Source organism: Lutra lutra, chromosome 9 (genome assembly GCF_902655055.1).
Source record: "Lutra lutra chromosome 9, mLutLut1.2, whole genome shotgun sequence".
NCBI lineage: Eukaryota > Metazoa > Chordata > Mammalia > Carnivora > Mustelidae > Lutra > Lutra lutra.
In genome coordinates, this window is record NC_062286.1 from 16,065,035 (window position 1) to 16,137,123 (window position 72,089).

Here is a 72,089-nt window from a genome sequence, read left to right on the forward strand (position 1 = left end):
GGACCCAGAGCCCTTTGCTGATAAGAGCTAGTATCTTCTTACTGTAAAAACCTAGAAATATCCAACAAATTTTGCACATAAATGAAACCCCTGAAACCCATCCACACACCCCCAACAACTCCTTGGTCAAGATACTTAACATGACAACTAGAAGATTAGGTTCATACTTAATTCTCTGTACCTCTAAACTTTCTAGTGCACTGAATGGCCTGGAGTAGATTTTCAGATACTTTGGGAATCAATAATTTACTAGGGGTTGGGGTTGGTGCTCTTATCCACAGGGAGCTCCAGAGTACCAGTGGAAAGCCTCCTAGGAACTCAGTGCTCTTGTGTGTGAGGTCTAGCACTCTCCCACCACTGCCTCTTGTCTGTTCAGGAGAGAAGGATTCCGGGAAGACTGGGATGGCTGCATAGCAGTGTGAGTGCTAGTGTGGGTGACGACCAAATGCAGTGCAAGCCCAACATGACCAACTGGACAAGTCTTGAGTAAGGTCACTGCTGTCAGGCTGATCCTGTTTTTGGCTCTTCGCCGATGATGTTCGTTATTAGAATATCATTGTCCTCCAATAAATAGTACAATTAACTATTGCTGTGTCACCAGGAAATCTCTGAAATGAGTCAGAGAAGCAGTGCACTGAGGCATAGGTCCAGAATCAATTATCTCGACAGGGAATTTGTGCTATAGAAAGAATATAGGAGATGGCTTCAAATTTATTCCCTGCTCCAGTTTTAGAATCACAGTCCTTTTCAGGATGAGGAGAGGATTATGACTGCTGTGTGTGTGTGTGTGTGTGTGTGTGTGTGTGTGTGTGTGTGTGTGTGATAGGGAGATGCAGAAGGAGGTCCGAAAGCTATGGACTCAAACCATACTTTGAGAGATATTTTGAGGCTAGAATTTCTAAGGCACACGTGACCTGTGGCTTGACTTTTTCTGATCCAGAGCCTTTAGCATTGTCCCAGAAACCCACCAATGCCTTGACAGTCCTTCATAGCAGAGCCACACTAAGCCCTGATGGCAGGGTGTGTCACTGATAGCTCATCAGTGCAGAGATCAGGTTTCCATGAGAATGCCTCAGTGGCAAAGTTTCAGTTCAATCACAGCATATCACGAACACGAATGTGGTTAAGTCTGCAACTACAGATTATTGTACTGCCTGTGTCTTATTCTGTTCTGGCTTATAGTTACTCCATGTAGTGACTGGCCAGGGTCAGAGCTAAGGGACGATGATCCAAGGGAGAGGAGATCCAGGCTATGCTTGTTGAGAGCTGGTAGTTGGGGTCAACCAGGCAAACAAGGATTCACGATGGGGAGAACGGCTCTGCAAGGTAGCTCAGGCAGACTTTTTTTTTTTTTAAATATTTTATTTGTTTATTTGACAGGCAGAGATCACAAGTAGGCAGAGAGGCAGGCAGAGAGAGAGAGGAGGAAGCAGGCTCCCTGCTGAGCAGAGAGCCCGATGTGGGGCTTGATCCCAGGACCCTGTGATCATGACCTGAGCCGAAGACAGAGGCTTTAACCCACTGAGCCACCCAGGTGCCCCTCAGGCAGAATCTTTAGACAGACTGTGGTCTCCCTGACTTGTCTCAGGCTCTGTCCTCTACTCTTTTGTTGTTCCTTTTCTTTTGTTGTTCTGTGAGCCAAATCTTACTCTTTCTTTAGGGTTTGCTTTCAATGGATCTCTTGGAAAGCTCCTCTAATATCTCAGCTCCACTTCTCTTCTGTGACCTCCTATTACTGAAGAAGAATTATTACCCATGTGGCATTTAAATATTCTCAATAGTCTCCAGTTGTTTCTGGTCATTCTCCTTCCCTAGTTGGATCCTTGAGCACAGGATGTCTGTAGATACTGCTCCATGGGGTGGAGCAAGTACAGAAATCAAGAATTATTGGATTGAGTGAGTTAGAAATCCCACTATTGGTTATTAGAGAGGTAACACTGAATCCAAATAATTTTATGAACATTGGCGTGGAGAGGGCATGGAATCTTCTCAGCATTTTGCAAACTTTTTGAAAGTAACCCATACTAAGAAATTCTTTTCCCATCACAATACAATAAACACAAATATATGTAATAGAGACAAAAGTGACCTGAAACAAAACTTACCCTTAGTATATCATGCGATGCACTCTGATATTTTCTGTTCTGTTCCATTTTGCTAAAAAAAAAAAATTGCTGGTCACCACCCATTGAATTGATTTCATGATCCGCCAATGGGTGGCCACTTTTTGTTTGCAAAACACAGACTTACCACGTGAGATTGTAGTGAGCTTGACAAGGAGAGCTACCCTGCTTTGCATTCTTCTCTAAAAATCTTAAAAATAATTCTGTTTTCCTCCACAGTTCATATAACATCCAAAGCAAATACTTACAACAATTCTGAAGTGGGTTTAACTGTATTTCACAGCTAACAAGTGGTGAAGTTAAAAGCCATATCCAGACTTAAGATTCCAAATCAAGGGTCATTTCTACTTTATCATGTTGCATCCATTATCTGATTTATGTCTGTCTAGCTTTCCCAACTTAGTTGTAAATACCCAGTGGACCAGAAATGCACCTAACATCTGGCTGGATGCTCAGGAAGGTGCTCAACCTGATAAACAGAGGGGTATAATAGAGTTGGTCCAAAGCCGTATCTCTTATGAGGTATGATTATACTTCATGTATAATCTCATGGCTGTGATAGTCTACGAGCCATTGGTCAATGGGGTAGCGATGGAAAAGTTTCCCAAGCTTGCAGGGCTTCTTCAATGAACAGATAATAAGTACTGACAGAGGAACACTATTTGGTTCCTCCCTGTCTTTGAGCTTTTCCCAGATTTCCAAAAGAAAGTTCCAGAGAGACATTAAAAGCACCAAAGAAGAAGATCTTTGCTTTTACTCGTTTTCCCAAACAGCTGGTTTTCCAAGGCTATCATCTGTAGACCTGGCTTCTATCAAACCCTGAATCCATGATCAGTGGCAAACTATTGAGAATATGCCCCAATTTCTGTTACCTTGGGCCTCTCCAGCTAAATCCAATGTCCTTGGGGAAACATATACGTCTGTCCTAAGGTATATACTCAGGTGTATGAGGAGGTGGGAGTAAGAGAGTTTAGACTGAGCAGGCACTGAATCATCATCTGTTGAATGCATGTATGAATGATTATATGGATGAAGAAACTCGAAGTGTAAATATATGCTATCCGTATGTAGGTATCTAGGGTTTTTTATATGCACCTATAGGACGCTCTTTTCCTCAATGTCCTAGGAGGGAGAAATGTAACAATAACACAGTCCTCTGGGTACTTGGAAAAGAAAAGACAGGTGGGGAGATGAATTGAGGGGAGAAAAGGGAAGAATTGGAAAGAGGAATGAGGGGGAAGTATGTGGTTGGAACAACAGGAAGAAGGCCCAGCAACACCAAATGTTGACTTCAATCTTTGTTAGTTCTGGAATTACCTTTATCTTACCTGTTATTCTGTATACTTTGTTAGATTCAAAGTACATGTTTCAAGTGATGAAAAGTTCCTGTTTACTTCCTGAGTCTGTTTAAAAAGGCTGTTTAAGCATCTCAATAAGTCTCTTACAGCTGATAAAATTCTGAGCTGAGCTGAGAAATGGGAGAAAGAGGTGGCATCGTAGCTTCCTAAATCCAGTTCCTGTGGAAGAAGAACAGAGAGAGGAAGACTTCTCTGACATTGAATCAAACAGAACCCTCTCAGCAGGAGGAAGATAGGAGATGTTGCAATGAAAGGACTCACCTTTCAACCCCATGTTTGATACGGTTTTGGGAAAAGAACAGCATTCTGTCCAAAAGTCAGGTCAAAAGCCTCTCCACAAGTTGATTTCCCAATCCAGGAGAAATATCAATATTTCAAAGGCCCTTGCCCCAAATGAGAGCATTAACAAATGTATTTCCTCTTCTGGGAATGGTGTTCTCTCACAGTATCATTCTGAATGATCACTTTCCAGAGATGCAAGACGTTAGTCTTTCAAATGAACTGTATGGTGATGGACAAGGCCAGTGGTTCTAAGGGCAGGAGACTGGTGCTACCCTTGAGCCTGGGAGAAGCATTAGAATCAAGAGCACAGCTACTAGAGCCAGACTGCTTGGATCTGAATTTAATTCTGCTACCAGCTATGTAAGTCACATTATCTTTCTGTGCCTCACATGTGAAAGAGGGAGAAAATAGTTTTATCTCATAGGAATAAATAAGTTAATAAAGGTAATGCAGTGAAAACTGTGTGTGAAAATAGCAGGCATTTAATAAGTCCTAGCTATTAGAGGATATAAGAAAATAGATAATTCATTTTCTATATTCAGAGTTTATTTTTTTATTCTTTTCATTTTAATAAGGACCAGTGGCTTCAAGAATCTTGGAATGATAGAACTGAAAGGAATGTTTATTTTACAGATCTGCAAAAAGCCCAGAGTTGAGCTCTCCAAGGCCACATAGCTACCTACTGGCACATTCAGGTCTAAAAACCAGAATTCCAGATTCTAGACCATTCCCGACTGTGCCACATTCCTTCCCTGGCAGGCGATGTCCAGGACCAAGAAAGTTCTATCAGAGCAATAATAATCAGAACTGCAGTATCTCCCCAAAGGACCCCCTTATCATTCCAAAGGCAATCTTAGGCTGAGTCATTCATTCATTTAACCACGCACTTACTCACTCAGCACTGAGTTAGGCTACCCACAGAAGGTACAGAAATGTAAAACACAGATGTTGTCCTTAATGGACTTCAATTAAAATTGGGGGGATAAGATAGGCAGAGATTTAAATGATATGGTAATAGTCATTTACATAGTGTGAAAAGTATTAGAGAGGTTAGGCATGTTTTGCCATGTAACTAATCACATGTTCAATAAGAGAGTTTATGGTAGAGTGAGTAAATTTATTGATTAAAATAAATGAAGCCAAGTGGGTCTACTAGGAGTTGGGTTGTGTTTAATGTTTTCTGTAGCTGTAGGTGCCAGAGCCTTCACATTTCTGTAGTGTCTTTGTTTTTGTCTCCCCTGTTGTCCTGGGATTTCTCTTCCTTAGACAGAGTCTGTGGTTGTGGTGGTGAGGTTTTGGGAAGGGGTAGTGTTCTATAACTGTATCATTAAACCTTAGTGTTTTAGTGTGCCTGGGTCCCTGGGATGTGACCTTCACAAGTGTTTCTTAGAATCCCCCAAACCCTTAAGTAAGATAGAAAGGTAGAAGGAACTAGAATCAAGGAAGTATACTTTTCCCAGATAGAGTAAGACTCTGGTAAAATCTTACTGGAGAAACAAACTTTGTTGTGGAAGAAATTCTGGGTTTATTAATAAAAAAGAGAGAGAGAGAGAACATTTCTTCATCACGTGTCGGAGCTATGAGGTTACCTTTCTTGGCTCTTCACCATGAGAACCTGGTGGGGTTTTGAGAAGTAAAGCCCCTGAAAATAAGAGAGACCCCCTAAGAGCTCATAGTAGTCCACACTCAGCTCCAGCAATTTGTTGAAATTATCACAAAAATGTTCTTACCAATGATGCATGGCTTTAGTGCTTCATGTAAGCAGATCTCAGGGACTCTCTGGATTCCATTCTTTTTTTTTTTTTTTTTTTTTTTTTTTTTTTTTTTAAGTAGGCTCTGTGCCCAGTGTGCAGCTCAACCCAGGGCTTGAACTCATGACCCTGAGATAAGACCTGAGCTGAGATCAAGAGTGGAATATTTAACTGACTGAGCCATGGAGGTGTCCCTGGATTCCATTCTTTGTCTGGATTTTGGGGTGGCTAGCCCCACAACCTCAGCTCCCTTATGAGTCCAAGAAAGGTGATTAATTTTTAGTTTGTTCAGTTTTTTCACTTAAGATTGTGACTGATTTCCAAGCTGTCTGTAAGTAGGGCTGAAACCAGAAGTTTCAATTTCATTTTTTTTTGCATTTGCATATGCAGTTATACCAGCACCATTTCTTGAAAAGATTATTCTTTCCCCATTGAATCTTTTGGCATCCTTGTCAAAAGTCATTTGACCATAAATGTGAGAATTTATTTCTGAACTTTCAATTCTACTCTATCTGTATGTCTATTCTTTTTTTTTTTTTTAAAGATTTATTTATTTATTTATTTGACAGAGAGAAATCACAAGTAGGCAGAGAGGCAGGCAGAGAGAGAGGAGGAAGCAGGCTCCCTGCTGAGCAGAGAGCCTGATGTGGGGCTTGAACCCAGGACCTGGGATCATGACCTGAGCCGAAGGCAGCGGCTTAACCCACTGAGCCATGCAGGCGCCCCTGTATGTCTATTCTTATGCCAATACAACTCTGTTTTATTTACAGTAGCTTTGTAGTAAGTTTCGAAATGGAGAATTGTAAGTCCTTCAAATCCACTATTCTTTTTTAAGTTTGTTTTGGTTATTCTGCTTTCCTTGTATTTATAAATTTTAGGGTCATCTTGTCATTTTAGAAGGAAGCCATCTGGGGTTTTGAAATGGACTGCATTGAGTCTTTAGATAAATTTGGGGAGTTTTGCTATCTTTTTTTTTTTTTAAAGATTTTATTTATTTGTCAGAGAGAGAGAGAGAGAGTGAGAACAAGCAGATAGAATGGCAGGCAGAGGCAGAGGGAGAAGCAGGCTCCCTGCCGAGCAAGGAGCCCGACGTGGGACTCGATCCCAGGACTCTGGGATCATGACCTGAGCTGCAGGCAGCCACTTAACCAACTGAGCCACCCAGGCGTCCCGAGTTTTGCTATCTTAATAATACTGTCTTCTAGGGGTACCTGGGTGTCTCAGTTGGTTAAGTGACTGCCTTTGGCTTAGGTCATGATTGTGGAGTCCTGGGATCAAGACCTGCATCGGGCTCCCTGCTCAGCAGGGAGTCTGCTTCTCCCTCTAGCCCTCCTATCTCATTCTCTCTGTCTCTCTCTCTCAAATAAATAAATAAAATCTTGAAAATAAATAATGCTATCTTATAGTTCTTAAATGTCAGGTGTCTTTCCACTTATTTAAGTCTTCTTTAATTTCTTTCAATTATGTTTTATAATTTTAAGTGTACAAATACTATACTTTGTTGAATATATTCCTAATTATTTTATTCTTTTAATTCTACTCTGTGGGACTGTTTTCTAGATTTCATTTTTAGATTATGCATTGTTCCTGTACATAAATGAAATAATTATTTTTTTAATTTCAATTGTTTCATTTGAGTATAGTTGATACACAATGTTACATTGTTATGGGGTACAACATAGTGATTCAACATCTCTAAACATTATATCATGCTCACCACAGTGTAGCTACCATCTGTCAACCATACAATGCTATTATAATATCACTGAGTATATTTCCTGTGCTGTGACATTTATTTCCATGACTTATTCATTCCATAACTGTAAGTCAGTATTTTCCAGTCCCTTCACCTGTTTTGCCCATCCACCCACCCCTTGCCTCTGGGGACCATCAGTTTTCTGTATTTATAAGTCTGATTCCTGCCTTTTTGTTTATTCGTTTGCGTTGTTTTTTAGATTCCACATGCGAGTGAAATAATATGGTATTTGTCTTTCTCTCTCTGACTTATTTCACTTAGAATAATATCCTCTAGGTCAATCTATGTTGTCTCTAATGGCAAGATATCTTCCTTTTTTATGGTTGTGTAATAGTCCATTGCTTATGTGTATATATGTATGTCTATGTGTGCCACATCTTCTTTATCTGTTTATCTATTGATGGACACTTAGATTGCTTCCATATCTTGACTATTGTAAGTAATGCTACAGTAAAATAGGGGTGCATATATCTTTTCAAATTAGTGTTTTCATTTTCTTTGGTAAGTATTCTGTAATGGAAATATTGGATCATATGGTATTTTTATTTTTAATTTTTTGAGGCGCATCCACATTGTTTTCTGCAGTGGCTGTACCAATTTACATTCCTACCAACAGTGCTCAAGGGTTACTTTTTCTGCACATCCTCACCAACACTTATTATTTCTTGTCTTTTTTATTTTAGCCATTGTGAGAGGTGTAAGGTGATATCTTTAAACTAATTGATTTTTTTATGTTGACCTTGTGTCCTGCAACCTTGCTAACCTTGTTTATTAGGTCTTACGGTTTTAGAATGTTTATTTTAGGGCAGTCAGTTAATGTTTCTCTTTGGTCCAGTGACATTGGGATTTAAGATATCCACAGGATTTACCAATCAGAGCCATTGTTATACAAAGAAAATACTATCTTAATAAGATGGTGATAAGATAAACAGTCCTAGACTAAATGATGGGGTCCAGATGACTTGTTTTTTATTATGGGCCTGACATGAGCATGTTTATAGACTGAAGAGAAGGAACAAGTGAGAAGAAAGAGATTGATATTTGAACAAAAAGAAGATTGCTAAAGTCTCAGAGGAGTCAGAAGGGGGTGAGTTAAGTTTAGACAATGACTTTGTGATGCTTTAAGATTTACCTTATGTTCTTAGATTTGGGGAAAAGAACCAAGGATGGATATGAATGAGAATGTGAGCTAGAGAATACATTGAAACTGCTGACTAAAAACAAGAAGCTAATGTAGAGTAAGCTTGATGATTTCAATTTCTCCATGACATAGGAGCATAGGTGATCAGCTGAGGGTTTTGAGGATAATGGCAGATGTTTGGAATAATTGTTGAGGAGGTTGGAGAGCAGTCTGACCAAAAAAGCAAGTAATAGGGTCAATAGGTGTTTCTGACCAAAAGCAAGTAAAAGGGTCATTAGGGACATGTGCACAAAAGAATAAGGAGATATATAAGCAATAATCTTGCATTGATCTTGGGATAGAGATTTACTGTACAGTTGCTGTAGCAGGGAAAGTATATTAACAAAATGTATCAAAGATACTGGCAAAGAGTAATTGAGACAACCAATCATGTTATTACAGATTAGGTTGACAAGGGAGCTTTAGAAGTTCCTCATAGACTGGGAAAAAATTGTGGGGTTAAAGAACTAGAGGTCTATGCAGTCAAAAAGTAGGTTTAATGGGAATTAAGGCACAGGAGAGGAGGATGAGAAGTCCCATAATGGAATAATGGAATTCAGAATTTCGGATCTGGTGCAGCTCCAGAGGTTAGTAAGATTCCAGGCATGACTTAGCCAAGTAGAGCAGAGGTGACAGCTACTGGAATTATGGAAGTCCAAGTCTGTGTTTCTGGATGGCTTATTTAGATGAACCTTAATATCATCCAGAATTATAATAATAACTGGGATAGAGAGAAAGATGCAGGTCTTATCACTGTCAGTTAATGAAGAGGAGTACCTGAGAAGTTGGGAGATGGCAGTAAGAAAATGAGGCAGAGGTTGGTCTATCTGAATGACTCAACCTCATAGAATCAAAGGCTTTTATCCAGCAGCCCCGAGGTGTACAACAGTCCCATTAAAGGAGTGGCACATTCTGGACTGGTTCTTAAGGTGGGGGAGCATCATAAGAGAATCCTTGGGGGTGAAGTAGGGTGATAGTCCATATCTATACTAGAAAAACTTAGCCTGGTAACTCCAGTATACCCCATTAAAAAGTGTTTATTTCCACTGTCCTTCCCTTCCCAGTGAGAACTGCTATTTTATGGATGGCTACAGAAATGCAGGAGAATTCCTGAGGAACACGTGGCTTCTATCCCATCCATACTCCTGTTTGCTACTGAAGACTATATAAAAACATGAATCTAGATTTCTGACAGATCTTTCCAAGGAAAAATGCACATAATTCTCATAATTATATTCCACTTGGTACAAAAGAGCCTACATTCATATATTCACTTTTTATAACTGAGATGTTATTTATAGTGAAATGAGCAAATCTTAAGAGCAGTTTGGTGAGTTTTGAAGAATGTGTAAGCCCTCAAGCTATAGAATATTTCCATTACTCTGGAAAGTTCCCTGGTGACCCCTCTAACTCAATTCCTGCCCTTCTTGAGGCAACTACAGTCCTGATTTCTAGCATCAAAGATTAGTTTTGCCTGTTTTAGAACTTCATATTAATGGAAACACAGCAGGTACTCTTTTGTGTCTGGCTTCTTTTGCTTAGCCTAGCAAGGTTTAAAGTTAGAATTTGAGGATTAAAGTAAGTCATTCTAATGGAAAATTCTCATTACTACTCAGGTGACTGAATTCAGACCAGAATAAAGGCAGGTGTGTGCAAGATCTCTGGTGTGTTTCCACCTCCTGGATAGTTTGCCAAGAAAGCCTAAGATAAATTTTAGTTAAGCATTATAGGAACTATCCTGTGGCCAAAGCCCACTAGGCTTTTTGGCCCCATCCCTGAACTTTTTCTTGTCTCTGATATGGATCAGAGGGGATATTTCTTTCCCATACCTTCTGAGAGGAATAATAAACCTGTTATGTGCTAGGTAGGATGATAGTGTTCTTGCTTTAGGGCATAAACAGAAAACCCTAGAATATATTTTCCAACTTAAAAATGAAATACCAACTTAAACCTGAAATCCTGGAATAAATTTCTTAACATCTGTTTCAATAGAATCCAAAGTCTGAGCGAATATCTTTCCCTTTCTTTAAATTCTCCTTCCCTGGTGATGCTATGGTTGAAATGTTTGTGTCCCCTCCAAATTCATTTGTTGAAGCCTTAACCTCCAAAGGGATGATATTTAAAGGTGGGGCCTTTTGGAGATATTTAAGGTTGGATGAGATCTTGAGAGTGGGGTCCTCATGGTGAGACTAGTGCTCTTAAAAAAGAGACACCACAGAGTCATCTTTTCCCCCTTCCTCTCTCTCCCCCTCCAACTCTTCCTCCTCCCCTCAATCTATATCGCTTACCCACCCCCACCATCTTCCTCCCTCCTTCCTTCCCAAGACAAAAAGACTTAGAATAAATTATCTTCCTGTCACCTTGATCTTGGACTTCCAGCCTCCAGAACCATGAGAAATACATTTCTGTTGTTTAAGCTGCCCAGTCTTTGGTATTTGTTATGGCAGCCCAAGCTGATTAAGGTAGAAGGTAATACTTGTTAAGTACAAACTACATATAAGACCCTCTATCACATTTAATCTTTGAAACAAAACTAGGAGACAGGTATTAAGAGTTCCATTTTGCCAGGAAGGAAAATAAAATTCACCATCACACAGCTGGTAAATGATGACAAATATCAAATTGCCTTCCATTCCAAGGAAGTTGCACCATTTTATTGTCTCACTAACAATCCTCATATGCTTTCTAAGTAACTCCCAACCCTTTTAAAGATTCCTGATAGGTCTATCTCACTATAAGTTCTTGATCCACATTGCTTTCTTTTTTGAGCTAATGGTTGAAAACAGGGACAGGTTCTGAAACCATTGGAATATTGGCTTTGATGTTTCCATATCAGCATATATTCATCTATGTGAGGATTCTTAGGGAAACAGGAGGGTACTTGGTATAGACAAGCAATGGTGCCTTGACAAGGGAAAGCATCATGGGCAACATTTAGGGAGATAGCTAGAGGGAGGAATATTCTAATTTTACCTTGTTTTACTGCTTACATTGTCCTAAGGGGGTATTAGATCAGAAGTGAGATTAGGGGAGCTGAAATTGCTTTGGAATGATAGGAATGCTTTGCAATGCTATGTCCCTAATCCACTGTAAATTTTGATTAAAATCTGCCTACGGGGTGAAGAATTTAGGAGCAGAGCTCAACAAAATAGGAGCCTCAAAATACAAAACAAGTGCAATACAATTGAAGAAATACACATTGATGAAACTATGACCTCTTGGATCATCTTTTCCTAATGCTTTCTCCATGAGGAGACTAGTCACATCAGCCTGAGGTAGTAGGATAATGTCATGACATTGAAGGCTGTCTTGGATGGGTATCCTCTACAAAGATAGCTGTTGTATCAAGGTTACACAGTTGGGAAGAGGCTGAGACAGTATTTGAACCTGCTCTCTTTCTCTCTGTTTCAGATTTATTAAGTTTTACTTGACATAAAATTGTAAGATATTTAAAGAGTACCTTGTGATGATTTGATACATGTGCATACATTGTAAAAGGATTTCTCCCATCTAGTTAATTAACACATCTGTCACCTCATATATTTTTACATGTAGTATATATGTAATATAGATTGTAATGTTACGTATATACTTCATAATCACATAAATATATTTGGTGAGAACACTTAAGTTCTACTCTCAGCAAATTTTCATAATAAAATACAGTGTTACCACCTATAGTCAATATGTTATACATTAGATCTGTACTCATTTTATTTACTTACTTATTTACTTATTTATAGATTTTATTTTTAAGTAATCCTTTACACCCAACATGGGGCTTGAACTCATACCCTGAGATCAAGAGTTGTATGCTCTACCAACTGAGCTAGCCAGGCACCCAAGAACCTTATTCATTATATAGCTAAAAGTTGGTACTCTTTTTTCAGACTCTCCTCATTCTCTCCTCCCCCAAGAGCCCCAGTCCTGGCAACCACTTTTCTATTTTCTGTTCCTATGAGTTTGGCTTTCTCTTTAGATTCCACATCCAAGTGATGCCATGTGGTATTTGTCTTCCTCTGTCTAACTTAATTCACTTGGCATTATGCCATCCATGTTGCTGCAAATGGCAGGATTTCCTTCTTTCTAATGGCTGAGTAATTCTCCCATATATATATATATATATATATATATATATATATATATATATATCCCACATCTTCTTTATCCATTCATCTGTTGATGAATGCTTAGGTTGTTTTCATATCTTTGAAATTGTGAGTAATTCTGTAATGAGCATGAAAATGCAGGTATCTCTTAGATATCCTATTTTTGTTTCCTTGGATATATACCCAGAAGTAGGATTGCTGGATCAAATGGTGCTTCTATTTTTAATTTTTTTTTTCCTTTAGCAAAAGGATCTCAATTTTTTAATTTAAATTTTATTTTTTATAAACATATATTTTTATCCCCAGGGGTACAGGTCTGCGAATCGCCAGGTTTACACACTTCACAGCACTCACCATAGCACATACCCTCCCCAATATCCATAACCCCACCCCCCCTCTATTTTTAATTTTTTGAGGGATCTCCATGTTGTTATTCATAGTAACTGCACCAATTTGCATTCTCACCCATGGTGCTAAAGGATTCCTTTCCCTCCATATCCTTGCTAATACTTGTTACCTCTTTTCTTTTTGAGAAGAGCCATTCTAATAGGTGTGAGGTGATTTCTTGTGCTTTTAATTTGCTTTCCCCCAATGATTAGTGATGTTGTGCACCTTTTCAAGTATCTGTTGGCCTTTTGAATATCTTCTTTGGAAAAATACCCGTTTTATACCTATTTTACCTCTGCCTATTTTTAAATCAAATTGTTTGTTTTTGCTATTGAGTTGTGTGAGTTCTTTATATATTTTGGATATTAACACTTTATCATATATATCATTTGCAAATAGACCTTTTTTTGGATGGTTTCTTTTGCTGAACAGAAGCTTTTTAGTTTGTAGTTTGATGTTTGTTTATTTTCACTTTTGTTACCTTTGCTTTTGGTGTCAATTCCAAAGCTCTTTGCCAAGATCAATGTCAAGGAGCTTACCACTGATGTTTTCTTCTAGGAGTTTTATGGTTTCAGATCTTAACTTTAAGTCCTTAATTCATTTTGAGTTGCATTTTGCGTATTGTGTAAGATAGGGGTCCAGTTTCATCTTTTGCCTGAGGTTGTTTTTGCAATACCACTTGTTGAAGAGACTATCCCATTTCTTATTGTATATTCTTGGATCCTTTGTTGTTAATTGATTGACCTTACTCTATGCGTGAGTTTATTTCTGGGTTCTTTATTCTGTTGATCTATGTGCCTCTTTTCATGCCAGTATTATACTATTTTGATTACTGTAGCTTTAAAATATAGTTTGAAATCAGGAAATATGAAACTGAACCTGGTTTCTTGGATTACAAAAAATTCTTTCCGCTATGTAATTTTCCCACTTTTCCGTAAGGAGTTTCTTACTGTCCTGTTACATTGGCCCCCAGCATGTATGCAGGTCACTTTCTTTATTCCCCCTAGCATAGCTGAGAAATATTTATTTATTTATTTTTAATTTCTTTTGAAGATTTATTTATTTGAGAGAGAGAAAAAACAAGCAGTGGGAGAGACAAAGGGTGAGAGAGTCTCAAACAGACTCCTTACTGAGTATGGAGCCTGACCCAAGGCTCTACCCCATGACCTGAGATCATGATCTAAGCTGAAACTAAGAGTTGGATGTTTAACAGACTGTGACACTTAGGTGCCCCTCAGAAATGTTTTTTTTAAAACAATGATTGATTTTTTCAGGTTTTCTATTCCACCTTAGGTCAAATTTAATCATTTGTATTTCAGGAAGTGTATTCATTTTATCTAGGTTTTCCAGTGGATTAGTGTTAATTTGTTATAGTGTCATAATTTCCTTTTATCTTTTATATATGTGCATCTACAACTTTCACTCATTCCTAATGTGTTTTTTGTGGCTTCTCTTTTTTCCTTGGCTAATCTTGTGAAAGGCTTTTATTATATTCAATTGGAAAAAAAAAAAAAGAGGAGAGGGAGTTTGGGGAGCTGTAAATGCCATCTATTCGATAATTGGTTTTTTTTTTTTAAGCACTGTATGCCATGCACTGATCAGCAACTAAATGTTGCTGATATTTGGAGTGATCATATGCCCCAATTTATGTCTTTTTTCAGGTATAATAATTAATAGCAATCTCCTTACTCTCAAAAGTACGTGATCAACCTACTGATGGGTCAGATAAAATTAAAGTTGAAATGTACAAGTGGTAGCCGTAGCAAGACAAATTTTGGCAGATTGTTGAAGATGGAAGCCTGGTTGGAAGGGTTTACAAAAATGGATGACAACAACTGGAGACAGTTAGATGATTATTTTGAAGACTTTTGCTACAAGAAAGAGAAGAAATGAGGTAGGAGGTAGAAGAGATGGAATTATTTGTTTGCTATTTTACCCATTTCTGCTTTTATTATTTTTATTTCTTCTTTCTACTTTCTGTGGGCTTATTTGAGTTGTTTATTTCCTAGCTTCTTAGGTTAATGTGTAATGCATTTGAAATCATATATACATGTGTCCATGAACAAAACATATAGGTTTTGATATGGGGTGCTTTTATTTTTACTCATTTCTAAACAATTTGAAATTTCAATTTTGACATTTTCTTTACCAATCAATTACTTAGAAGTGACTTAAAATATCTAGATGCATGGATTCAAGTTTTTAAAAAAATTCTAGTTTTAATATACTATATTCAATGAAGTGGTCTATGTATTTCTATTTATCTTTTTTTATTATGTTATGTTAGTCACCATGCAATATATTTATTAGTATTTGATGTAGTGTTCCAAGATTCTTTTTTTACGTATAATACTCAGTGCTCCATGCAATACGTGCCCCAGGCTCACCCCACGCTCCCTCCGCCAAACCCTCAGTTTGTTTCTCGGAGTCCACAGTCTCTCATGGTTCGCCTCTCCCTCTGATTTCCCCCCTTCACTTTTCCTTTCCTTCTGCTACTGTCCTTCATGTTATTCCTTATGTTCTGCAAGTAAGTGAAACTATATGATAATTGACTTAAGTCTATATATCTTTTTAAAAATTTATTGTAATTTTCTTAGTGGACTTCTATAGGACCAATTTTTGTAAATTTTAACTGAGCAAATGAACAAATTATGTATTCTCTGTTGACTATGAGTTCTATGCACATCTATTAGCATAAACTTGTTAATTATCTTATGTAAGTATTCTATATTTATTATTACTCATAATACATCATAGTGGGAGACTTTAACAGACCTCTCAGATGTGGATTTCATAATTTCCTTTTGTGATTTTACCAATTTTTCATGTACTCCCAAATGATGTTAGGAACATTTAAGTTGATGATTATTATATCTTCATGGTGAATTATTTAACAATGTGAAATGTCCTTTTTTTTTATTATTATGTTCAGTTAGCCAGCATATAGTACATCATTAGTTTGTGATGTAGTGTTCAAGGATTTATTAGTTGTACATAACACCCAGTGCTCATCACAACATGTGCCCTCCTTAATACCTAGTTACCCCATCTTCTCGCCCCCCCTCCCTTCTGTAACCCTCAGTTTGGTTCCCAGAATCCAGAGTCTCTCATGGTTTGTCTCCTTCTCTGATTTCTTCACTTTCAGTTTTCCCTCCCTTGTGATCCTCTGTGCTGTTCCTATGTTCCACATATGAGAATTGTCTTTCTCTTATTGACTTATTTTACTCAGCATCACCCCTCCAGCCCCATCCATGTGGATGCAAATGGAGGATGTTCACCCTTTCTGATGGCTGCGTAGTATTCCATTGTGTATATGGATCACATCTTCATCCATTCATCTGTTGAAGGGCATCGTGGCTCCTTCCACAGAAGGAGTTACGTTTGGTTAGTGTGGATATTATGCTATGAACATTGGGCTGCATGTGCCCCTTCTTTTCACTACATCTGTATCTTTGAGGTACATACCAGTAGTGCAATTGCTAGGCTGTAGGGTAGCTCTGTTTGTGAAATGTCCTTTTTTAAACTTGTGATCTTTCTGACTTTCAATTCTGTTTTGTGTGATATTGATCGGGCTGTGAGCAGCTTTCTGTTAGTAGTTGCTGGGAGTAAGTTTTCAAACTTGGAGTAATCATAGTTTTGGCATTCTCTAATAAGCTGCACATGGCTGGATTTTTAAAATCCAACCTAATTTATCTCTTATAAAAAAAACTTACCCCAGTTGTTTTTATCCTTATTTGGACGTATTTAGACCTATTCCCACCATGTCATTTTGTGTTTCCATTTACCATCCTTTCTCTCATTTCCTCTTCAGCCTTTCTATGGGTTACTAGGATTTTCTTTGTTCCTCCTTTCATTTACTACTTTGAAAACCACACACATTTTATTTTTATGCTTCTAGAGGTTATGCTTAAATTTTTATCATAAGTTGTTAAATTTATGTTGTTCTAACTGCGTCTGAAGTTAGGCACTATCTACTGATCATTTTTGATGAATCTTCAAATGCTTTTATTTTCCTGACTTCTTTACCAGCATCCCTGCCTCCATCTTCCATATCCCATGTTGACATAATCTGAAGTTTGGCACCAAAATTTTGTTTTTTAAAAATAATTTTTTAATTGCATCCCACAGGAAAAAAAATGGTTATATTATTTTCCTGCTAACTACTGCAGCTTGTTGTTGAGTCTTGGATTCATTTTCTTTGAATATTCTCTAGTAGTTCTCTTAACTTTCAGACAGCACCTATTGAGTTGTTAAAACTCTGACTTTCGGGGTATTTGAAAAAGATCTTAGGTCATTCTCACATTTCAATAATAATATGTCTGAATATAGATATTTAGATTTGAGCTTCTCTGCTTTCAGCAAAGTAAAGATACTGTCCGATGTCTTTTTTTCACCCTACACTGTTGATGAAACACCTAATGCCAAATCTGATTAGAATTACTGTGAATAGTCATTTTCTCACCCTCTCTGGAAGTTTCCACAGCTTCTCTTTATCCTTGTAGCTATTCTCGTGCTTAGCATATTGACTGTCTATTTAATGTTACAAACTGTCACTACCTTTGTACATTACCTTTTGTGTGTGTGTGTGCATGTGTATGGTTATTTATTTTATTTTATTTTATTTATTTATCTTTTTAAAAAAGGTTTATTTATTTATTTGACAGAGAGAGACACAGTGACAGAGAGAACACAAGCAGAGGGAGTGAGGGAGGGAGACACAGGCTTCCCACAGAAAACGGAGCCGGATGCAGGGCTTGATTCCAGGAACCTGGGATCTTAATCTGAGCTGAAGGAAGGTGCTTAACCAACTGAGCCACACAGGTGCCCCTGGTTATTTATTTTGATCCTGCTGTATATTTTGTGAACCATTTCAATATGAGGAGTTATGCTTCATCAACTGTAAGAGGAAATTTTATCCTGTAATTTCCTCAGATTTTCTCTCTCTCTTCTATCCTCATTATTCATCATTAGGTAGATACTATGACTTATAGAACTTTACTCCATGTCTCTTAAATTTTCATCTTTTTTTTTCACCCATGCTTCATTCCTAGGCTGTCTTCCAGGTATCTAATTTCCTTCTCAGCTGGGCCCATTCTTCTATTCCTACCTACTGAATTTTTAATTTCAGTAGTCACGTTTTCTTCCCTAAGATTTTTGTTTGGTTTGTTTTATAGCAGACAGTTCCTTACTGTGATGTCACACTATGTCTGAAGACACTAAATTTGTGTTAAAGGCCTTTTCTTATCATTCCATTAATTTTCCGTAATTACAATTCTTCTGTTGGGTTGTTAACTATTGTTCATGGTGGCTTCATGCCAGATGTTGGTGATTTTGCCTATGCGCTCCTCTTTTTGGTTTGGATCCCCTATCTGGACTCTCTATCTTTCTGGTCCAACAGCCAGCCTTCAGAGAGGTGGAGAAGTAGCTACTGAGGTTTGTGCTCTGCATGTTTTCGGGATGAATGGGAAAAAGATGGGATGTATGCTGGGTGGGATATCTTAGAAGCCAATATTCTGAGCAAAGTCATTCCCTCTGGGCATTTTCAGGCTTTGCTGCCTTCAGCATGGCCCCTGCCCAAAGACAGACCTGAATGTTTGTGGAGGATGTGGAGGAGGGGAATGGGTTACCCACGGCACAGTGTGGGTACCCCAACTCATTTCCCTGTCATGTGCGTTGAAGCCCTCCTCTTAGCACCCAACTTCTACCACCTGAAAGCCTGAGATAGCCCTGGTGATTCTTCTGTCTTCTGTGACATACTTTCCAAAAGGCTCCAGGACAAATTTCAGGCTGCACTTACCCTTTTCAAATTTATTCTGTGTATTTTTAGATTCTCAGGAATTTTTTCATAATTTTGACTAGCTAAAAATTTCTCTTTGACTTTACAGAATAAGATATGTATTCTCATACTCAATAAAGTAATTTAAAGCTTGGAGTAGATGGATAGAGACGGTTGTGGAAAGAGGGGACATGGCTGTCTCCAATTAGTTTCCTATCTAGAAGGCAAAATTTCTACTTTTACTTTGGGTTGTTTGCCTTTTTTTCCCCCCATTGATATTAGAGATAGTAAGCAAATTGTTACTTACCTTATAAATATTTGTTAAATATGCCTTTTGCTTTTGTTTAAGGTAACTTTTGAGATACAGAAATTTTACATTCTTAGGAGGATAAACTTCATTTTTTACTTTAAGATTTCTGGATGTTGTGTTGCATTTAGGAGGCCTTCCTAATACATAATTAAAAACCATTTTTATTAAAGTGCCCTTTACTATTTCATGGTTCAGTCTTTTGTGATTAGATATTTCATGTTTGGATATGGATGGATCAGGGTTTTAATTTTGTGTTTTGGGTGAGATTTGGTGTGTGTCCCATTCTCTCTCTTCTAAAATGAAAGTTTTTTTTTAATTGCTGATGTCCTTCCGTGTTCTGTTAACATGTTCTAGGTGGGTGGGTATGCAGGAGTGGTTAATATTTTTTAGTTCATAGGTCATCCCCCCATAATGAACAAAGTTGATATTTGAGGATTGGACTGTGCAGCACTCAGAGTTCTTGAACCTTGAGATGAATGCAGTACCTGCCTGGGATTGGTGTCCTCTCTCTTGGGGAGCAGGTGAGTAGGAAGAAGGGCATGTGTAGATACATGAAGCCAGAGAAGCTGACCGTGGCAGCGAGTGTTGTCTACTGAAATAATTTTCCAGTTTTCCCTTTGGCCAGATGGGTAGAGTCTATCACCCTGCCTCTCTCACTGTAGAGCTAGGTGACTAAATTCTCCAGTGCAATGTGAACAATATTCATGCCAGACCCATTTATATTCTTCCATCATCCTTTTTGAAGCCTGGATAAAGGCGATGAAGTTCTAGGAGATGGTGCCATGAGACGCTGGGATTCTGAATATGTGCGAGGCCATATGGAGGGGAGCTTCCTGCTGCCCAACAACTCTTGTCTTGGACTAACACTTAAGTGGGAAATGCGCTTCATTCGTACCTGCCCAAATAAGACAGGAGATTAAAGTTTCTGGTGGATATGCCGTATCGAGTTAGGAAAGTTCCCTTCCATTCCTAACTTACTGTTGTTGTTTTAAGCAGGAGTGGGTATTCAGTTTTATTTGAAAAAACTTGACAAGAGAGAAGAAACTGAGCTACTTGGCAATAGAGAAGAAACTGATGGTTACTCAAGAGTATCACAGGTACTTAAACCATTAATTACTCCCCTAATGTGGTAAATCAAAATTATTACCATGGAATTTTGATTTAACCATGTTAACATTTTCTAATTTATCTATTTTTGCTTTTATTTTTTATTAATTCCTTCCTTCTACTCTCCTTGGTTTTATTTTGGGTTCTTTTTCTAATATCTTGAATGTCGTTCAGTTTTTGTTTGTTTCATTAGAAAGGCACTCAGGGCTATGAAGTTTCCTATGTTCCACAAGTACTGATGATTTATAATATTCTTTTATTTTTTGCTAACTGACCTATTAATTCGTAAAGTTCTTTGTTAAATGACTTCTGTAATAAGAACTGACATTGTGTGCTTTATGCCAATCACAGACCAGCAGAACATCTTTACATTTCTCCATGGATTTTGGAGTGTTCTGGCACATACTTTTCTTTTTGTAACTCATTTCTGGGTAATGAGTAAGGAGCCAAAGCAACCCCACATTCCTCTATAATATGTCTGGTATTTTTGAGGTACAATTTTACCTGTGAAAGTCTCTTAATAGGTAATTTATTTCTTTTTCATTACTAATTAGAAAAATGTACATATTGAACTATAGCCATATTAAAACTTTTGAATTCTAAAATTATCAAAAATGTGAAAGCCTTAAGCAGTGAAAATCTGTATATTTCTGCCTTTAAATATTTTAATATCTATGTGTAAAAAACAAAGTGTCTTATTAATATGATATGGTGATATATGTTTCTTTCTTATCTTTATCTTTAAAATTCCTTGGGGATAGAAACTTAGTATGACCATAAAATAACCTTTATATGATTTGCTATGGGGATTTAAAGGTACATTTTCTTATGTCTCCTCTGGTCATCTCATTATTAAAACCAAAGTTATAGTTTTTAATGCACAGTGAATTTGTTCCTTAGGGGGCTATCAAATATCATTTTGGTCTATATTGTCACAGTTTGGACTCTGGTGCCAACGTTTATGAACTCTGTGACATTTGGCAGGTTTCTTTTTCTTTTTCTGCCTCTCTTTCCTCAAATGTAAAGTGTAAATGTAAAGTGGGGCTAACCATGGTCCCTACCTCATAGGAGTTTCCCAAGGATGAAGAGTTCAAAATGTAAAGTTCTTAGAACAGTCCTGGGGACAATGTTAGTTCTCAGTACTTTAGCTATTCTTATTATAATCTAGAACCAATCACAACTACCTTCTCTAAAAACCTCTTTCTTTCTTTCTTTCTTTCTTTCTTCTTTCTTTTTCTTTTTCTTCTTTCTTTCTTTTTTCTGATTTTCTTTTTATTGTTAAAGGCCCTTTCTGTTTTAGGGACATTATATAAACTGTCACCATCTTATTACAAACCCAGTGATATAGGTATTATTATGCTATATCAGAAGCTGAGAGAGTGACGTAATTTTCGAATTCACAAGGCAGTATGTGACAGAATTGAGACTTGATTTTATGTCTGTCTGTCACTTAAGTCCATGCTCTTCCCATTATATCACTCAGTCTGATGTCACCACTCTTTATAAAATCCACCACCATAACCTTTTTCTGCCATTACCAAACCAGAGCTTCTCAGAGCAGGTGTGTCCTTAGAGTACCAAGGTGGTACCTCTGTAGCTCGTCTAAGACAGTAAATAGCCCGGTTTGTTGACCTGGAGCAGTGATCACACTGCCCCTGCCTGATGCAGGACACTTCGTCTTTAGCACCACAGACAGGAGAATACAGACATTAATGGTTTACTGCTACTTATCTCAGTTGACCCCAAATAATGTGTCAATCAATACCTAGCCTTCTGATTTTCTCTGTGCCATCTCTCCCAATCCCCCATTTCAAACGGGTGTTGAAGATGGCCTGTCTGTAGCTCTCCGGGCAGACCCTTGGTGTGAAGGCACTACACAATATTGCATAGGATTCCTGGGTTTCATGTAGGAACAGGAGGAAAATGGGTGCTTTCCAAGATAGAAACTGGAGGAGTCATTGCTGGGAAAATTCTTCCTAGGTCTAAAATTAATTAAGGCTTTGGTTGTGTCCGTTCGAAGACCTATGTCCAGTCCAGGTCCATGACGCCTACATTCTCTGGACATTCTGATCCCGCACCCTCCCTAGTACCTCTTCCCACTTCTCAGAGAAGCCTCCAATCAGAGTGCTGCCCATTTGACTGGATTGTTTGATATATTGTCCAGTCTCTCCAATCTTTTCTTAAATGTTTGTATCCCCCATATCCTCTGCCAAGTGGGGGCCATGTAGTGATCATTATCTTCTTCTTCTTCTTTTTTTTTTTTTTTTTTTGCATTGTGGTAAAATATACATGACATAAAACTTACCCTTTTAACGTTTGTCAATATACAGTTCAGTGGCATTAAACACATTTGCATTACTGGGCAACTATCACTACCGTCTATCTCAAGAACTTTTTCATTATCTCAAACCGAAACTCTGTACCCATTAAACAACAACTCCCCATTATTCCCTTTCCCCAACCCCTGCAATCATCATTCTACTTTCTGTTTCCATGAGTTTGACTGCACTTACATATGTGACACTAGTCATAACAATCTTTGTCCTTTTGTGTCTGGCTTATTTCACTTAGCATAATGTCTTCAGGGTTCATCCGTGTTGTGGCATGTGTCAGAACTTCATTCCTTTTTTTTTTTTAAGATTTTATTTATTTATTTGAGAGATAGAGAGAGAAAGATAGATGAGGGAGAGGGAGAATCAGGCTCCCTACTGAGCTAGGAGCCTGAGTTGGGACTCAATCCCAGAACCCCGAGATCATGACCTAAGGCAAAGGTAGATGCTTAGCGGGCTCAGTCACCCAGGCGCCCTAGAACTTCATTCCTTTTTAAGGCTGAATAATATTCCATTATATGCCTGCACTGCATTTTGCTTTTCCATTCTTCCATGGTGGACATTTGGGTTGTTTTCACTTTTGACTACTGTGAATAATGCTGTTCTAAATGTAAATAAATGTCTGTTTGAATCCCTGCACTGAGTTCTTTGGGGTATATACCTAGTGGCAGAATTGTTGGATCATATGGTAATTCTGTGTTTAATTATTTTGAGGGGACACAAAACTGTTTCCCAGTGTTGCACCATTTTACGCCCCCACCAGCAATACACAAGGCTTCCAATTTCTCCACATCCTCCCAACATTATTTTACCACTATTCTTTGGACTTCATCATCAAGACAAGTAAATAATTATTACTCTATCTAGCATCTTTATTGATAAGTTTTTTGCATATATTAGCCTTTGAACCTTTATAATCTTTGGTTTAAGTAATATATTTATGTTACAAAAGCAGAAATTGAATATATGGAAATATATTGGAAATATATGGAAATATATTGGAAATATGGAAATAATATATGGAAAAGTCAAACACATAAACTTTAGTCCCGATTCTTTTTATTATTTGGAGAATTAAACAGTCTGTGTTCTTTGAGATTCTCTCCTGCATGTTCTGTTCGCTGGAATCAAAACAAAAGGAAAGCTCACACATTGAGAGAAGATTCCAATAAAAGGATATCTGCTATTCTCCCATATGTCCTAAGGTATTAAAGAAAATAAGTGGTTTCAATAAGTGGCAGGAAGGACTTAGGTTAGATATTAACTGGGTGGCTGATGTAGGTGAGACACTGAAAAAGATTACCAAAGGATACTTTGAGATAATTAAAGTCCTAAAAAAATGCTATGGGGTGGATTCCATCCCAGTACCTGTCTGAGCGTGCAGAAGTGATTCAGTGAAACCTTGTTAATTATTTGAAAGCAGGGGAATAAATGGGATGTCCTCACATAGTTCCTATGAGTGATTTTTCTGATTCTATAGCAAAGATTCTACTGAATGCCTCTGTAGTACTCAGGAATGGTGTTCTTTGGTGTTTGGGGATGGATCTTTGTTTTTTTCACCTTTTCATCCTTGATCTTTGGTGAATTCAGTCTCCCTCGGTCAGTTCCATTTCAGACCCTGAGCTGGCCAGAGCCTCAGGGGAGAGGTCAGATATGACCTGACTCACCTGGGGTCTTGAGCTACTACGGGGGCAGTTATTTTTCTACACTACTGTTGATTTGGTTTAACTCTGTTCCCAGGGAGATTTGAAGGTGATGCAGTTTGGGCCTGAGATTAAAGGGGGGCTGTTTCAGTGGATTTATGGGTCATCCGTGCTGTGGCATAAGGAAGGGATAAGGTGGCTGGTTTAAGACGGTAAACAGTGCAGCTTTTTCAACAGGCCAGCCCTGTTGGTGTGGAGCAGTAACCACACTACTCTTGCCTGAGGCAGGAGACTTAATCTTTAGAACCACCAGGCAGAGGAGAGTTAGAATGTAGAGCAGGAGAGGGGCGCCTGGGTGGCTCAGTGGGTTAAAGCCTCTGCCTTTGGCTCAGGTCATGGTCCCAGTGTCCTGGGATGGAGCCCCACATCGGGCTCTCTGCTCAGCAGGGAACCTGCCTCCTCCTCTCTCTCTCTGCCTGCCTCTCTGTCTACTTGTGATCTCTATCTGTCAAATAAATAAATAAAAAAAAAGATCTTTAAAAAAAAAAAAGAATGTAGAGCAGGAGATAGTTCTCTGTGATGACCCCATCCAACCGACGCTCTCACTGTGCAGATGACAAAGCCAGGAGAGGTGTCAATTGTTTTTCTTTTACATTTCAGAGTTGGAAATTGAAGAATGCAATGGAAAGCAAGATGAATGAGGCAAGAGTGTGTAGCCGTCAATCCTGGATCCAGGGAGCCATTTCTGACTGGTAAGTAGACCTTCCTTCAGATGTCCCACAGGGTCCGCAGAGTTTACAGGGCAATTTAAGAACACTCCAGACCAAATATCATCTCAATAAGTACATGGAATTAAGGCCAACAGAACCTGGCTTAGTACTTAGCTCATTCTCTTTGACACCAGAACTCCTTTCTGAGCCCGGATAACTTGACATAATATTCCTTAGATCTGCCTCTTTATCTCTGCAGGGCGGTTGGTGGCTTTTGAAGGCAGCCCCGATCAGTGCAAGATCAACATAAGTCCACAAACCTCCATCACTCTGTTTTTACCCACTCTAGATCGCTCTCTCTCATTTAATTGCCTGAATTTCAGTGTCTGTGCTAAGAACTCAAGCACAATATCACACACCTCTGGAATCCCTCCACTGGATATGGGCTGTGTGTTGCAAGTGAGGATAACAGGATTTGGCCAATTATGAGTGCAGGGTTTTCCTGGCACTGCCCGGACCTGTATAGAGCATGTCACGCTATGCACACTCCTTAGAGCTGGCTCGATTTCACAATTTTTCACACCTATTGTAATCTATTCCTATCTCACACAAAGGCCCCGTCCAAGCATGCTTTGATGTTTTATATCATAAGTTGCAAAATTCAGGATTGAAGCATCAAAAGTAGAAACCCACACTTTTCTTTCTTATTCTGTAGGATTTAGCATGTTAGTTTTTCTTTAAGCTTGCAGAGCATGGTGGACAAAATGTGTTGTGGTAGATTATGAAAGTGTTTTCCTTTTTCACTATGTTGTACACCTGAAACTAATATACTGTATGTTAACTAACTGGAATTTAAATAACCTAAAAAAAATTTTAGGCAAGAAAATTTATTATGTTTATGAATCAGATAAATGTTTTAAAGAATCCTTCTTGGTGTAATAGGAGTTGTGGGCTGAGGGGGTTCTGTGACATCAGATCTTAGTCACTCCCTCACTTCTGTGGTGAAGTGAAACAGTATGACTGCCAGGCTTTTGGCTATATTGGGGTTTTATGACTCTATGAAAGATCTAAATTCATCATCATTAAAAATGTATCTGTAAAGCCTGGGGGATGTTTCAGATATTAGCTTTATTGATACTAGCTTGTTTCAAAACCTTAGCTGTGGAGCTGGAATGTGCCAAGAAATCTTTACTTTTTTTTTTTTTTTAAAGATTTTATTTATTTATTTGACAGAGAGAGACACAGCGAGAGAGGGAACAGAAGCAGGAGGAGCAGCAGAGGCAGAGGGAGAAGCAGGCTTCCTGCAGAGCAGGGAGCCCAATGTGGGGCTCGATCCCAGGACCCTGGGATCATGAAGGCAGACGCTTAATGACTGAGCCACCCAGGCGCCCCAAGAAATCTCTACTTGAGTTAAAGAGAAGACAGGAGGGGAGGAGGCAGGGGGATGTTATGAAGCCTCCTGTGGTTTCTGTTTCTTTGGTATTTTCCTCAGTGTGACTAACTAAAATGCTCTTTGTTCTTTGTTCCAGAGTTAGAGACATCTCTGCCACGCGGCACATAGATTTATAACTCTGAGCAAAGGTTTCAACAAATACGATTTCTTCACTCCAAAGTCCATCTATGTCTGCTCCCTGAAATAAAGAACAGAGCATTTCTGTCCGCTGGTCTCTAATCCCAGGAGCCTTGGCAGAAGAGGCAGGAGAGTTCCAAAAGGTCTTCTTATAGCTCTGGAGATAATGACCAGCTCAAACAAGCTGGCGCTGCACAGGGGATACCCATGGACCTTATTGATCTCTCTCTCTCCCATCCCCCCCGCCCCCCTCAGGCTGACATAGTGTCTGTACTGACACAGGCAGTCCAGAAAAAAGAAACTGTGTCTTTTATAACTTTTACTTAAGTGGGATAAATGGAAAGATCATAACTGAAAGATCTGTTGAAAACATACTTCCTATCCAGACAATCCATTATAATGTTGCAATTAAAAAGTTCTACTCGGAGCAAGAGAAAAAAAAGAAAAAAGAAAAGGACAAGATCTGGGATTAGGTTTAATGATCTGGAACATGCAAGGAACATAATAAAATTTCTGAGTCCATGTCGGGGATGTGGGTACGCGGTCTAAGACATACATTGGACTCTTCAATGGCTCTGTTACGCTGCCCCCACAATGCCCCCTCCCATGAAGACAGGCAACAGGGAAGCTGCTTGAATTCTTTCAGGGCCTATGGCTGTCACTAAGCAATTTGTTTCTTTAACATCTCACATACAGATGGCTGAAATAACATGCAAACCTCACTTGGGTGCCAGATGGGGGAAGTGCGGTTCAGATGTCCCATGAGACAATGTTTTTTGGAAAACATTAGACTTGAAGCCTATGTAATGACACCAAATCCACTCCAGTGCACAATTTTGTATAAGGCTTCCATTTTGGAGCCCAGCCCCAATACTAGTGGAATTCAGCGTTACATTACAATTTGACTTACTACAAGGTCTTGCGGCAGAGTCCAGGTATGGTAATCTTTGAATTACCTAATTACCAGTCAAGCAATTAGAATTACTGATTACCAACTGAATTAATTACCAGTTGGCCTATGGAATACCAGAAAATTAAACACTATCTACCAGGGATGAGAAAGTATGCCCACTTAGAAACTCTGTTGAGGCGTACCTTGAAAACTGAAAACCATACAAATGCCAACAATGTCTTTGTTCTTGTGATGTTCACTGTCTTGTGATGAAAGAAGATTAAAAAATAATAACCTTAAATAATTTAAAGTGGTGTAATTAAGGGTATATCCAGGGCATTGTCAGAACACAGAAGAGGGACACGCTTATCCAGCCAGGTGATGAAGGCCAGGGAAGGTTGCCACTCTATCTAGTTATAAGAAATTCAAGGTACAATTAATGCATCATGTCTTGAAGATGGCACTCTTCCTCCAAACAACTCAGACTTTTCCCAGAACCATTCCGAAGGACTTAGCTTTTCTCATAAATGCTCTATGTATTTGTTCAACTGCATCCTCAGTGAATGGAAGAGAGGTCAGAACTATGTCACTGCTTTGTAACCTGAGGTCTCCTGCCTTGTCCACTGAATGAGTTACTGAATTAGTATTCCTCCCTACACATTTTTCCTTTAAAAGGTTGTTCTTTTCTTCCTTGAAATCTGAGCCCCTACTTCTCTATATATCATTCTTCACAGATCTCTATCTAACCACTTAGACAAACAGTTTAATTTCCTTCAACATGATTTCTTCTGGACAATAAAAACAAAATTGCCGTAGATAGACCTTTTTATTGTTTGTTTGTTTACATTATGAAAAATTTTACCTCCCTTGTACTTGCTGTTTTTCTTCCTCATCTTTTGCACACTCCCTGGAGGTCTCCTGAAGGGTCCACGCTCAGGCTGCATAAGCCTGGCAGTTATCTTCAGTACCAGGTCTCACTTCATAATGGAAAACCTGGAAATGTTTTCATTTCCTCTAAAGTTATCTGAGTCAGAGGAGCTGAAAGGCAGAGAACGGGCTCTATCTGGGGTTGCTTGAGGAACTCAAGGTCCTAAAAGTGAATGTCCTCTTCTAATTGCTTGACAGAACTATTTATTTTCCATGACTTAGCAATTTATGTCCAGGACAGGGTCTGACTGACTGGACTAGTGACAAAATTAGGTTAGAAAATCTCTTAATCCTTTTATCTTTTCTCATTGGCAATGTTCATGAGTCCATTATTCCTATGGACTAGAGAGGAACGCCGGAATTACAAGGATGGGCCCATTGAATTGCAGGCTCCGGTTATGCAGAATATCCTTTGAATGGATTCATTGTCCTATAGAGTGTCCATAGAGTGGAAGGATTTGTTGTTGAGTAAGGGCCGGGCTTAAAATTTTTTAGCCCGAGTTTGGATGCAATGCAAGGTCACTTCAATTATCTTGGAAATGAGAGTGCTAGTAACCAGTGAAGAGACTATTTTGGAATAAGATAATGACATTACCCAAAGCCGCTTCCAGTTTGATAATAAATATTATCCACCAAATGATATTATCATACAGATTTTTTTAAAGATTTTATTTATTTATTTGACAGAGAGAGATCACAAGTAGATAGAGAGAGAGGAGGAGGAGGAGGAAGCAGGCTCCCTGCCAAGCAGAGAGCCCCGATGCAGGACTCGATCCCAGGACCCTGAAATCACGACCTGAGCGGAAGGCAGAGGCTTAACCTACTGAGCCACCCAGGCACCCCTCATACAGATTTTCTTGTTAGATTTGCTTATAGAGTGAATTACACCAACAGAGGTTTTAACAGCTCTGTTGAGATACAATGTCCGTACCATACAATTCATCCTATTAAAGTGTATAATTCAACAGATTTAGTGTAATCATAGAATTGTATAGCCATCACCACAATCTAATTTTAGAACATTTCCATCACACTAAAAAGAAACCCCATAACCATTAACTATAATCAGCCAATGTCCTCATTTCACCCCAGTCCTAGACAACTACTTAACTACTTTCTGTCTCTATTGATTTGCCTATTACAGCTCTTTCGTATCAATGGAATCATATAGTATATGGTCTTCTGTGACTGGCTTATTTAATTTAGCATAACGTTTTTAAGGTTCATCCTGTTGTAGAATATATTAGGGCTTCATTCCTTGTTATTGCTGAGTAATATTCCATTGATAGATATACATTTGTTTATTCATTCATCAGTTGTTAGACATTGGGATTATTTCCCCTTTTTGGCTATTATGAATAATGCAGCTTTGCAGTCTTATCTACAAAAGCCAATACCTGGAAACAATCTAACTGTCCATGGATGGATGAATTGGTAATGAAGATGTGAGATATAGATATAGATATAGATATCTATATATATGTGGTTATATATATATGTGGTAATCTATATATATATATAGTAATACCATATAAATTAATATATATGGTAATTAGCCATAATAAAGGAAAATCCTGCCATTTGCAACATCATGGATGACCTTCAAGATGTTACTCTAAGAAAAATAAGCCAGGGAAAGATAAATACTGTATGATCTCATATGTATATGGAATCTGCAAAACAAACAAAGGAAAAGAGATTAGATGTGTTCGTTACCAGAGGTGGAGGGGGGATTGGATGAAGGTGGTCAAAAGGTATAAACTTTCAGTTATAAGATAAATAAGTACTGTGGATGGAATGTACAACTTGACAACTATGATTAATACTAATGTATGGTGTATATGGAAGTTGTTAGAATAAATGCTAAGAGTTCCCATCACAAGGAAAACAAATTTATTTTTCTTTTTCTCTATTTTTTTCTATTTAAATGAGATAATTAAACTTATTGTGACAATCATGTCACCTTTTATGTAAGTCAAATCATTGTACCATATACCTTAAATTTATAAAGTGCTGTATGTCAGTTATACATCAGTAAAACTGGAAAAAACAATGCAGCTATGAACATTCATGTTCCAGTGTTTGCATGGACATATGTCTTCATCTTTCTTGAGTTTACATCTAGAAGTAGAATTGCTATACCAGATGGTAACTCTATGTTTAACCTGCTAAGAATTGATAAAAACCAGATAGCAATGGGATTTTTTTTTCTAAGAAAATGTTAGGGACTGAAAATAAAAAGAGATCAAGATTGGGACTGAAGGGGCTATTGATAGCCCCCTTTCTAATTCATACAAGAGAGTAGGTAGATTTTCTATTTTTGTAAATTATTTCTACACGGCATGTCTCAGAAGCACGTAGAGAAGACATTGTATAGATTTCACTGCCTAGAGTCAGATTTGAATCTTGTAAAACTGTGTTGTCCAATATGATAACAATTTGTTATATGTGGCTTTTACAATTAAATTAGTTAAAATAAAATAGCATTTAAAATTCAAGTCCATTGTTGTACTAGCCACATTTCAAGAGCTCAGTAACCACATGTGGCTTGTGGCTACTATGTTGGGCATTTCCCTCATTGCAGAAAGTTCCATCTGACAGGATTGTTCTAAAGCAGTGGTTTCCACCAACTGTGTAAGAGGGTTCCCCTTTTTCCACATCCTCTCCAACATTCGTTGTTTCCTGCCTTGTTAATCTTTGCCATTCTAACTGGTATAAGGTGGTATCTCAATGAGATTTTGATTTGAATCTCCCTGATGGCTAATGATGATGAACACTTTTTCATGTGCCTGTTAGCCATTTGTGTGTCTTTATTGGAGAAGTGTCTGTTCATGTCTTCTGCCCATTTTTTGACTTGATGATCAGTTTTTTGGGTGTTGACTTTGAGGAGTTCTTTATAGATCTTGGATATCAGCCCCTTGTCTCTAGTGTCCTTTGTAAATATGTTCTCCCATTCTGTGGGTTGCCTCTTTCCTTTGTTGACTGTTTCCTTTCCTGTGCAGAAGCTTTTTATCTTGATAAAGTCCCAAAAGTTCATTTTCGCTTTAGTTTCCCTTGCCTTTAAAGACATGTCTTGAAAGAAGTTGCTGTGGCCGATGTCGGAGAGGTTATTCCCTAGGTTCTCCTCTAGGATTTTGATGGATTCCTGTCTCACATTGAGGTCTTTTATCCATTTTGAGTTTATCTTTGTGCACAGTGTAAGAGAATGGTCGAGTTTCATTCTTCTATACATAGCCGTCCAATTTTCCCAGCACCCTTTATTGAAGAGACTATCTTTTTTCCACTGTCTATTTTTTCCTGCTTTGTCGAAGATTATTTGATCATAGAGTTGAGGGTTCATATCAGGGCTCTCTACCCTGTTCCATTGGTCTATGTGTTTGCTTTTGTGCCAGGACCATACTATCTTGGTGATCACAGCTTTGTAGTAAAGCTTAAAATCAGTCAATGTGATGCCCCCAGCTTTGTTTTTCTTTTTCAACCTTTCCTTGGTGATTTGGGGTTTTTCTGGTTCCATACAAATTTTAGGATTATTTGTTCCAGCACTAATGATGTATCGTCTGTTGACTAACATAACACAATAAAAATTAAAAAAAAATAAAGCAGTGATTCTTAAATAGATGGTGATTTCAGCTCTGAGGGAAATCTGGCAATGTCTGGTGACATTTTGTTTTTCTTACAATTTGTGGAAGGGAGGGTGCTACTGATATCTACTGCGTAGAGGCCAGGGATGATGCTGAACATCTTATGATGCACAGGACAGCATCCACAACAACTAACTATCTGAAAACGTCAGCAGTGCCTACGTTGAGAAACTGTATCCTGCACAATGTTGTCCAAACCTAGCTAGCCCTTTCAAAAAGTCACCTGTTAGGCTTTTGAAAAATCCTTGTGTATGAGCCCTACCCCTGAGATTCTGATTAAGGCTGTATAAAGAGAATCCTGGGATCTGTGTTGTTCAAGAGCTTTCCAAGTGATTCTTCTGCTTGGCCAGATCCAAGAAATATTGTGTGAAAGTAGACTGACTCTCAGCTCTTAATTCAGATGAAAATCACCTGGTAATCATTAGCAGTACTCCCAGAATAGATTAATGGCTCCAAGGCCATTACCCCTCCTGTTTAATTTCTTTAATTACCTATCTCTCAATTAATGGGGTCATTAAGCACTTAAGACTTGCCTTAATTTCCTTCCTTTAAAAAAAAAACTTTCATTCTGTGTAAACCCAGTTTGCAAATGATTACATCTTGTTAATTATTGTACACTTTCTGTTTACAAACAGAACAAATGACCTAGAAAATGTCTGGCAGCTGTCTTCGTTTGCTGGTGTTTAATGGGAAATGGCTGAGCAGACAGGCACACTGACCCTATTGGTGGTCTGGCACAGATCATTGCCCAGTGCTCCGGTACCAACTAACTAAATACGTGGAGGTGGGATTTCATTTTCAAGGGTCTGGAGTTGCGTATATTAAGGTTAATATAATTCTGCTGAACTTAGGAAATTATAAAATGAATTAATTTTAGCTTTAAGACTTTTTTTCTATTTTCTATCATTCTGTAATAAATGACTAAAAGGCAACAGTCCTTACTCTCTTTTTTTAAAAAAGTATTTTATTTATTTGTCAGAGAGTGAGCGAGCGAGCACAGGCAGGCAGAGGCAGAAGCAGGCTCTCTGTTGAGAAAGGAGCCCCACGTGGGACTCCATCCCAGGACACTAGGATCATGACCTGAGCTGAAGGCAACCACTATAACTGACTGAGCCACTCAGGCATCCCAGAAAATAGTCCTTTCTTTTCAACCTAAAAGGTAGTAATGAAACATGAGACCTAAACACATGTATCTGTAAGAATGAATGTTAAATATTCTAAGAGGGTACAAATTTGAAAGGAAGATATCCTTTTGGCTGGAGAGAATTGGGAGGTTTTCATGGAAGTAGCCCCAGCTTTGGCTTTCCCTTCACCCATTCAATATGTTTGCTGGTTCCCATCTTCTAGGTCCACCATATTAGGAGTCAGGGATAAGTGGGCACAATCCCCTTATTAATGGAATTTCATTTCCTGGAGGCTAATTAGTCAGCCAGCAATTATTTATTGTGTCTACTGAGCCAAGCCTACAGACGGGTGATAATGATTCCAACTGATCAGTGTTAAGATAGGGGAAGAACATGGTAGAGTTCCTTACAGGCTAGATTTTTATTGCACTGAATCCTCCTTTCTAAGCACAGACATATCTCTGACCTCACTTGCAAAGCTAGTATCACAGGGCGCTCACTCACCCTCAGTGATAATTTAATCATGCAGCTGTATCTGCTGACTTGCTGCCATTATCTATCTGGTGGATCACTAGGGTTGACCGGCATCCTTCAAGGGATCACTACAGAAGTGTCATTAAGAAACCGGTGACCTGATTCTCTGTTCATCCCTCTGAGGAAGTTTTCTGAGAGAACTAATAGGTATTGACTCTTGCTTATAAATCTGTGTCAATTGTGAAATTCTTCAGGAATATGATTACCCTATACTGCACTTTGGGGGGCCAAGTGGATAGTGTGGCTAGCTTTATTCAATTTCAAAGTGATGTTAAATTGTAAAACATTTTAAATATATCAAAAGTACAGAAAATAATATAACAGATACCTATATGTACTTCCCATAATGCCAAGAAGATCATAATAGTTTGCCCCCCCCCTTTTTTTTGCATTCAGTTCTGTCTCTGTTGTTTTCTCTGGGACATAAAGGAAATAAAACATTAAAGATATAGCTCAAGTTCCCCTGGTACCCCACCACCCATTCCTTCAGACTTTCTTCATGCCAGAGGAAACCAGTATCTTAAAGCTGATAAATGAGCATTCTAATTCTCATGTATTAAACGAGAATTTAAAATCTTAACGTGTAAGCATGCATAAACAATATATACTATTGTTTGCTTAGTGTTTACACAAATGTACAATATCGGACATAGACTTCTGCAGTTTATTTTAATTCAAAATTGTATTTTCAAGATATTTAGATGTATGTAGATTCAGTTCATTCATTTTCACTGCTGGACAGGAATCAATCCATTTCACCTTACCGGTAGTTCAGGTCTTTTCCCCCTATAACATTCTTTTTAAAGAAATAATTAACATATAATGTATTCTTTGCCCCGGGGGTGCAGGTCCATGAATCAGCAGGCTTACACATTTCACAGCACTCATCATAGCACATACCCTCCCCAATGTCCATAACCCAGCCACCTATCCCTACATTGACAGATATTTTAAATGTTAAACCAACTTTGCATTCCCAAGGTAAATCCCATGTAGCGTTTTCCCTTTATATATTTCTGGACTTGCTATGCTAATGTTTTGTTAAGGATTTTTTGCATTCATTTTTATGAAAGATTTTGGTTTGTAGTTGTTTTCTATTAGCTTTATCTGGTTTTGGTACTAGGGTAATGTTTACCTCAAAAACCAAATTGTGGGGGTGCCTGGGTGGATCAGTTGGTTAAGCGACTGCCTTCGGCTCAGGTCATGATCCTGGAGTCTCAGGATTGAGTCCCACATCAGGATCCCTGCTCTGCAGGGAGTCTGCTTCTCCAGCTGACCTCTCTCCTCTCATGCTCTCTCTCTCTCATTCTCTCTCTCTCTCAAATAAATAAATAAAATCTTTAAAAAAAACAACAACCAAATCGTGAAGCATATTGTCCTCTTCATGTTTTTGGAAAGATTTTACATAAGCCTGGCCTTATTTCTTAACTAAAATGTTGGTATCATCTACCACTGGAGACTTCTGGAACTAGACTTTTCTTTTGGGGTAAATTTCCATCTACAAATGCAACTTATTTAAATGGCCTGGGGCTAGCCAGCCTGTCACTTTCTCTTGAGTGACCTTTGTTGTTTTGTCTTTCAAAGAATTTGTCGATTTCATCTAAATGGCATAAACTCCTCATAATATTCTTTTATTTTAAAATATGTCGTATCTGTAGTGTTGTCCTCTCTATCCTTTTTTATTTGTGTCTTCCTTCTTTTATGTTTGATCAGTCTGACTGTTCAAGAGTCAGATTTGATCTGAGTTTTGTCACTTTTATTGTTCTTTGGTTTTATTTCACTGATTGTTCTTTGTTATTTATTTTCTATTTTATTGACTTCTCTGATGTTTATTATTTCCTTCCTAATGCCTATGAGTTTAATTCACTTAATTCACATTTTTATGATCTTAAAGTAAAATCTCATAACATTAAATTGAGAGCATTTAATAATATAAATTCCCCTTAAAGCATTACTGCGGCAGTGACTCATATACTTTGATAAGCTACTTTGTAATTTTCATTTAATTCAATGTATTTTCTAATTTCCCCTGTAATTTCTTCTTTAGTCCTCCGTTATTTAGAAATGTGTGTTTAATTTCCAAATACTTAGAGATTCCCCAAATATCTGTTGATTTCTAATTTAGTTCTACTCTGGTCATAACATTTATTCTTTTAAATTTATAGAGCCTTATTTTGTGGTCCAGAATATGGCTTATGTTGGCAAATGTTTTGTGTGCACTTGAAAAGATGATGCATTCCGCTGTTGGTAGGTGGAATTTTTATTAAATGGCAAATAGGTCAAGTTGATTGAGGATAATGGTCAGCTGTTATACCTTTACCAATTTTCTTTTCACTTTGTCTATTACTGTTAAAATCTCCAGCTAAAATTATGGATTTGTCCATTTGTCCCTTCACCTCCAATAGTTTTTGCTTCAGATATTTTGAAACTCTGTTATTATTTACATACACGCCGAAGAATGTTATGTCCTCTTAATAAACTGACCTTTATATCATTACGCAATTACCTTCTTTGTCATTAGGATTGTTCCTTGCTCTGAAATCTGGTTCCTCTCATATTCCTCTGCCACACTAGCTTTCTTTTGATTGTGTAGGCATAATACATATTTTTCTGTCATCATAATCAAGTCCACACTTTGCTTTTAACCTGTGTTTTTATGTTTGGGGGGAGTTTCTCTTAGACAACATATAATTGACTCTTGCTTTCTTATCCAATCTGACAACCTGTGCATTTAACTGAAATGTTTATAACATTTATACTCAACATGTTTATCAGTATGACTATGTTTATATCCACCATTTGCTGTTTGTTTCTTATGTTCCATATCTTTTGTTTTTCTCCCTATTTTCCTGTTTCTTTCTTCTATTTTCCTACTAATCTCAATTAGAATTTTCATGATGTGGTGATTAATTGCAAAAACATCTCTCATCTTTATGTCTTCCTGAATCACGCACTTTGCAAAATGACTCTGAAGATCAGGCCATCACAGGGAAGTGTTTATTTCTCTCCCCTTGAAACTCAGCTGTGCTTGTGATTTGCAAGGTATATGTATTTTATTCCTTCAGTTTCAATCTTTGTATATGGTGCTCCTTTGGTATGTATTTTGTAAGTCTCATATAACTGGATTTTATGGTATTTTATTCTTTAATATTGTCTATAGTTACAGTCTGTAACTTTACATTGCAAATTTCAAATAGATAAACCTATTTGTACTTCTATTTTCTTACTTTGTCTGAAGCTAATCAATATTATAGTCTCATGCCAAATAAGATGATTCTTTTAATTGATTTTAACTTCATTCTTATCTATGCCTCTCCTTTTCTAAATCATGTTGACATTGCCAACAATTTTAATTTTACATAATCATTAAATTTGTCAAACACATTTCTACTTTTATTTTGAGGAACACTCAATTACATATTATTTCACAGGTATATCATCAGTCATTATTTAAATTTATGCTAATTTTCAATTAGAGACCATTCTTTTCTTTCTCATTTTAATCCTTCTGATATCAGGAATTCTGGTGGCTAAAGTGAATCAAATCACAAGGCCAGCGAGTATTTAAGGGGAGGAGAAAGAAAATCCTCCACTCAGTAATAAAATCTGCAGTCATTTTGCATTTAATTCTTCTGTTATCTACCCCCCTTCAATTCATTAAGAAACACGTACTGAGTATCTGTGTGGAATACACTGTGTTAGGTGCAGGAGATGTCAGCTGTGGGTAAGATAGATACGATCCTGGTTCTTACCTAACCTACATTAGGTCTGTAGTCCATGTCACAAGGTCCCGTTAATTTGATGTTCTACATAATCTTGAATCTGACCCCTCTTCTCTATATTTCCTGCCTCTGCTCTAATTCAAGCCCTTATCATGTCTCTCATCTCTTACTGTGAAAACCCACTCTCCCCACGAATCCATTTCCCACAAAACGTGGTGATTTGATTTCATCACTCCTTAAACTTAGTTCCAGGGTGAAGTTGAAACTCTGTAGAATACCATGCTCTGTCCTCTGGAATCGAGTCCCTGCTACCCCTAAGTTGGATCTTTGAATAAGTTTCTCAATTTACTCTTGTTTGCCACTGACCTGATTTTAGTTCTCTATGCATTTCATGCTATGTTTCTCTTTTTTTGCCCTGGTCTATATTCTTCTGACATACCCCCATGGTCTCTGTCTCTGCCACACCAAATCCTCCACGTCCTTCAAAGCTTACTTCAGTGTCACCTCCTGGAGGGTAGAAGAAGGGGCAGAGTTGGCACTTCAGGAAACATTAAAAAGGACTTGAAAGCGATGAGGATGAAGCTGACTGCTAGACTGAGGAAAGGCTAAGTGGAAAGGAAAAGATACTGGGGCCATGATGGCAGGATGAAGCCTTGGCCTTGAAACAGGAACGGGACAGAGAGCCCCCAAGGAAGATAGGTAAAAGAAGATTGTGGGCTTGTATGGGAAGTTTTAGCCTTCTAGCTGTCCAGGAGGAGGCCGTGATGAGCCAGGGTGGTTTCGAGGAAATGGGAGCAGATATAGGGATGAAACAACGTCCATTTACAATTGTCCCACGTACCACATCTTGTGATATATACACCACATATTTGGAAAACATTTCAACAATATCATTTTTAACAGCCATGTAGTGATCAATTATATGACCCGAATCCCTTATTGATGGATCTTTACATCATTTTCTAGTTTATGTTATTTTAAGCAATTCTGTACTGAATGTCCCTGTAGCTAAATCTTTGCTCTCAACCACAGTAATCTCCTCAAATGAAATGACAGGGGGTAGGAGAGAGGTTGTGGGAAAGGGGAAAGCTAGAAAAAAAGATATTCACCATGGTGTTTCAAATTGTCCCCAATGAACACTTCAACTGCAAGTATATAGCATTGTATGAGCACTTCAACTGCTCCCCCATGTCCTCATTAACACTGGGTATTGTTTGAGAAAAAAGAAAAAGGGTCAGGTTTAATTGTATCTTAAGTTCTTTTAGAAGTGACAAAATGACCATAGATGTGAGTGAGGTCATCACTAAGTTCATGTTGCCTCCTGGTGGCATCTAAAAAAAACCAGACAACACCCAAACCCAGTCAAACTGAGCTATCTGAACAAGTCATCACTGTTAAATAAATTAGGGTAAAAGTAATAGAAAGTGGGTAGCAGAAACATAGAAAAAATGGACTTGACTCTAGGATACTGAAGGAAAAGGAAACAGAAAAAATGGACTTGACTCTAGGATATTGAAGGAAAAGGAAACTGGAGGAAAAGATTCTTACCCACAAATATTTCATATGGTATGAGTGCATGATGCAATCAGAGATGATTGGCTAAAATGGATGATAGAAAAAGAAAAACATTGAAATGGCTAGTTCTCAGGAGGGATTATGTGCGGCTTCCTTGAAGGGGAGATGGAGCTACTATGTTTTATGTATTTAACATCTGTTTCTTCTAGGACGGTGATGACAATAAAGATCGAAGACATTGAGAGACTTGCCCAGTGCCATACTCTTCTAGAGTTACTGTATCTCTTAACAGTAGTTATCTACTCTGGGTCTTAGATTGGTTTGGTAAAGCAGTCCAAGCAGGGTCATTTTTCCTTTTGTATTGTTCCTGTGTGCAAGACACCATGTCCCTATTAGAGATGAGGGAGGAAAGGAAAAGGGAGAGCTGTAAATGCAGATGACACAGATGTGGCCCTAAAAGGGCTTGCTAATCTACTTCTGTTTCTAGAGTTCCATCCTCTGCTCTGAGCACGTGTTCTGGCTAATCACATCCACTCCTGGAATTGCAAATACCGCCTGCATCTGGTGCATTTGCCCATTAAATCTTTCACGCAAGGTTCACTGAGGAAAAGCAACATGCTCAGCAATGTGTTTGCTTCTGTACGAATTGATGTTGTAGGATACACAGACATTAAATAGTTACATGAATGAATATATGTTTACATATAATGATAAGCAAAGGAAGAAGTCCAGGTTGCTATGAGAAACTAAAACTTGGTGTTTGTGGTTCTTAAAACTTATTGCTCTTGCATTCTTAATCCTCTCATATCTACAATGATTGACTGAGGACTTGGCTAGATTCTTCCATCTTCTTCTTTTTGTTGTTGGTGCCAAAATTGGGGGCAGTTGACTTGAAAAAAAATTTCCTTCCCAGCCTTCAGAATTGTCTACATTCTGAATTTCTGGGCAGTTTAGCAAAAAGGCCTTATCATAAATTACCAAATTATGTATGTAATTCTTTCATTTAGCTGTGACTTAGCAGATATAAATTAGAAAATATATTGTTAATTTCCACATTCCTTTTCAAAGCTTTTTTCTTCTTGTTCATTGAGGTATAACATATATAAAGGGTACTCATCTGAAGTATGCAGATCAATGAACTTTTAACATGAGATACTTTGGTAATATTTATCATTACTTATTTGATAACATTTATTTTTTATAATGTGTTAGTTTCTATAAAACCCTGGAGTTGAAGATTTGGTGAAGTTAATATGTGAAAAGTTCCCACATATAGCCAAATTGTTTAGCCTAATCTGATTAATTTTCCAACAGAACAAGTCTGACTTAAGTTTTCATTTCAAATCAACATATTAATAAACATCACTATGATAACCATCTTATTTTGTAATTCTAATTCTAAGATAGATTGCTAAATAAGGAAAAGATTCTTGCCATGAGTTTGTAGCCTGGTTGAAATAAAGCATCTCTGCTTTAAAAGTTCTTACATTTTTGGGTTGGGTTTGCTCCAATAGAACTCTCCCTTGGGAACACCGTATTTTTAAAAAATGTCAAAGAGACGAAAGAAAAATATGAAAGTTGTTCTTAATATTAGCTAGGCTTGTCAGATAAAATACAGGATGCAGAGTTAAGTTTGAATTTCAGAGACCAATAATTTTTCAGTGTTTTAGTATATCCGGTAATCCATATACTGAAAAAAATTTTGTTAGTGGAAATTCAAATGAAACTAGGTTTCTGTGTTTTTACTTGCTTAATCTGGCAACTCTACCCTTATTTGACTCCATGTTATGTCTAATTATTAACAACTGAACAGGCACCAAAACACTCCATTTCTAATGCTTTGCCTTTCAGAAAAAATTGAATAATACAGAGAAAGCACAACTAAAAGTTTCGCTGATGTTAATATTTTGAACTGCTATTTGTTTGGTGTTTGAGGGGAATTTATATGCCAGGGCCAGACCAAGCACAATGGTAAATAAAGGTAATATAGACATACCTTTATTTTATAAGGTGATGAAAGGGAAGGAGATAAGAAGAACTATCTGCTTCAGGCTTGAAGGTAGCTTGTTTCTCAGGCAGATCAGTATTAAGGGAAGACGACACATAAAAGGTGAGGATCTGGGGGCTCCTGGGTGGCTCAGTGGGTTAGGCCTCTGCCTTTGGCTCAGGTCATGATCTCAGGGTCCTGGGATTGAGCCCTGCATGGGGCTCTCAGCTCAGTGGGGAGCCTGCTTTCCCCCCACTCTCTCTATCTGCCTCTCTGCCTACTTGTGATCTCTTTCTCTCTGTCAAATAAATAAATAAAATCTTAAAAAAAAAAGGTAAGGCTCTGGAGATTGAATCCTTTAAAATTATTATGCCAGTGCCTTTTTGGAAGTCTTTGGGTATTTTTTTGGACGTAATTAATTAATTAATTAATTTGAGAGAAAGAGAGAGAGAGAGCACACACGCAGGGGGAGAGGCAGGTAGAGGGAAAAGCAGGCTCCCCGTTGAGCAGAGAGCCCGATGCAGGGCTCAATCCCAGGACCCTGGGATCATGACCTGAGCTGAAGGCAGATATGCTTAACCAGCTGAACCACCCAGGTGCCCCTCTTTGGGTGTTTTTCTAAGTGCAGGGTAATCCAGTTTGATGACTACTGACCCAGACTCTAGGGAAGTCTTCTTAGAGGAAATGGCATTTAAACTGGGAAATGAAGGATGAGTAGGAGCAAGGTAAATACAAGGGGCAGATGATCTGTCAGATATTCAAGAAATTCCTCCCAGCAGATAAGTTAGAAGGGAGGTGACAATTGAAGTTAATATGCCCCCAGGTCTTTGTATTGTTTATTAGGAGGGTAATGACATTGATTAACTTCAGAATTCCTTCCATTAATAAGTGTTACAAATAGTAGGGTGATCTCTAAGAGATGGTAACAGAGTGAATAACTTCCCAAGTGGTAGAGAAGAAAGTGGCTGGTGGGGGTGAAGTAGAGAAGGAGAAGGTAATTTTTTTTTCAATCAGTCTCAAAGAAAACAATAATGGAGAAACCTAGAAAACGTATCAAAATCTTAACACCTAAAATGGTAGGAATGAATCTCAAAAATTAGAAATCACAAGGTCAATAGACCAAAGGTAAAAAGAACCTACTACGTCTGAATAAACAAACATTAAACAAACAAAAAAATGAGCTACATTGAGCTACATCTTATTTACAAGAGACACTTATAAAGACACAGAAGGTTAATAGAAAAAGAACAGAAAAAGATAAACAAAGGCAAATACCGACTAAATGAAAGCTGGCATGGCTAAATCAATACCACGCAAAATAGACTTTAAGACAAAAACTTTTTTTGGACTTGAAGAAGATTATTACAAATTGATTAAATAAGCAAACTCATCAAAAGAAGCTTAAACTTTTATGTACTTTATAAAATATAGTCAAAATATAGAAAGAAAAAATTGGCAGATTTACAAGAAGCTGACAAAAATCACTTTCTGTACCTGATACTTGGAAAAAATTAACAACTTGTTGTCATGGATAGATGTTTACAAAAAGACCAGGGGCTCCTGGGTGGCTCAGTGGGTTAGGGCCTCTGCCTTCAGCTTGGGTCGTGGTCTCAGGATCCTAGGATCGAGCCCCGAGTCGGGCTCTCTGCTGGGTGGGGAGCCTGCTTCCCCCTGCTCCCCGCCCCCCTGCCTGCCTCTCTGCCTACTTGTGATCTCTGTCAAATAAATAAATAAAATCTTAAAAAAAAAAAAGACCAGACACTAGGCGATGAGGCAAGTGTCAAGAAATTTGAAGTGATCAGTATTATACAGACCATATTCTCTGACCACAATGCAATTAATACAAGTTATAAATGAATAGAAAGAAGACAACAATATACTTCTCGTATCTGGAAATAAAAATGATCTTTGGCCCACAGACTACAAAATAAATCTCAATAGGAATTAGAAAAATTTAAAACTGAATTATAATGAAATAAGCCATAAAAACTTAAGGGATACAACTAAAGCAATTGTTAAAGGAAAATTATATAGTTTAAGTACTTTTTTTTTTTTTTTTTTTTTAGGAAATGAGAGGTTAAAAATAAAGATAGTAGAGACGCCTGGGTGGCTCAGTTAAGCATTGGACTCAATCTGAGCTCAGGTCCTGATCTCAGGGTCATGAGTTCAGGCCCTGAGTACACGTGATGCTTTCTTAAATAAATAAATAAATAAAGACAGTAAACATTCAACGCAAGAAGCTATGATAAATAATAAAACAAACTCAAAGAAATTTTTTAAAAGGAAAGGATACAGATATAGAAAAGAGAAATGAACTAGAGAACAATTAGAATAAGAAAAACCAGTAAAGAAGATTAATCAGATCTGTCAAGAAAAAGTGAGAAGATATAAATAAACAAATACAGAATAAAGGAGGAAATGGTCACAGACACAGATTTTTACTTTATTATTCCTTTTTCTATCTCTTTTTAAAAAGTTTTTATTTTAATGCCAGTTAGCATAGGGTTATATTAGTTTCAGGTGTACAATATAGTGACTCAACACTTCCATACATCACCCTGCCCTCATCACAAGTTCACTCCTTAATTCCTGTCACCTATTTAACCCATACCCCCTCACCTCCCCTCTGGTAACCATCAGTTCTTTATAGTTAAGAGTCTGTTTCTTGGTTTGACTCTCTTTTTCCCCTCACTTGTTTGCTTTGTTTCTTAAATTCCACATAGGAGTGAAATTATATGGTATTTGTTTTTTTCTGACTGACTTATTTCACTTAATACTCTAGCTCCAGCCATGTCGTTGCAAATGGCAAGATTTCATTCTTTTTTTTTATGTGATATCTCATTTTTTAAATTAACATATAATGTACTATTTGCCCAAGGGGTACAGGTCTGTGGATCATCAGTCTTAAAACACAATTCACAGCACTCATCATAGCACATACCCTTCCCGATGTTCATAACTCAGCCACCCTGTCCCTACCCCCACCCCAGCAACCCTCAGTTTGTTTCCTGAGATTAAGAGTCTCTTATGGTTTGTCTCCCTCCCAATCCCACCTTGTTTCATTTTTTCCCTCCCTACCCCCCAAGGTCCCCCACCCCCTCTTTCAAATGGCTCAGTAATATCCACATCTTATTTATCCATTCATCAATCAATGGACACTGAGGCTACTTTCACATCTCAGCTATTTAAATAATGCTGCTATAAACATAAGGGTACATGTATCTCTTCGAATTAGGGCTTTTGTATTCTTTAGGTAAATAACCCAGTAGTGCTTTAACTTTTGAGGAACCTCCATATTGTTTTCCAGAGTGGCGGCACCAGTTTACATTCCCACCAGCAGTGCAAGATGGTTTCTTTTTCTTCACATCCTTGGCAACACCTGTTGTTTCTTGTGTTGTTGATTTTAGCCATTCTAACAGGTGTGAAGTGATGACCTCATTGTAGTTTTGATTTACATTTTCCTGATATAAGGGATGATGAGCTGTTTTTCACGTGTCTGTTGGCCAGATGTATGTCTTTGGAGAAATGATAGACACAAAAAGATTTTAAAATCTTTTTAAAGGGGAGCTTTAAAAAGCTCTTTGGGGAGCTGGGGTGGCTCAGTGGGTTAAAGCGTCTGCCTTTGGCTCAGGTCATGATCCCAGGGTCCTGGGATGGAGCCCTGCATCGGGCTCTCTGCTCAGCAGGGAGCCTGCCCCCCACCCCCACCTGTCTACTTGTGATCTCTGCCTGCCAAATAAATAAATAAAATCTTAAAAAATTAAAATAATATGCTTGTATTATTAAGACTACACATTAGAAAATTAGAAAATTAGAAAACCTAGGGAAGTGGATAAATTGATAGAAAAAATAAAATGACAAAATTCATTCAAGGGATTGAAAACTTGACTAGATCTGCATGAAAGAAATTATAAGGAAGTCAAAGATTTTGTCTTCCTCCAAATACCTGTATCTAGATGACTTTACAGCTCAGTTCCTATTCTTTCAAGGAACCGTTAATTATTGTGTAATAGAAAGTGCTACAGAATATAGAAAAATAGGGGTGCCTGGGTGGCTCAGTGGGTTAAAGCCTCTGCCTTTGGCTCAGGTCATGATCCCGGGGTCCTGGGATCGACCCCCACATCGGGCTCTCTGCTCAGTGGGGAGCCTGCTTCCTCCTCTCTCTCTGCCTGCCTCTCTGCCGATTTGTGATCTCTGTCTGTCAAATAAATAAATAAAATCTTAAAAAAAAAAGAATATAGAAAAATAGTGAGAGTTGTGCAACTCATTTTATGCAGCTAGAATAATTTTCTAAATTAAGGTTTTCTTTTGAAATAATTTCAAATTTGCAGAAAAGGTACAAGAGTAGAAAGAACACGTCACCGCCAATAATTTGAAAGTATATTGCTGACATCATACCCAACACCCCCAATACTTTAGTGTTTATTTACTACAAGCAAGGACTTTCCCCTGCATAACCCCAATACATTTATTAAGATCAGGAAATTAACATCGTAAGTTACTAGTATCTAACCGGAGATCCAATTCAAGTCTCTCCAAAACAGAAAAACAGAATTAAATGCAATAATATATCTAAGTATGTAACAGGTGCTCAATAACTGACCATTACTTTAACTAATCTGTAAATTCATTAGGGGTTCCTGGGTTTCTATCTTGGGCGTCCACGCGGTGGGTAAAGTCTGTCAGGTTGTACTCGTGGAGCTTGGAGCTCAGATTGGACTTTGCCCTCCCGGTGCCCCACGCAGCCTCCGCCCTCGCCCCAGGGCAGGAGGAACTGTGCCCACCCGTGAACCTCCCACTCCTCGCGAAGCCGCCAAGCTCTGCGCATGCACCCTGGGGCATAAAAGGCGGGGGTGGGGTTGGGGGTGGGGGAAGCGAGGAACCAAGTCTTAAGTTTGCTGCCATCTTGAGCGCCAATACTCTTCTAAAAGCTTCGAGAAGAACGGCCTGGCCAGCGCTTCTCGGTAAGTCTGTATTTTCTGTCAGCTTGCTCTGGGCTGTATTGTTTTCTGTCCCCCACTTCCCCCACCTTTGTCCCTTGAACCGTCGTGGCTTCGGTCCCAGAGGAGTGGGCACCAGCCCTCTGCCCCATTGTGGGGGCATCCGCGCAGCCCGGCTGTCCTCTCTGCCCGCTAACGGCGTCGTGGGTACCAGTAGTCCTGCCCCCAGTAGCATCGTTTTCGGGGAGCATATGGCTCAGGGTCGCCTCAGGGAAGGCTGAGACTATGGCCAGGTGTTTTACTTGTGGAGCTGGAAAGATAGAGACGACGCAAGCGCTCTTCTGAGGAAACTTATTTTTGTTGAGTCACGTAACTGTTGTGATACTTTAATACACCTTCAGAAGTAATTTTTTGCCTTTCGGAATTCTGAAGAAATGGAAACGCTTTGCGGCGTGTCCCCTCAACTGGAAGGCCAGGTTAATCCCTCGTCTCCGCTTCCACGCGGCCCCTTCTTGACGCCGTCAGCCGTGTGCATACAGCCACATGTTTATGGACGCGTGGGGGGTATCCTGTTAGTTTTCTCCACACCTTACTCTGACCCCTTCCCTGCCCCCCAACGCTACAGGGTTCCTGAGACCTATTCATCAGAGCCAATGAAAGTAGATTTATTGTTGTTTTTTGTTTTTTGTTTTTTTGTTTTGTTTTGCTTGTTTTTGTGATTGAAAGAATAAAAGAGGTCTTCTGTAACCTGCTCCACCATTAGTATATATTTAGGTAGTGTGCTAGGTGTCTTCTATAGCTTTACTGAACTATAATTGAGGAAAAACGAATTGCAGGTAAATGTGCAATTCGATGACATTTGAAACATACACACAGAAATCACTGTAATCAAGATAATAAACCTACCCCGTCACACCCAAAAGTTTGTTGTGGTCCCTCTCCAGGCAACACTGATCCACGCTCTGTTCACTGTAGATTAGTGTGCATTTTCTAGAATTTCATATAAATGAAACACAGTATACATTCTCCTAGCCTTCACTCAATAATTATTTTGGGATTCATCTGTGTTGTGTGTGTGTCAATATGTTGTCTCTTTTATTGTGTGTGTGTGTGTGCGTAGAAAGCATCTTTTTAACAATTTACATTAGCCAACCTATCAGTTTCAGATGTAGAGTACTTTGTCCCTTTTTTATTGCTGATCACTTTCTATTTATGACCTACAATCATTATGCGGTTCCAACTCCGTAAGAGACAAACTGTTGTGACTCAGATTTGAGTATTTTGTAGTCCTTTTCTCAAGAGTGAGTGAAGCAAGCTTGATATTTCAAGGAAAAATGTCAGTATTTATTGATGACAAAATTCACACTTTAAAGCCAAAATTATAAAGTTGGAAAACTTGTGCCTATCACTGCAGGCTTTAGAGCTTCCCAATTCTTAAGTTGTCTGAGGTTGGTTGTTATATTTGATTTTTGAGATGTTTGGGTAATGCAGCAGGTCGGTTTAAGGAAGTTCTGCATAATTCTGAATCAATATTTTCAAGCAGATCAATGTAGTACCTAAAATCGTTCAGATTTAAAAATTCCATTCAAAGCTCAAGATGAAAGGATTTTAAGGTCCGAATACAAAAAATTTACTTATAGGGCTTAGTAGTTCCGTATTGTAAATAATGTCTAAGAAACCACCTCTCATTGAGTTTTTATAACTATCAGACAGTATCTTCAGTTCTATGAAAATGCTATTAAAATGCTACTCTTCTCTAATTATATGTGTGTGGCCCGATTTTATTCAGATACTTTACCCCAAAAAAGCCTATCGCAACACATTGTAGGGGCAGCTCAGAGAATCCAGCTATTTTCTGTTAAGCAGACATTGGGATTTGCAGAAATTGTAAAACCATGTTCCTCTTCTCACTATTTTTTTGGTTTTGAAAAATATCTTTAATGAAAACATTTAATGAATTATGATTTTAAAATATTTTAAAAATGTTTTTCTAATATGGTAAACATTGACAGAAGCTATATAAACAGTGTTTGGTGTCTGTCTTGGCTTGGGCTGCTCTGACAAAATGCCTTACACTGAATGGCCCATAATCAACAAATTTATTTCGCAAAATCCTGCGTGGTGGGAAGTCCAAGATCAACGTGTTAGCAGATCTGGTGAGAGCCTACTTCCTGGCTTATAGATCATAGATGTCTGTGTTCTCCTGGTATCCCTGTATGGCAGAGTAGAAGTTCTCTTGTGATTCCTGTGTGGGTACTAATCTCATTCCCGAGGGCTCCATCCTCATGCTCTCATTTAATCCTAAAGAACCTCCCAAATCCCCCCTTCTAATACCAGCACATTGGGAGATAGTTTCAATGTATGACTTTGGCGGGGCACAAAAATAGCCCATAACAAGGTCCTCATTAAGTTTTTCAGAGCACAAGGGTCCTAAGACCAGATATTTAAGAATCACTGGTTCAATAGAATTTTTTTTGTGTGTTGGAGCAAGAGAGGTTGGGGAGGGGTCCAGAGACTACTAAATTAGGAGAAGGTTGCAGTTTAAATTGAATGGTCAGGGAATGCTTCAGCTAAACAGAAACCTCTGACAAAAACTTGAAGGCTGTAAGGAAGCAAACTGTACCTGAAGGGCAATAGGCCCCAAACCCAGATCCAAAACCCAGATGTTCAAGGAATAGAAAGCACTGTAGCTGTGGCATAACGAGGATAGTACGAATAAGGTAACAGAAAAATGTGTGTGTGGTGGTGGTAGGAGTCCTAGTGGTAATGGTTAGATCCTCTAGGACTTCCTAAACCACTGTAGTGGCTTTAGTTTTCACTCTGAGTAATTAGGAGCTACTGATGTTTTTGTAGTGTATGCTGTGTCTTCTATTTTAAAAAGGTCCTTATTGTTAGAATAGTCAAGGAATGGTGGGGTTAAGGATAGAAGCAGGAAGACAAGAGTCTCATGTTATAGAAGACAGAGGAAGGTGGTTTGGGTCAGGGATGTATCAGCAGAGATGGAAGAAAGCATCAGAATTTTTATGTGCTGAGGATAAACCCAGTAGGATTTCCTGGTGGATTGTGTGTAGGATACAAAAAAGTGGAGTCAGGTATGATTGAAGATACTTGGCCTGAACAAATCTTGTATGTGGTAGATAATACTGATTTTAATTTTGTTCATTTCTTTTCCATATATATATATATATATATATATATATATATATATATATATATATTTTTAAATTTCTTTTCAGCATAACAGAATTCATTGTTTATGCACCACACCCAGTGCTCCATGCAATACGTGCCCTCCATAATACCCACCACCTGGCTCCCCCATCCTTCCACCCCCTTCCCCCCACCCCGCCCCTTCAAAACCCTCAGATTGTTTTTCAGAGTCCATAGTCTCTCCCTATATTCTTATACACTAACTTTTTTGTAGCCTCTTCCCATCTCTTGAAAGCTTTCTTTAGCAAAAATATTTCCTCTTTAAATCATAAACGATGAATTCTGGAATACTGAAAAGAAATTTAAAAAATAAAAATTAACTATCTTTTAGATAGTTAAAAAATTAGTTCTTTTATCTGCTTGGTATTTTTGTTTTCAGCAAAGCAGTGTTTCTTAGCCTTCACCTATTGACATTTTGGTCTGGATGAAGGAACAAAAGTTGTTGTTGGGACGGGCAGGCTTTTCTGTACACTCTGTGATATTTAGCAACATCTCTGGCCTCTACCTGCTGCATGCCAGTAGCTACTCTTGCCTGGCCCAGTTATGACAAGCAAATATATCTGTAGACATTGCCAGATGTTCCCTATGGGGCAAGAAGGCCCTTGGATGAGGAATGTTAAATGGAAGCTCTGGGTTTAAAATATGCAGATTAAAAAATAAACCGTTGTATTTCGCTGAATTGGTGTCCTCAAAGACCTGAATCTAGAAATCAACTGAATAGAGAAGAAAGGAGAAGGCAAACCAGGGCACCCACAGATGCTTAATTTGATCAGTCTTTTGGAACATGGTAACCTTGCCAGAGTATCTACTAGTCAGCTTTATAAGAACTATGTTAAATTTTGGAAAAAGGGAGAATTCATAAATGGATTCTGTTCTGTAAGGTGCTTCCCCCATTTTTGTTCGTAGGTCCATTTTGAGTTGTATTTTCCGCTTTTAGTGCTTGTCCGTAATTATGTGGTTTAGTTGAAAGAGCAGTGTGAAACAGTGCGAGTAAGTACATAGAGAACTGGACTGAATAAAACCTAAATTCAAGCTCTTTAATCTTTTATCTTCAGTTCTTTGGTCTGAAAAGTAACAGTCTTATTGTGGACATCAGTTAAACTAATGTACTGAAGGCCTCTTTAAAAACAGTAGTGTTGGGGTGCCTGGGTGGCTCAGTGGGTTAAAGCCTCTGCCTTCAGCTCAGGTCATGATCCCAGGGTCCTGGGATTGAGCCCCACATCGAGCCCACATCGGGCTCTGTGCTCAGCAGGGAGCCTGCTTCCTCCTCTCTCTCTCTCTCTCTGCCTGCCTCTCTGCCTACTTGTGATCTCTGTCAGTCAAATAAATAAATAAAAAATCTTAAAAAAAAAAACCCAGTAGTGTTCTAAGGAGCTGTTCATATAAGGAAGGACATTTACACTTCTATGAGAGAACTTAAAACTTTAAAATTTAAAGTCACATATATGGATCAACTACATTTCTATTGTATCCCGCTGGTCTAGACGTACTAGATATGAACTCATGGACAGTTGCCAAAAAGGTAAGAGAACCTATGTTCTATGTATATTCTATAGAATCAGAGAATTTTAGTGCGGGAAGGGCTTTCCGTATCTATTCTTAGAGTGGCCATAGTTGAATGCTAACCTTAGGAAAGCTGTGATGCTGTGAATTTTTATTCAAATTTAATTCAGAAGTTTGAAATTTTGGTTTGAATTTAATCTTAAAAGTCTTTTTTAAAATTCAAGTAGGATAAATTTAAAAGAAGAGATAAGTACTAATTATTGTCCTCAGATTTATTATTAAGTTGTGGTTTTATCTTTATTTGAATCTGTATTTGATCATATAAAATTATGGAACTATTACATATGTCTGAGCCTAATTTTCTTACTACTACTACTACTATACTCTCCAACACAGTAATAAGGAAAATTTTATGTTGAAGACTGTGTTAATCAGAATAGTCTTGTATTCTCATTTACTCATTTTATAATACTATCAATTTATGAAATTATTAGAATACCACCTTGAATCCCAATTTATAGAGGTTTTATGTTTTCTATTTCTGCATCTTCTATTAGGTTAAGAAGGATTTTTGCTGCTATTGTTGCCAAAAAAAGTTTAAGAAACTCTAGTTCAACCATCTCATTTTACAAATTTAGAATCTGATTGTAAGAAACCATTCCCCAAATCTCATACAATTGAATCTCCAGTAAAACTCCTTTCCTGATGTCTTAATCTTGTGTATGCAAAGTGCTTCCATGAATATGGTAATAGTCTAAAGAATAGAATATTGAATAAAAGTTGTTTGATCTAGAATATCTTGATTTTAAATTAGGTCTTTAAATGTCCATTGTATAAAACCACTGTTTAAGAACATGTTTGGTTTTTTGTTTTAATTTTTTCTAGTTAACATAGTGTAATACTGGTTTCAGCAGTAGAATTTAGTGATTCATCACTTACATATAATACTCAGTGCTCAACACAACCATGCCCATCACTCATTTAACCCATTCCCCTGCCTACCTCCCCTACAGAAACTGTTTTCTTTCTTTTCTTTTTTTTTAAATTTCTTTTCAGCGTAACAGAATTCATTGTTTTTGCACCACACCCAGTGCTCCATGCAATCCGTGCCCTCTCTAATACCCACCACCTAGTTCCCCCAACCTCCCACCCCCCACCTCTTCAAACCCTTCAGATTGTTTTTCAGAGTCCATAGTCTCTCATTATTCACATCCCCTTCCAATTTCCCCTAACTGCCTTCTCCTAACTCCCCATGTCCTCCATGCTATTTGTTATGCTCCACAAATAAGTGAAACCATATGATAATTGACTCTCTCTGCTTGACTTATTTCACTCAGCATAATCTCTTCCAGTCCCATCCATGTTGCTACAAAAGTTGGGTATTCATCCTTTCTGATGGAGGCATAATACTCCATAGTGTATAGGGACCACATCTTCCTTATCCATTCGTCCGTTGAAGGGCATCTTGGTTTTTTCCACAGTTTGGCAACCATGGCCATTGCTGCTATAAAACATTGGGGTACAGATGGCCCTTCTTTTCACTACATCTGTATCTTTGGGGTAAATACCCAGTAGTGCAATTGCAGTTTTCTATAATTAAAATTCTCTTATGGTTTGTCTCCCTCTTTGTTTTTCTTATTTTTCCCCTCACTTCTCCTGTGTTTATCTGTTTTGTTTCTTAAATTTCACATGAGGGAAATCATATGGTATCTGTCTTTCTGACATTTCACTTAGCATTATGTATGTTATTGAAAATGGTAAGATTTCATTCTTTTTGATGGCTGAGTAACAGTCCATTATGTATATATACATACAAAATCACCTCTTTATCCATGTATCAGTTGATGGACATTTGGGGCTCTTTGCATACTTTGGCTATTGTTGATAATGCTGCTATAAACATTGGGGTGCATGTGTCCCTTTGAATCGGTATTTTTGTATCCTTGAGATAAATACCTAGTAGTCCAATTGCTGGGTCATGGGGTAGCTCTATTTTAACTTTTTGAGGAATTTCCATACTGTTTCTCAGAGTGGCTGTACCAGTTTGCATTCTCACCCACATGTTAAGAGGGTTCCCTTTTCTCCGCATCCTTGCCAACATCTGTTTCTTGTGTTGTTAATTTTAGCCATTCTGACAGGTGTGAAGTAGTATCTTATTATGGTTTTGATTTCTATTTCCCTGATGAGTGATGTTGAGCATCTTTTCATGTACCTTTTAGCCATCTGTAGGTCTCTGGGAAAAATGTCTATTCATGTCTTTTGCCCGTTTCTTAAATTACCTTTTTTTTTTTTTTTTTTAAGGATTTTATTTATTTATTTGACAGACAGAGATCACAAGTAGGCAGAGAGGCAGGCAGAGAGAAAACGGGAAGCAGGCTCCCCGCTGAGCAGAGAGCCCAACGTGGGGCTCGATCCCATTATGACCCGAGCTGAAGGCAGAGGCTTTAACCCATTGAGCCACCCAGGCGCCCCAATTGGGGGTTTTGTTTGATAAATTCTTTATAGATTTTGGATACTAACACTTCAGGTATGTCCTTTGCAAATGTCTCCTACCATTCTGAAAGTTGCCTTTTAGTTTTGTTGTTTCCTTACTGTACAGAAGCTTTTTATCTTGAAGTCCCAATAGTTTATTTTTTTTCTCTTTTCCTTGCCTCAGGCGATGTGTATAGTAAGGCGTTGCTACGACTGTTCATGTCAGAGATTGCTGCCTGTGTTCTTCAGGATTTGATCATTTCCTCTCTCACATTTAAGTCTTCCATTTTTGTGTGTAGTGTAAGAAAGTGGTCCGGTTTCACTCTTCTATGCGCTGCCATTCGTTTTTCCCGATACCATTTGTTGAAGAGACTGGCTTTTCTATTAGACATTCTTTCTGGATTTGTTGAAGATTATTTGATCATGTTTGGTCTTAAATGCCCTAATCTTCTCCCCCGCCCCACCAATTCTCTCTGAATTGTTATAGTTTGAGCTTCAAAAATACAAGGGTAGGAACTTTATTCATGGCATTGGGAACTAACTTTCTTCATTATCCTATTAAGAATTGAAGAGGCAGGGGAAGGAAGCTGATTGACACCCACAGAATAGGTTATCTTGTCTGCTGATCAAGAATCTTTTCCAGGGCCTGGCTGGCTCCATCAGTTGGGCATCCCGCTCTTGATTTTGGCTCAGGTCATGATATCAGTGTTGTGAATTCAAGCTCAGCATGGAGATTTGAGATTCTTTCTTCCTCTTCCTCTCCCTCTGCTTTTCCCTTCCTCAAAAAAACAAACAGAAACAAACAAAAAAAAACCCAAAACTTAGTGGGGACCTTTGGCGGCCATCACACAGGACTTAAAAACTTATGTGTTGATTCTTAGGGGCTCATCCCCATTACTCTTCTTCAGATTTATTTTTAGTAAATCCCACAGTCTTTCCCCATCAGAATTACTAATCATCCTGCAGCATAAGCTATTGTCCATTAATGGAATAGATTCTTAACACCAATAATTTCTTCCAGCAAAGTAGATGTACTGTGCTGTCAACTGTGACTATTTCATTTTGTTTATCAGGCAAGGCTCTCCAGTACTTCAGCAATATATTTCTAGATGTTACTGGCATTAGGTGAGAGCATATGCAAACCAGGCTCAGACTTTTTTTTTTCTCCCTCCTGCTGTGAAATGCCACATGAGGCCATCTGTATTGTTTGAGGGAGGGTTAGCAGTATGGAGGAATAGGTTCCTGGTAGTTGGAACATGCCATTCAATTTCTTTGTGTTTTCATGGGACTAATATTATATATACCCCTTCATTTATTTTTTTATTTATTTTTTTTAAAAGATTTTATTTATTTATTTGACAGAGAGAGATCACAAGTAGATGGAGAGGCAGGCAGAGAGAGAGAGAAAGGGAAGCAGGCTCCCTGCTGAGCAGAGAGCCCGACGCGGGACTCGATCCCAGGACCCTGAGATCATGACCTGAGCCGAAGGCAGCGGCTTAACCCAGTGAGCCACCCAGGCGCCCTATACCCCTTCATTTAATGAAGAAGTCGTCCTGGCTACATTTGCTTTTTATACCTAGAGTGGTGTGGTTCCTGAAAGGCTTAGGTATTTTTCTTTTCGCATTTTACTCGAGGGAATTGTGACATGACCCTTTGGGTGAATGCAAGGAGGAATGTTCTTGTGTTCTTTATAGCACAGGATCCTTTCTTTACTATTTTTTTTTTTTTAAGATTTTATTTTTATTTATTTATTTGCAAGAATGAGAGAAAGAGCGCCAGAGGGGAAAGGTCAGAGGGAGAAGCAGACTACCTGCTGAGCAGGACTGTCCCTGGGCCCCAGGATCATGACCTGAGCTGAAGGTTGTTGTTTAACCACCTGAGCCACTGAAGCACCCCAGAGGATCCTTTCTCGAGTACCTCGTCTTCCCTTTATAAGGAATAATAGGTCTATACACTGACTGAAGTCTGGGAATTGGAAAAGGACTGTCACTTTAACAGTGGCTTAAGGTCTTTCCTGTCCTGAAGTGTTTTGGTTTATTCAATGACAGTCTTTAGTGTATAGTCTGATGATGATGATGATGATGATGATTTTTTTTAGACTCCAGAATCCAATAAGCATAGGCTATAATCTGTAGATCAGACCATGATGATTATCATCAAATTAATTATCTAGGAAGAAATAAAAACCATAGTTAGTACTCAGATGTCCCTAAATCTTAACTCTTTCCCCAGCTTTCCTATGGCTAGTTTCAGCTTTCAGGCTTGAGTTTAAGTCTTAGAAAGGGCTTCTGTTCTGTTTATCTCTGAGAGAACATTTATAATTTCATAAGATTTTATAATCTCATCCTCCATGTTTCTTTCATCTTTTTTTATCTTTTTATCTTCTGAGTTTTGGGGTATTCTCTCAATTTCCTTCTCTTTCATTTATCTCTATTTTGTGTTTTTTTCCCCACTACAGTTTTATATTTCTTATGTGTATTTTTTCCTAATCTCCGTTGCTGCATCTTAATGGCCACATAGCCCTATAAAAACGTGGTGTTCTTTTTTGACCTTTAGAAAACACAAGTCAGACTTGTGAGGAACAATTATTTGCTGTTTCATTCAATGTATTTATTCCTTAGGGGAGCATTTCCTTCGTTTTTTACGTGGTTTTCTCTCTTGCTCTTTTTTTTTTTTTTAAGGTACAGTATTTTTCTCATCATAGAACAAAATTTATAGTTGTGAAGTGTTAATTCCAGGTCAAGTAGGAGTTGAGCTGTGTCCTATCACAACAAATGTTGGTTCGTGCCTGAATTTGGGGAATATTTTATATTTGAATATTGGTTTTACTACTTTTAGAATTCCAACAATCTAGAGTAAATTAGCTGGAGCCATTGTTTGAGTAGAAAGATTTGCATCGATGCTAAAGATCTCTTCTCCCTCTACACTTTATGTGGCCAGCCATGCCAGTCACAAAGCCTGGATGTACCTAACATACCTTAGGGTCTTTCCATGCCTGGCTTTTTTTTTTTTTTTTAAAGATTTCATTTACTTATTTGACAGAGATCACAAGTAGGCAGAGAGGCAGACAGATAGAGAGAGAGGGGGAAGCAGGCTCCCTGCAGAGCACAGAGCCCCATGTGGGGCTCGATCCCAGGACACTGGGACCATGACCTGAGCCGAAGGCAGAGGCTTTAACCCACTGAGCCACCCAGGTGCCCATGCCTGGCTTTTCTTAATGGTGTCCAGGATTTAGCCTCTTGCCCTCAAAGAAGAATCTAGAGTTGTGTAATGATGCTGATAGAGTCCAAATGTTATTGATTGACAAAGTGGGGAGTGCAAAAATTATGTCTCCTGTGGGTTCACCATCTGCCCTTGCTCCTAGCATTCACCCCTTTGAGTTCTGGGTTGTTAGAAGTCTGCATGAAGTAAAGCAGTTCCTCCCATAGCAGTAGGAGGATGTTTCCAGTAGACTTTATTTGGTCTTCTTCTATTATACCACATATGCCCAATATCCAGTAGAAACTTGGAAATTTCTAAGGAATAAAGATTGCTCTCTACTCTTTTCCAGTGATTATATATACTATTTTCCCTGTTCTCTTGATTATCTCAGCTGAATTTTTTGAAAGCAGAAGGTAGTGAAGTTGCATATATACATTTTTGTCTAGTTCAGTGTAATTTATTTAACCAGTGTGTTCAATTTTAGAAAAACAGGCATGTAACTTTTTAATTTTTTATTTAACTTTTTAAGAACAAGAGAGGGAGAGAACATGCATGCATAAGAGGTGGGGGCAGAGAGAATCTTAAGCAGGTTCCACTCCTAGCCTGGAGCCTAACACAGGGCTCTGTCTCATGACCCTTAGATCATGATCTGAGCCAAAATCAAGTCTTTTTTTTTTTTTAAAGAATTTATTTATTTGACAGAGATCACAAGTAGGCAGAGAGGCAGGGATAGAGAGGCAGAAGCAGGTTTCTTGCTGAGCAGAGTCTGATGTGGGGCTCGATCCCAGGACCCTGAGATCATGACCTGAGCTGAAGGCAGAGGCTCAACACACTGAGCCACCTGGGCACCTCCAAAATCAAGTCTTACACTTAACCAGCTGAGCCACCCAGGTGCCCCCAGGCATATAAGGATTTTAAGGATTATGTTTAAATACCAAATAAGACTTATTTCAAATTTATAGAAGGCTTATTTAATTTTGACAGTGGTCTGTCTAGAAGCTAATTCATACTTATTTGCTTTTAGAAAATGGATTCTACATCTTTGTTACCGACGTCTTTAAACATGAATCTGACAATATCACATGTAGAATGTCTTCCCAAGGACATTCTGGTGAAATTTCAAGGCAGAAATCCTATCGAATGTGAGTTTGACTACCACATATTACAGAGAGAAATGCAGCATATTCCAAAAGTAAAAAATAATGTGGACATTGATGAATTTTGTTTGGTTGAAGAAAGAGTATCTGGAGAATGGCAGAGAGGAAGAGTCATGGAAAAGAAAGATGAACTCTATACAGTATTCCTCATAGATCATGGAGAAGAACTAAGAGTTGATGGTACACAGGTTGCTTCAGCCTGTGGCAACTTATTTGAGCTACCACCAAGGGTAATAGTTGGTATTTTTGCCAACATACTACCAAATGGGGAAAGATGGCCTCCTAAGGCTTTGAATTATTTCAAGTCATTAGTAGGACTACAAGTGAAAGGTTGTATACAAGCTGTTTTGCCTCTTCAAACGATTCTTCTTGAAGTGCCAAAAATTATATCCCAGGTTCTTGAATTACAATTAGGCAGACTTATTGATGGGGATTCATTTCGCCTTATTGTGGAAATGTTAAAAGAATTCCCACAGGAAATGCCAGATTTACTAAAACATAAAAGACCTGACTTATCATTAAGTAATAATGATACTTCACTTGATATTCAACACATTCTGGCTAATTTGCAGCCATCTTTGTCAGTAGGCAGGGTTGAAAGTATAAAGGTATCCTCTGCATTGAGCCCAAGTAAATTTTATTGTCAACTAATTAAATGGATTCCAGAGTTAGAAAACTTAACAGTGTGTATGACTTTGCATTATGATACTGTCAGTCAAGAAAGTAGTCCCACATGTGATAACTTTGGACTACTTTGTGTTGCCAAAAGGAGAAATGGACAGTGGCATAGAGGAATTCTTCAGCAGCTCTTGCCCAATAATCAAGTGAAAATTTGGTTCATGGATTATGGCAGTAGTGAGGCTATACCCTCAATCCATGTGAAGAAACTTAAACAGGATTTTATTTTAGTACCGTTGTTTTCGTTTCCATGTTCTCTGACCTATTTACACAGTCCAGATGGAGATGCCAGAAAATCTCAACTGCGTGTTCTTAAACAAGCTTTGTTAGGACAAACAGTATATGCACACATTGATTGTTTCAATAAGGATGAACATTTGTATTATGTAACGCTACAAACTCAGGAGTCTACAATTAATTCTAAGTGTCTGCTGAAGACTGTAGGCACACAAGTACTCTGTCCAGTGTCTGAATCAAAGATCTCTAATATGTTTAAGGAGACTAGTGCTTCTGATGTAAACAGTGTGGTTGACTCTTTTACTGGAAATACAGAACCATCAATAAGCTCTTCAAATAAAAACACTTTGAAAATAGGTTTTCCTATTAAAACTGTAAATATGGAGATAGAGGCTGCCTATATAGCTTTTGTGGCCTATGTATTAAACCCATCAAATTTCTGGGTACGCACTAATGAACATCAGAATGAACTTCAAGATCTAATGAAAAATATAAACAAATCTTATGATTCGTGTGAAAATGACGAACTGATTCTAAGAAATCCAGAACCTGGATTATTTTGTTGTGCAAGATACAGCAGAGACCGACATTTTTATAGAGCTGTCATCACTGAAATTAATGGTTACAAGATTAATGTTTATTTTTTAGATTATGGAAATACTGATTCCATACCATTTTTTGATGTAAAAATTTTGCTTCCAGAGTTTTGTGAGTTGCCTGCCTTAGCTATGTGCTGTTCACTTGCACATATATTTCCTGTTGAAGATTTATGGGTGAAGGCAGCAACTGACTATTTTAAAAAAATAGTCTTGAACAAAGCAATTTTGCTTCAAGTTACAGCAAAAAAAGATGACAAGTACATTGTAAATATTCAGAGCATTGAAGCCTCAGAAAATATTGATGTTGTCTCTCTTATGTTACAAGCTGGATATGCAGAATATTGGGAAGTAGAACCACAATATTGTCCCAAATCTATAAGTGAATATTCAGTGTTAAATTTAAAACCTAAAAACAAAGTTAATATTAAAGTCCTATCTGCCCTTCTTGAAGGAGCCAAACCTAAAAAATACCATTCAAATAAGCTAAAAGAAAGGACCTTGTCTTTTTTAAAATCCCCAGCTGTTAATTTCTCAGATTTAAAAAATCCTTTCACCTTGTCTGTGGGACCGGAGTTGCTACAACCTTATAAAGAATACATGTTTAAACCAGGAACAGTGCTTGAAGTCAAGTGTTCTTCTTATTATGGCCCAGGTGACTTTTCATGCCAGCTTCAATGTAAGTTAGAGGACTTAAAATTGCTGATGGAACAAATTCAGAATTACTATAGCGTTCATTCTGATCCTTATCAAATTGGGCAGATTGCTTGTGTTGCTAAGTATTCCAAAGATGGGAAGTGGTATAGAGCTGCTATTTTGACCCAAGTATCAAGAAAAGAATTTGACGTGGTATTTGTTGATTATGGTTACCAAGAAAGGGTTTTAGTTAAAGATATTTGTGCCATTAACCCACGTTTCCTTTTTTTAGAAGGCCAAGCCTTCAGATGTAGTCTTAACCATTTAGTTGAACCCATCAGTTGTAAATTCAGTTGGACAAGAGAAGCATGCAGAGACTTTGGGAATTTTATTTCTTCATCTAGAGGATTATTGACTTGTGTCATTTATGCCCTAGTTCTTATATATCCAAACTGTTTATGTAACTTAGTGGATTTACAATCTCCACTTACTAGTGCAAAAGAATTTATTAATCATGGCTCAGCACAGTATAATACATTATCAAGGCCATTTCCATCTTCAGTTAGTCTTTATAGTTACTATTATTCTTCCTTTAACATAAAAATTGGAAGTGAGGAAGAAATATACATTTCTCACATCTATAGTCCTAAAAAGTTTTATTGCCAACTCAGTAGAAATAATAAAGACCTAGAGATGATAGAAACAAAAATCACAGAGATTAGTAACATCAAAAATTATCCAAAATATGATCCTAGTAAAATGAGACTGTGCTTATCTAAGTATGTAGAAGATGGTCTCTCTTACCGAGCTTTAGCAACACCAACAGACTCATTAACTGACTTTCTGGTCTATTTTGTAGACTTTGGAAATAAGCAGTTAGTAGAAGAAAGTACATTGAGGGCTATCTCAGATCAGTTTCCAGAGTTGCTGTTTACACCTATGCAAGCTATTAAGTGCTTTTTGTCAGATTTTAGAGATGTAGATATTCCAGTAGAAATCTGTAGCTGGTTTGAAGATAATTTCTTGGGAAAACCATTAAGGGCAATAATATTGACCAGGGAGTCAGATGGCCAGCTTGGTGTAGAGTTATATGATGGATGTCAACATATAAATCAGGAAATTAAGATGTTGCTTCATGCTTATGGAAAAAAACACTGTGACCAAGCACACTATGTGGAAAAGGGTCCTAAAGTGAGTGAGAATAAGCGACTTGCTGTTTCTTTGAAAGGCAAAATAGAAAAAAACCATCACCATAATGTGATAAATAAAACTAAGCTAGTAACATACTCTGAAAGTAAAATAGATCAGTTAACAAATCCGGGAAGTACATATGCCAAGCTTTTGAAACCATCAGTTTTTTATAAAATTGAGCCTGCCTCAAAAAACAGAGTGAAATCTTTGAATGATGGACTAAAAAATAAAGGTGTAAAAAGTGTCTCTGGATTTGATGAAAATGATGTGGGCTGCAAATCAACAAGGGTTATATCGCAGTCTTTTATCCAAGAACTAAACCAAGCAGCTTCTCAAAACCTATCTACTCTTACTAGACCACAGATCAAAGATCTTCCTCAACCCCAGATTTACTTGAATGCCAAAGTTAAAGGATATGTTTCTAATATCAGTAATCCAGCAAGCTTCCATATCCAGCTTGCGGAGAATGAAAATGCAATCCTCAGACTTGCAGATGCTCTAAATGAAAAAAGATTGAATATAGTGAAAGAGAGAAAGTCCACTAAGCCTATGGTTGGAGACCTAGTAGTTGCAGAATACTCTGGTGACCATGCCATTTACAGAGCCGTTATTAAGAAAATTTTGCCAGGAAATTCTTTTGAAGTGGAGTTTATTGACTATGGTAACACTGCGGTAATAAGCACCTCCAAAATTTATGAATTTCAGAGGGAATTCTTAACCATTCCTCAGCTAGGAATCCATTCTTTTCTCAGTGGGGTCAAGTGGCATGAGCCTGATGAAATATGGGACAGTAAAACTGTGGATTATTTCATGTCAAGAGTGAGTAACAAAACTGTTTCTTGTGAATTTCTGAAGCAGCATGAGCAGAAATGGGAAGTCAATATAATCTGTGATGGAACATGTATCATTAATGAACTAATGAAATGGACAGCCTGTTCAAAACTACAGAAGACTATACTGCAGCTGCCTACAGCTATCTCTCAAAAGGTGAGCTCTCGGGAGGATAACAAAAGGAAAAAAGAAGAGTCGAAGGAGTTCGAAGGTTCTGGGACCCTTCAACCATCTTGCCAACAGCTGGTTAAGATTCCTTTTGAAGAGTTAAGACCTGGACAACTTGAAAAGTCTGAGATACTTTATGTCTCAAAAAGTGGGACATTTTATGTGAAGTTATCCAAAAATAAAAAAATCTTATCAGATTTAACAGTATTCATCAATAAAGAAGTAAAAAAACCCTCTTTATCGGTGGAAAATATTGAAAAAGGTTTAGAGTGCTTGGCAAAATCTAAAAAAACCTTGAAATGGTATAGATCAGAAGTAGCAAAGAAATGTGTTGATAAAGTGCTTGTTTTTTTAGTAGATCGTGGTAGGTATGAAATAGTACCTTTAGGGAATATCAGGCTTCTCAGTAAGGAGATTAGAAATATTCCAAGACAAGTTGTGCCTTGTAAATGGATTTGGTTTGAAAATTTTAGAAACCGGTCATTTGAGTCCATTGTGTCTTTATTTGCTCACTTGGAAATAAGTATTCTTTTCTTGAAATACTTAAACTCTGTGTGGAAAGTCGACATTTTGGTAGATGGCCTGCTACTTTTAGAATACTTAAACTTAAATACAGTTCATGCTGAAAACAAACTTAAATCTTCAGAAGCTATTTTTAATGTGACTCCAGTGTTGTCCTGTACAATGAGATCATATACTTGGGCCCAACTCCAAAACGGAAAGCAGTATTCAGGTATTGCCACTGCGGTTTGTGATCCATCAGATTTCTGTGTTCAGTTAGAAGATTTCTTTGACACAATGAAATTGCTCTTTGTGTTGCTTTCTGATCTACCAGAAAACTTGCAAACAGTGCCTCAAGAGTGCATAACTCCTGGTGCTAGTTGTTTGTTCAAATATGATTTGGAAGATCAGTGGAATAGAGTAGAAATCTCTGAAGTCTCTAGTCAGTCCCTATTACTTGTGTTGATCGACTATGGATTTTCTGTTTGCATACCTTATTCAGATATAAAAAATCTGAAAGTTGTTCCTGTTGAACTTTTGGATATACCAAGGTTAAGTTATCCTTGTATCTTATATGGTATCTTACCTGCTAAAGAGCAACACTGGGATGAAGAAGTGAAAAGTTTCTTTCAAAACTTCCTAAGTAAACCAGACTTAGTTTTTCAGTTTAGGAAGCATAATTTTGAAACAAAACTGACAGTAGATGTCCTTCATGAGAAAAATAACTTGGCAGATTTGTTAGTTGCATCTGGTCTTGCAGTATATTCTAAAGATTCAGATCCTCTTAATGATGGAAGTACTACTACTGGACCTACTAAAGTCCAATATCCGTTACAGAGTAAGCCTGTTCTCCCACTGTTAGATGAAAATTGTTACAAAAGAGAAAATATAAGTTGTACATGCACTGAGAAACAAAAGCTGAAAGAGAAAACTGTAAAGAAGAAAGAGGTCTGTAAGAAACTCTTAAGGAAAAGCCGTAACAGTAAAAGATTACATTCCAAAAACGTAGCTCTGAGGAAGAAGGCTGACTTTGGAAAACATAATCCCCAAAGTACTGCTATGTTTGATACGTGTTCAGCAGCTTCATTTTGGGAACTACCTAATGGTTTAAAGACCAACACCAACTGCATTGAAAACATTTTTGAAAAAGTACCAACTGAAGAAATACAGGAAAAGAACACAATGGATTTGAGAATAACAGTAAAAGCATTGCACGCTAATGAAAAAATAGTATCAGAGGACTACTTAAATGGTAAGTAGCTATTTTAAAAAAGATATCCTTTTTTGTAGATTCCATTTTTGATTCTTTAAAAGCTTATTATATGTCAATTATCCAAATTGAAAATATCATACTGCAAGGAAACTTACTAGAAAATCTGAATAAATGGATAGACTGGGACTGATGACTTAATTATAAAATGGTATGTGACTAGTTCTTTTTTGAATGGTGGTGACCTTTGAGATTGTAATGAAAGTGGAGAGCATTTTTAACCATATATGCATGCACACATACATGACTTTTTTGAAGTTTAAATTTAATTAGCCAACATATAGTACATCATTGGTCTCCGATGTAGTGTTCAACAACTTATCAGTTGCATATAACATGACATTCTACAGATAATTTCAAGGGTTTCACAAAACTAAAGCCCCATAAAGCTCAAGTTAATAAATCTTGCTGTTAGTGAGCTCCTGGGCTCATTCTGAAGAACCAGGCCTCTTATCAGATGAAATGTATCTTCAGGTTTTTCAAGTATGCCTTTGGCATATTGATACTGTAGTTAAACTTATGGAATAAACTGGAACTTATTTCATCTTAAAATTTTTAGATGTCAAACTGATTCTATAATAAAATTTTAGTATGTTAATAACTAGGATATTGTCTGATTTTGCTTATGCACATCATATTTCATTTTCTGTGGGGATTAGTTACTGAGGATTTTGTAGGCTATAAATGTTCCCTGTTTAATGAATCTGTTATTCATGTTATAACTCTATTATAGCACGTTACATTCTTTTAATCAGTGTGGAGAGATCTTGTTTTTATTGATATATTTTAGAAAGAATATTTGAATTCATATTTAGGTGTTCTATAGTGAATTGATAAATGCTTTAAAGTTGGCTCTTATTTTTGAGTATTTTGTATTGGATTAGCAGTTATGGTAGAGTGCTTACTATGTTATTATGTACTAAAATTTTTGTACATATTACCTCATTTAAAGCTTACCAAACTCTGGAGTCAGATAACTAGTACCCATTTCTTTGCCTGAATTCTAAATCACTTTAGAGAGGGACAAGGAGAGAAACAGTTGGTGAGCAAAATATCACATTTATTGAAAAAAAAAACAATATTGATAAGTGTGGGTTTATATCAATGGTAAAATGGGCTTACCAACACTGAATCAATAATTTAGACTTATCTGCACAGGCACAGAGGAGAACTTCTCTATATGAAGGAGTCTACCCATGTAAAAACTATGGCTTGAGGCATTTATCTCCAAAAAGGGAGGGAGGAGGAACCGGCTAAACTAATAGAGGAATTTGTCCTTCTAAGTGGACCAATCAGATTGGTCCTACTCCTGGTGTAAGTAAGGGAGGAAACAAACCAGAGCAGTGTTAGGCTAGGAGAGTGCCTCAGCTGTGAATACTTCTACATGGAAGGATACCTCAGGAATGGGAAGAATGACCCCCCCCCCCCGCAAATTATCAGTATTTTATGGATGAGGCTCAGGAAAATTTTATTTTCCTTTGGGTATAAAGACAGAATTTCAGCTCCTTATTTACTAGCAACTGTGTCTCCAACTCCAAAGTTTTTTGTTAATCATACTGCCTTTTGCAAAGCAGTGATACCATTTGAGGAAGAGTTTTCAATAAGCTTTTGTCCCTCTGCCCGTGCATCTTAGTACTTACATAATTTCTTTTACTACTTCACATGTGTGTGCTTCTACCTCCATGTTTTTCTTATCAAATTCTCTAAGACCCCACTGTGAACCCCTATCTCCATCCACCTCCTGCATGCCTAGCACACAGTGAATCAGTGAGTGAGTTAAGTGGAAGTAGCTATTACAAAAGTAGTCCAAACGTCAAATTACAGTTCTAAAAAATAGAACCTGAAGTTTCATTTAGGGGAAAATCATAACTTTGAGACAAATAGAAGAAACATGGTTACGTGGACTAAGAACTTACTAATGCACTTGCTATTCTCCGTTTTAAAACAAAATGAGAAAACGTTAGATGGTCTCATCGCCTTGAGTACTGTCAACGCTCCTAACATCTGTTACTACTCGTCCAAAGGCAGCACTGTGGGAGCCACTGCTGTTTACTGTCTGCTCTGAATCTGGGGCAAAATAGTCTCTCTCTCTCTCTTTTTTTTTTTTTTTTCTGGGTTAAAGTTACCAATATTTGATACTCCCTTGCCTGTTGAAGAATCTAGAAAAGTGGGTCTAATGGCTGTGCTTTTTCACTCAGGGCTTTGCACTGACATTAAGAAAGGAAGCTTTAAAAAAATTCTGATGCCTGGGCCTCGCTTTTAGAGAGATTTTTTTTTTAATTGGTCATGCTGTGGTCTCCCTAGCAGGATTTTAAAGCTCCCCAGGTGATTCTAATGTATAGCCAAGGTCGAGAACCCCTATTCCGAAGATGACTGTGGACAACTTCCTGAATTAATTTTGAGAGAAAACACTAATTTTGGACTCTGAAAACTCGTAGAATCTATCCTTCTGGTGTTTGGAGTCCAAACTATACACAATGAGTCACAGTAATTCTGTGCTAAACTTAGAGTGTCATTGTGTTAGAAATGGCCTTGAATTATAATCCATTTATTTTGTCCTGGTATTATTTTAATTATAGAAGTTGCTGCCACTTACATTTAGAAAATGGGCTTAACTTTCCCATAGTTTCAGCCTACTGTAACATATCAATATTAAAATAGTCAGCTAATTGTTTTTATTTGCAGACTCTTTTCAAAATAAGTTATTAGTCCGTTTCTGGGATGTTCTTGCTGTCGTTGCTTGCTCACTTGCTTTTTCCCTGGACGTCCTTGAGTAGATAATTATGGAAATCAGAGAATGTAATAACCCTTTTAAAAAACGCAAAAATGTCTAGTTACTCTGTGGTAATGAGGCAATGTTTGATGCTGATATGTGCTACTTTCCTACAGTTGTTTATTTAACTGGAGGACACCTTTGAAAGAAGTCTGGAATGGCAGCCCAGTTTTGAGGAGAGATTTGTCTGACCTTTTACATTTGAGATGATATAGCTAGATATCCAAAGGGGAATGGCTGACAGGCATATAAAACGTTAGACTGAATTCTGAAAATAGAAGATTTTTAAGTGATACATACTTAAGAATCACTTACATTGGACCTAGCATGGTATTTAAAAGTATGGGCAGTGAGGCACCTTCCCTGAGTTTTCATTCTTGTTTCATTCCTTAACTGTGAAACTGGAGGTAGGCTTTTTAACATATATCTTTCTTCAGTTAGTTTCTTCATCTGTAATACGCAGCTAATAATGAATGCCACTTGCTGCTTATGAGGGCTATGTAAGTTAAAACATGTAAAACCCGTTAGTATCTGGTATAAAATACATGCTCACTAATTTTAGAAATAGCCATCTTAATAAAGCTACAATTGTTTTTAAAATCTTTTGTGAAATAGTAACTTGAAAAACTGCTGATGCTTCTCTGCATGAAATTGCAATATTTAGGACACTGTGTGTCTGTATATATGAACATGCATATTTGCAGTATAGTGGTTAGATTAATGGTTAGATCTGTTTGGAAGATAGGATTTCTGATTGAGAGAATTATAGTTCTAAATAAAGATTAGAATAAGCTATATGTATTTTTTCCAAAATGGATATATATTAGTAATAAAATATTTTTATTTATATGTATAATTATGTGTATATATATGAGTATGTAATTTGTATGCCATATTTCATTTGTTACCTTTTTAAATTGTGACTTTAGAAATTAGTTAAAAATTCTGTTTATAGTAGGAATTTTCAAAATAGTCTTGACTATTAATGAAACCCATAATGCTTGGAAAAATCCTTTATGAAATACTAATTATTCTTTTTTGCTTGTTTTTCAGTGCAGGGAGATGAAAGCTCAGATCCTTTATGCAACAGTTTGGCAACAAATAATATATAGGATACCCAGTAATTACTGTTTTGTTTTAGATGCTCCAAATATATAATAAAAGTGGTAAGCATATAACAATTTCTAATATTTAAAGTATCTGAAAGGCATCTAGATTGTTCATCTTATTTTCTCAGCAGACAGTGATTAAATGTTACAGAAATCTTAAGTGACCAGGAATTAGGATGACTTGTTTTCAGAAAGGTTATTTAGGAAATGGGGTTCACTCCTAAAACATTTTAAATATTTGATAAACCATTTTTTGCTTATATTTTCAGTCATTAGCTATTTCACCATTATTTACATCTTTCAGGTGTCTTTCCTGACTAAAGCCTTTGTTTCTGTCATTACTTTTAGAGTCTTCATTGCAGTCATGGATAATATATAGTTAATGCTGCACAACCATATTCCCAGGAAAATATAGGTGCTTATAGAACTGACACTTCGTAGTAGAATATGGAAGAGAAGTCCAACTTAATCCCATTCTTCCTCTTCTTTAGCTCATGCAATGAGATTTTTCTTCCACTTTATTTGGCAGTTGTATCTATTTTTAATTTGGCTTTATATTTTTGGTGGTTTGTTATAGATACTTGTGATCTTCAAGAACACTACTGTTTAGTTGGTGGGAGGGTGGGGGTAGGGAGATATCTTGCCAGTGCAGTTACATGTGAATTAGAATTTGTTACAAGTAAACATTTACTGTGCAAATTCAGAGTATTTTGTTGTAAAGATAGAACCATAAAATCATACAATTGCACTTAAAGTCAATGAATGCCAAATAGTTTTGAAGAACTAGGGATTTGGTGATTTAGAGAATATTTGAGAAAACTTAGACATATTTTAAGCTACTTGGGGACAAATTTATCATTGGTACATATATATTAGTGTATTGATATTGTAATTTTTTTTTGAGGTTAGGAAGTAATTTCCAGAATAGGAATAGGAGTTTAAATCTGATATCTTAAAGTTTATTCAAGGCAGGGAGACTTCATATTTTTACATTACAAATTAATCTGTGGTATGTGATTTTAGAGCAGATAATTTATAATCTTTATAATCTAATTTCTTTGAATCCTTTGGTGTTACCTTCCTAAACCTCACCAGATCTTAGAGATTATTGTGTACAATTTAGAAAAGGGCTTCTATTGGAAAAATAATTTGCTTCAACTTCTGTAACTATTGTATCACTGGGCTGCTTTTGTTGTTTGGTTTTGGTACCATAAAATATGGTAAAGATAGTGATTTGGTTAATTAGATGAATTTGAATGCCAAAATAAGATAAAGTAGTAATGGATGTTTTTGGTACCAGTTTTATCCAGAAGAGCCTCCTATCCCTTCAGTTTTTCAGATTTAACTTCATGTATGTATCTTCAGGTATAGTATTTTACATTTGTCTATTTCAAAAATTCACAAATTTATTGTAGCATTTAAAATTATGTTTTTTATAATTGTATACTTCCTACTTGATTTTTTTTTAACTTCAACAGAAGCCCAATATAGAAAGTAGTTGAAGGTAACATTAAAATTAAGTTTCCCTTTAAGATAGAAATGATTAATTTAAAGTGATGGTTTTCTTTTTATACTTGAAGGCATGTTTTTCCCCTCTCTGTTAGCTAGTTTAATATACTGTAAAATTCCAACATGGAGGATGAGTTAGTAATTCCGATTACTTTCAAATAAAAACAAAATAGCGTATTCATCTTAGGATTTATGTTTTCGTAAGATTAAGTTTTACTGTGTTTCAGTTAAGTCAATATTAATGCATTTTTCCTAGTCTGAAACATTTGTATTAGTTTGTTAGTAGAATCTTGTTTTATGTTAGCAACAGACTGTTGGTTCAAACTTTGGGAAGCAATATCACATTTAAGTTTTTAGCTGAAAATATTTCAAAGTTGATGATTGTTTAGCTTTACTTTTTTAAATAATTTCTAATTTTGCTTTATTCATATAAATTAAAAATATTTTGAACTCTCATAAAATGGTTTATGAGAATGGAAAAAAAGTATTCTTTAGGAATGGATTTCTTAAAAAAATTCACATATGCATTCAAAACTATATTGATATAGAATAAAAACATTCATAAAAAAAGACAAACTTATTCATTTGTCTTTTCCTGGCATGATCACTTTGATTCTAAATTCTTCTATATAAGATGCTGAGTTGGTTAAATTTATGTCTGATTTTTTAAAAATTTTAAGATCTGTATTAATATAACTCTCTGACTTGTTTATGAGCATTTAACTCTAATATCACTTAAAGATTCTTACAGTTGTGTACACCCAAGGGAAATTATTTTTGTTTTGTAATGGAGTATTTTGTGTAAAAAATATTTCGCAGTAAAATATTTAAAGTCTGAATGTGTCTGCATGAATGTGTTTTAAAAGGGTACTATAGCATTAACAGAATCATACCTTGTGCATATTGTGATGAAAAACTGAATTCACTTTAACATTTCCCGTGATCAAAGTTAGTCTTTACTCAAACACTTAGTACATTTTTTTCTCTTTAAAAGTACTTCTCAAAAGTTTTCATTTTTTTCATGTTTCACTTTTAAAGGAATGTTGGATATTTAAATTAGATCTTTTTATTTGGCCTATAACTTTTTGTGTTTTTTTTCAAATTTTTATTAAATTCCAGTTAGTTAACATATAGTGAAATATTGGTTTCAGGAGTAGACTTTAGTGACATCACTTATGTATAAACCCCAGTGCTCATCACAAGTGTCCTCCTTAATACTCCTCACTCATTTAACCCCCACCCTCTCCTCACTTCTTTTTTCCCTCCATTTCTCATTTTCATTTGTTTTGTTTTGTTCCACATATGAGTGAAATCATATGGTATTTGTCTTTCTCAGACTTAATTTGCTTAGCAATACATTCTAGTTCCATCCATGTTTTTGCAAATAACAAGATTTCATTCTTTTTGATGGCTGAGTAATAGTCCATTACACAGGGGAACCTGGGTGGATCAGTGGGTTAAAATCTCTGCCTTCGGCTCAGGTCATGATCCCAGGGTCCTGGGATCGAGCCCCACATCAGACTCTCTGCGTAGCAGGGAGCCTGCTTCCCCCTCTCTCTCTGCCTGCCTCTCTGCCTACTTGTGATCTCTGTCTGTCAAATAAATAAATAAAATCTTAAAAAAAATAGTCCATTACACACACACACACACACACACACACACACACAAAATCACCTCTTTATCCATCAATTGATGGACATTTGGGTTCTCTCCATAGTTTGACTATTGTTAATAATGTTGCTATAAACACTGGGGGGCAGGTATTCCTTCAAATCTGTAATTTTGTATCCTTTGGGTAATTGGTGGGTTATAGGGTAGTTCTATTTTTAACTTGTTGAGGAACCTCCATACTGTTTTCCAGAGTGGCTGCACCAGTTTGCATTCCCACCAACTGGGTTAGAGGGTTTCTCTTTCTCTGCATCCTTGTCAACATCTGTCGTTTCCTGTGTTAATTTAACTATCCTGACAGGTGTGAGGTGGTATATCCTTGTGGTTTTGATTTGTATTTCCCTAATGAATGATGATGAGCATTGTTTCATGTGTCTGTTAGCCATCTGGAAGTCTTATCAGATATGTCTCTTGCAAATATCTTCTCCCATTTTGTTGGTTGCCTTTTAGTTTTTTTGTTTCCTTCACTGTACAGAAGTTTTTATCTTAAATCCCAATAGTTCTTTTGTTTTTGTTTCCTTTGCTTCTGGCGACATGTTAGTAAGAAGTTGCTGCGGCCAATGTCAAAGATTACTGACTGTGTTCTCTTTTAGGATTTTGATGGTTTCCTCTTGCATTTAGGTCTTTCATCCATTTTTGAATTTGTTTTTGTGTATAGTGTAAGAAAGTGGTCCAGTTTCATTCTGTGTGCTGCTGTCCAGTTTTCCCAACACCATTTGAAGAGATTGTAACACCTCACAGCAATGGACAGATCATCTAAGCAGAAAGTCCAATAAGGAAAGACTGGTTTTGAATGACACATTGAACTAAATGGACTTAACAGATATATTCAGAACATTTCATCCTAAAGCACCAGGATACAGATTCTTTTTGTGTGCACACGAACATTTTCCAGAATCGATCATACACTGAGTCACATATCAGATCTCAACAAACTACAAAAAGATGGAGATCATACCATGCATATTTTCAGACCACAAAGCTATGAAACTTGAAGTCAACCACAAGAAAAAATTTGAAAAGATCACAAATACATGGAGGTCAAAGAACATCCTACTAAAAAATGAATGGGTTAATTAGGAGATCAAAGAAATTAAAAATACATGGAACAAATGAAAAGGAAAACACAGCAGTTCAGAACTTTGGGACTTGCAGCAAAGGCAGTAATAAGAGGAAAGTATATAGCAATATGGGCCTATCAGGAAGCAAGAAAGTCTCAAATACACAACCTAACCTTACATCTAAAGGAGCTAAGAAAGGAACAGTAAATTAAAGCCAGCAGAAGGGAAATAATAAAGGTTAAAACAGAAATAAATGATATAGAAACACAAAAACAGTAAAATCAATGAAACTAGGAGCTGATTCTTTGAAAGAATAAAATTGATAAGCCCCTAGCCAGACTTATCAAAAAGAGAAATGACCCAAATAAAATCATGAAAGAGGAGAGATCACAACCAACATCACAAATATAAACAATTAGAATATTATGAAAAATTATATGCTAACAAATTGAGCAATCTGGAAAAAATGGATAAATTCCTAGAAACCTATAAACTAACAAAACTGAAAGAAAATCTGAAAAGACCCATAGCCAGCAAAGAAATTGAATGAGTAATCAAAGACCTTCCAACCAAAGTCCATGGCTGGACGACTTTCCAGGGGAATTCTACCAAACATTTAAAGAAGAGTTAATGCCTATTCTTTC

The 72,089-nt window shown here is 37.4% G+C and overlaps 1 protein-coding gene and 1 long non-coding RNA gene across 3 annotated transcripts in view; both read left to right on the forward strand.

Moving 5' to 3' along the window:
• The first annotated feature begins 3,914 nt into the window (after window positions 1-3,914).
• LOC125110004 (uncharacterized) lies at window positions 3,915-27,349 on the forward strand. 2 transcript variants are annotated; one of them, XR_007130410.1, is made up of 5 exons: window positions 3,915-4,123; window positions 14,608-14,840; window positions 19,423-19,553; window positions 24,773-24,864; window positions 26,352-27,349. It is a non-coding gene; the product is annotated as an uncharacterized LOC125110004 (long non-coding RNA). The 2 variants fall into 2 exon arrangements; XR_007130411.1 differs by lacking the exon at window positions 3,915-4,123 and adding an exon at window positions 5,680-5,782.
• Window positions 27,350-45,620: 18,271 nt separating this feature from the next.
• TDRD15 (tudor domain containing 15) overlaps window positions 45,621-72,089 on the forward strand; it is a 36,459-nt gene continuing 9,990 nt past the window's right edge. The window contains exons 1-3 of the mRNA XM_047743620.1: window positions 45,621-45,698; window positions 57,085-63,307; window positions 67,152-67,264. Of these exons, the coding sequence (XP_047599576.1) occupies window positions 57,088-63,307; window positions 67,152-67,210 (6,279 nt within the window). The 5' untranslated portion in view covers window positions 45,621-45,698; window positions 57,085-57,087 and the 3' untranslated portion in view covers window positions 67,211-67,264. The remainder of the gene's footprint in view (window positions 45,699-57,084; window positions 63,308-67,151; window positions 67,265-72,089) is intronic.